At 39.0% G+C, this 72,089-nt stretch overlaps 1 protein-coding gene across 1 annotated transcript; it reads left to right on the top strand.

Annotated features, from left to right (window-relative positions):
* Positions 1 to 13,597: 13,597 nt before the first annotated feature.
* Positions 13,598 to 70,195, top strand: PTGFR (prostaglandin F receptor). Its single transcript, XM_045997931.1, has 3 exons — positions 13,598 to 13,794; positions 15,500 to 16,379; positions 66,352 to 70,195. Exons 2-3 carry the CDS (start codon positions 15,582 to 15,584, stop codon positions 66,652 to 66,654), a joined length of 1,101 nt encoding a protein of 366 aa, XP_045853887.1. The 5' UTR covers positions 13,598 to 13,794; positions 15,500 to 15,581; the 3' UTR covers positions 66,655 to 70,195.
* The last annotated feature ends 1,894 nt before the right edge of the window (positions 70,196 to 72,089 follow it).

Below are 72,089 nucleotides of genomic sequence, written 5' to 3'. Positions count from 1 at the left end.
TATAATGTAACATATGTATTATATATATATAATATATATATGTATATATATATATGTAATCTCTTTCTCTCTATATCTCTCACTATATATATTTATGTACACACACACACACACATACACACACACCTTCATGGTTCTGTTTTTTTGGAGAACTTTGACCAATACAGAATCCAAAAGACCATTCTAGCCTGGCCATTTCTCCTCTTTTTCTTTCATTTGCCTGTTGCTCTCCAGAGTGTAGATGGGGCATCTGAAGCTCAAGGGGTCCAGGGACTTGTCCGAGATAATCAGCTGATTGGTGACTGAGTTGGCATGTCGATTGGTTGACGGGGTGGGTGAGGGATAGCATCAGTGATGACTAAGACATTGACCGGCCGGATACCTGGAAGTGTTTAGAGGAATAGAGATGCCAGGAGAATGTACATATTTTGAGACAAAGTTTTACCTTCATTCAGTTGTGTTTAAACCACCAACTGGGCAGAGACATGCAGAAGTGTTCAGTGTGCAGGAGAGGTGCTCTGGAAAGGGAGACATTTCTGTCCGATGATTACCCTATTATGAATAAAGATTCGATTATGTGAAAGAACAAACAGCCAACACGTGTGAAAACAGCAAAGTTTTTATTTGTCAGGGACACAGTGTTCTAACAGCAGTTTTGTTCCCTTTTTTTAGTGAGGACTGGCTCTGACTGACGCTCACGGAATGAGCTTCTCTTACGGTCAGACAAGTCAAACTCTGAAAGCCAGCATTTTCTTTTTTTGAACTTTAAAACAGAAATTCAGGACCATGCAGGCTTTCAATTTGATTTTTAAAAATTTTACAGTAGATGAAAAAAATGTCAACCATGTGAGAGTACGTTATAATGAGCTCTTAGAAAATGAGACGTGAATCTTCATCTCTGCCTGGACATGCGACGTACTGGGGAAAATGTGCGTAATCAGTTGCATGATTTAGCCGAGAATTACTTTTCCTCTTCATTTCTTTTTCTGCTTTGGGTGTTGGATAATTTGAGAGTATTTTTTAACTTACTCAGTCTATAATTTTTGTTCGCTTTGTGTTGTCTGGAGAGATATAGTCATTGAGACAAGCAAAAAACACAAATATATATAATTATTCAATATACCTCAATGAGTAACACTAAAGGAATTGTGCTGTTTTATGGAAGATACAAGAATACAGAGGACAGAGCCTCTTTGTCGGTTTACCAGGTAGAAATATTTTAGTTCCATAAGGAAGAAATTGTTACAGGAATTTATTCACTCACTCACCACATATTTACTGATTGCGTTAGGCACTATGACAGAGAGTGTACAGACGATTAAGATCCAGTGTTCAACGTGGAAGCTGAGAAAGAAATGCCAATAGTAGGGAAAAGGTACTAGAATATAAAACTTTTTCATTCTTTTCGTGGTGTTTTCTCTCAGCTTGTCATGGCGGTGTTTATTTGCTAGTTGATGTTCTAAGTAAATAAAGCTCAAAATATTAAGTTATTATGATGAACTTTATTGTTCGTCTCTTTATTGTGCAATGCCCATTTGAAAGCAAATATCAGAACATTTCTTTTGTGTGGAGTCACCAAGATTACACAATTTATGTTTTGTGGCTTGTCCTTGGAAGGTGCCTCTAGCTGGTCAGAGATAAACTCAAGACCGAATGAAGACGGTAGGAGGGAAGAAGAGCATATTCCCCAGATATGGAGCTGGCTGAGAGGGCACACCGGGCACGAGGATACTCACGGGGCTGAGCAGACTCTCACAGGCACCCAGGGGTTCTACTCTATGATTTGGAGTGTGTGTGCATTTGCTTAGGTTTGATGGTTACTACTGGGTTCCTCCTCCCATTAGCCAGAGAACCTATAAGCAGCATCCCAGTGAGGGGCTGACGTCATGGGAATCAAGCCAGGGGTTCCTTATTTCCATACCTACTACCCCAACCCCTGGTAGATGGACGAACCCTAAAGATCTTAAACCTCTGTGCCAGGATATGTTCAGTGCCTTGGTGAGGTACAGAGGTTTGCCCCTATCCTGGCCCAGACAGATCTCATCTGGAATGGGAATGGCAGCAGCTATGTCTAAGATGCCACAGGCTGTGTGCCTGACCCCAACCCTACCCAAGTTCATGGTCCGGCCCCTGTGTAGGTGAAGAGTGACAGCAGTTACAGATAAGGATAGAGTGGGGGAGGCTGGCTGGGATGGATAGGTCATGGAGAACTGGTCCTAAAGAGGTCCATCCCAGGAAGATAGGATTGTGCAGGAACCAGATGTTCTTTCCAATCATCCCTTCTTTTTACCTAATGGACTTTCTATTCTGCTCCTGTCATAAAGAGTTAACACAAACATAAGTGCTAAAAATGTGCCACTGTTGGGTCTTGGGTATTGTAAAAGAAAGTAGACAGATTATTGAAAAACTTTTTGCACTGAAAGAAAACAATTCAGGCATCTGTCCTTCTGGTGGTAGGATTAGTAGCAATAAACCTTGTGCATAAAGGACAGCACTTTATGTTTTATTAAACCTGGAGACAATATGAAGAGTTGGTCAGAATATGGGTTCTGTGGTTAGATAGACTTGGTTTTTGTTATACTTGTTTGGCATTCTAATCAGGCAAGTTATTTTTTTGTGCTTGGGTTTCCACATCTGTAGTACACATATTTTATTTGTTTATTCATTCATTTGTTCATTCATGCAGCATTCATGCTCATTCATTCATTCATTCCTGAGCATCTCCTCAGCATGGGCAAAATGCTGAAAACAGAGTGGTGATGGCGGATGGGCAGTTGGCATGAGACACAGAGAACACACTCACTTCTGGGGTGCTGAGCCCTGCAGCCTACAGAGGAGACAGGCAATGCATGAGGGGTTGAAGGAAGATTCTTAAAGATAGAGGGTGAATGAAGGCCAAGGGATGGGGTTCGGGACCTGAGAATTTCAGTGGTGTTGAGGGGTTGAGTTCTTGGGCTGAGGAATGAAAGTTAAGCATTGGGGAGAAGTAGCTGAGTAGATTAGGAAGGGCCTTGAAAATCATATTAAAGCGTTTTGAGTATCCTAAGAGTGACAATAGCATCTCCCAAACAGTACTTCCCATTGGAACCAGAGTTCAGGGGAACTGCTGAGTGTTCTATCCCTTCCAGAAGAGTCAATGCTCATTAGTATCTATTAATGTTCTTCAATAAACTGTTCTGTTTCACATTTGTTTAATAGTTTCTCCAAACCTAATCAGTGTTTTTAAGAAATTAACCTCTTATAAACTGAAACCCCAGAGAACCTGCTTGAGGAGAAAGGATGAGAAATGGAAAGCCATTGAACATGAACTTGGCCAGTCTGGAACTGGTTGGAACCTGTACTCAACAGATGAATCTGACTGCATAGGGAAATGGATTAGAGTCAAACAAGACTGGAGCCCATTAGGAGGAGGTTATTGCCATAATTCAGATGAGATATAATGATTACTTGGACTTTCTACATTTGTTTAGAAGATTAAGTATTATAACATAATTAAAGTATCTATGATAGTTTTTACTATATGGTAGGCAGTCAACAAATAATAGTTTCCCCATGAATATATGGAAACTTGATATATGAGAGATATAAACTCCAAAATAGTGATGAAGGGGTGTATTTAAATTTGCTAGGGCTGCCACAACAATATACCACAAACTGGGTGGATTAAATAACAAAAATTTATTGTCTTCCAGTTCTGGAGGCTAGAAGTCTAAAATCAAGGTGTTAGCAGGGTTGGTTCTTTCTGAGGGTTGTGAAGAGAGATTCCGTTCTCATTCCTTGGATTGCAGTTGACCATCTTCATGGTCACATTGTGTTCTCCTTGTATGTGTGTCTTTCCAAATTTCCCTTTTTTATTAGGACACCAATCATATTGGATTAGGGCCCATCCTGATGACCTCACTTTAACTTTACTACCTCTGTGAAGTCCTTATCTCTAAATAAGGTCACATTCTGAAGTTGTGGGGTTTAGGGCTTCAGCATATGAATTTGGGGGGTCATATAATTCAGTCCATAATAGAGGGATGATTTAGTAATAACACCATGAAAATCAGTTATCTATATGGAGAAAGCCTCTGGATTCCTACTTCACATAATACTCAAAAATCATCATCTGAAGGATTAAAGACAAATATGGAAGGAAAGAATGCTAAAATGTTTAGAAAATATATAGTAGAATTATCTTTATAATCTGAAAAAACTTTAAAATGTGATACAGGGGTGAATTGCTGGGAAGATGGTAGAATAGGAGGACCCTAAGCTCAACTTGTCTCATGGATACAACTAGATAACACCCACGTCAATGTAAATAATCCAGAAAACAACATGAAGACTGGCAGAACAAACCTCACAACTTAATGTAGAGAAAAGGCCACATCACAGACAGTAGGAAGGGGAATGTGAGGTGGGGAGGGACTCGTGGACACAGAGAGGGGAGAGAGAGAGACTACCACACTGGGGAGCTTGAATATGGAAGATGAATCCCTATAACATTTGGCATTGAAAACCAGAGGGACTGAATTTCATGGACTCTTACAACCAGTAGGACTTAAAGCCTAGAATTTTAGAAATCCGTGGACTTGGCTTTGGGTGAGAGGGGAGGCAAGAGGAAACTGAGTCCCTGCCCTTAAAAAGATAGTACGATAGACCCTGGAGTAAAGCATAGAAGCAGCAGCTTGAAAAATGCCTAATACATAAGGAAAAGAGAGTTATTTACTAATTTCAGAGCATGTCCTAGAAGGACAGAGATCATTGGGAGACTCCTTCAAGAGTCTGGCAGGTGCCATTTCCCTCCCCCTGCCTAGCATAAACATACATACACATAAGGGAACCAGTGTGACACTGACATTCCCTACCTAACTTGCTGACACCATGCTCCACATCCCATGCTGTACTTCAGTGGGTCTTTCCCCTCCAGCCAGGCCTCTCTTGGTCCCAGTGCTATGGATCCCTTCTCTCAGAAGACCAGTGCAAACCTTTCTAATGCATCTTCTGACATGTGCACTTTATGGATCTGCCTCTTCCAACCTGACTGAACTCAGTCTTGGCAGTTGCAGTGGCAGATCCCCTCTTGCTCTTGGCTGGAGTGCATTCAAACAAGGGCTACAAGCTTGGCAGTGTGCAAGTGGCCTTGACAGAGGCCAGCACCACTCGAAAGTGACTCCTGCTCCAGAAAGAAGGAAAGATAACCACACACACCACTCAGAGTGAGATCCCAGCAGTGGGCTGGGGCAAGACAGCTGGTCTGATGGCAGGCCCCACCCACCAATGAATGCTTCTCAGGGGACAACACAGGGAAAGCACCCTGCAGTTTGGTGTGACTGCATCTCTAGCAAATGCCTGATCTGACCGAACTCAAGCCCAAGGCAGCCTAGACTAGTCCATTAACACCACAGGGACAAAATACTGATGACAACAGGCAAAGAGAGCCACTGAAATAAACGGGCTTGAAGGAAAAATCAGCTCAGCCACAAAAGCAGGGCATATGCAAAACACACAGGAGACACCTTGGAAGTGCCAGGTTCTGGTGAATGGGGGACACTGCACTACAGGGCACTACAGGACATCATCTTCATAAGACCATTACTTTCAAGAACAGGAGTCATAGTTGACGTTCCTAACAGACAGACGCAGAGAGATAAAATAAGGAGATAAAGGAATATGTCCCAAATGAAAGAACAGGACAAAATCACAGCAAGAGACCTAAGAAAAATAGAATTATGTAATGTGCCTGATAGAAAATTTAAAGCAATGATCATAAAGATACTCACTGGACTTGAGAAAAGAGTGGAGGACATCAGTGAAACCCTTAAAAAAAGAGATGAAAAAAGACCAATCAGAGATGAAGAACACAGTGAATGAAATAAAAAATACACTAGATAGTATAAATAGCTGACTAGAGGAAACAGAAGAACAAATCAGTGACCTGGAGGACAGAGTAATGGATAATAATCATACCGAGCAGTTTAGAGAAAAAAAAATTATGCAAAATGAGAATAGAATTAGGGGACTCAGAGACATCATTGAGTGTAATAACATTTACATTATAGGAATCTCAGAAGGAGAAGAGAGAGAAAAGGGGGGAGAAAATTTATTTGAAGACATAATAGCTGAAAAACTTCCCTAATCTAGGGAAGGAAACAAAAATCCAGAGCCCAGAGGCAGAGAGGCCCTAATAAGATCAACTCAAGGAGGTCCACACCAAGATGTATAGTAATAAAAATGGCAAAAATTCATGACAAAGAGAATTTTAAGAGTAGCTAAAGAAAAGAAACAGTTACATACAAAGCAAACCACTTCAGGCTATCAGCAGATTATTTAGCAGAAACTTTGCAGGCCAGAAAGGAGTACCATGATATATTCAGTGCTGAAAGGAAATGATCTCCAGTCAAGAATACTCTATCCAGCAAGACAATCATTCAGAATAAAAGGATAGATAAAGAGTTTCCCAGACAAACAAAAGTTAAAGGAATTCATGACCACTCAGTCAGCCCTACAAGAAATGTTAAAGGGGATTCTTTAAGTGGAAAAGAAAAATGATAAGTAAGACTAAAGCAGTAAAAATAAAGATATCTATGAAAATCGGTCAAGGAACTCACAAAGGGATGTAAAGTATGAAACCATATACCTAAAATGTGGGGAGGGTGGTGGAAGGAGAAGAGTAGAGAATGGGTTCAAACTTATGCAATCATCTACTTCATATAGACTGCTATATGTGTAAGATGTTATACACTAACCTAATGGTAACCACAAATCAAAAACCATTAATAAGTATGCAAAAAATAGAGAAATGAATCCAAGCACATCACTAAAGAAAGTCAACTTATCGTGATAGAAGAGATAAAAAGACGAATGGAACAGAGAAGAACTACAAAAACAACCATACAAGTAAGGAAATGCCAGTAAGTACACACTTATCCATAATTACTTTGAATGTAAATGGATTAAATGCTCCAGTCAAAAGACATAGGGTGATGGAATGGGTAAGAAAACAAGATCCATCTATATACTGCCTATAAGAGACTCACTTTAGACCTAAAGACACTGCAGATTGAAAGTGAGGAGCTGGAGAAACATTTATCATGCAAATGGTTGTGGAAAGAAAGCCGGGATAGCAATACTTACATTGGAAAAACTAGACTTTAAAACAAAGACTATAACAAGAGACAAAGATGGATGCTATAAAACCATAAGGAGATAATCTAACAAGAAGATATAACAATTGCAAATATTTACATACCGATACGTAAATACTTAATAGCAAATGTAAAGGAAGTAATTGGGAGTAGTATAAAAATAGTAGGGGATTTTAACACCCCAGTTACATTAATGAATAGATCATTCAAACAGAAAATCAACAAGGAAACAGAGGCTTTGAATGACACATTGGACCACATGGATTTAATAGATATATTCAGAACATTCCATCCTAAAATAGCAGAATACACATTCTTTTCAAATGTACATGGAACAGGACTCTGGGATCATGACCTGAGCTGAAGGCAGAGGCTTTAACCCACTAAGCCACCCAAGCGCCCCTGGAAAAAACATTTGACAAAGTACAATATTCATTCACGACAAAAGTCCCAACAAAGTAGGTTTAGAGGAAACATACTTTGACATAATAAAGGCCTTTATATGAAAAATCACAGCTCACATTATACTCAATGGGAAAAAAACCCGAGAGCTTTCCTTTTGAGGTCAGGAACAAGATAAAGATGTCCACTTTCACCACTGTTATTCAACATAGCACCGGAAATCCTAGCCACGGCAATCAGACAAGAAAAAGGAATAAAAAGCACCCAAATTGGTAAGGAAGAAGTGAAACTTTCACTATTTGCAGATGACATGATACAACATGTAGAAAACCTTAACGACTCCACCAAAAACCTATTAGAACTAATAAATAAATTAGTGTTGGTGAGGACATGGAGAAAAAGGAACTCTCTTGCACTTTTAGTAAGAATGCAAACTGGTACAGCCTGTGGAAACAGGAGGGAGATTTCTCAAAAAATTAAAAATAGAAATACTCTGTTATCCAGTAATCATGGTACAGGGTATTTCCCCAAAGAGTACACAAATACTAATTTGAAAGAATAGATGTACCCCTATGTTTATTGCAGCATTATTTACAATGGAAGCAGCCTAAGTGTCCATCAATAGATGAATGGATAAAGAAGAGGTGGTATATTATTCCGCCATAAAAAAAATGAAATCTCGCCACTTGCAACAACATATTTGGAGGTAGAGAGCATAATGCTAAGAGAAATCAGAGAAAGACAAATACCATATGATCTCACTCATATGTGGAATTCAAGAAAAAATAAAGGGGAAAAAAGAGACAAACCAAAAACCGGACTCTTAACTATAAAGAAACAGAAGGTTAATAGTGGGGAGGTGGGTGGGAGGATGGATGAAAGAGGTGATGAGGATTAAGAGTAAACTCATCTCGATGAACACTGAATCATGTATAGAATTGTTGAATCGCTATATTGTATACCTGACACTAATATGACACCGTATGTTAACTATACTGGAATTGAAATTTAAAAAAGTGACACAAAAATGCTAGAATACAACACAGAAGATAAGATTTAAAATATTTGGTCATATTAAAATTAAAAACAGATTTGACAATTATATAGTTTACAAAATGCTTAACAGGATAAGTGTAGTTACCATCTGTCATTGTATAACATTATTACAGTATTATTGATGATATTCTCTATACTGTACTTTTCATCCCCATGACTTATTTATTTTATAACTGGAAGTTTGTAGCTCCTAATCCCCTTTACCTATTTGATTGTTCTCTGTATTTATCAGTTCGTTTCTCTTTTTTGTTGTTGCTGTTTTTTGTTAGTTTTATTTCTTAGAGTTCACTATAAGTAAAATCATATATATTTGTCTTTATTTGTCTGAATAATTTGACTTAGCATAATACCCTCTAGGTATTTTAGATTTTATTCTTTATTTAGGGTGGAGTAATATTCCATTGTGCATATACACCACATCTTTTTTTTATCCATTCATCTAGTGATGGACATTTAGGTTGCTTCTATATCTTAGCAATTTTAATAATGCTGCAATAAACATAGGAGTGTTATATATCTTTGAATTAGTGTTTTAGTTTTCTTTAGGTAAACACACAGAGGTGGAATTCCTGAATCGTGTGGCAATTCTATATTGTATGACTGAAACTACTATAATATTATTATGTTACCTATACTTCTAAAAGTACTTTTGTACTTTTAAAAGTACAAAATAAAAAATTAAAAAAATGCAAAAAATAAACTGCTCATAAAAAATGATAGCATACAGAGAATGAAAAGGCAAGATGTGATTTGGAAAAAAATGATGTTTTCAAAACACCTAACTGATAGAGGTTAGTATCTAGAACGCAAAAGAGTCAATGAGAAGACAACCCAATTAAAAAAATCGGACAAAAGAGACAAATAGGTATTTCACAGAAGAATAAACATATATGAAAAGGGAAACAATTTAGGTCCACAATGTAATATCATTTTACTACTATCTGGCTGGTAATAATTAAAAAGCTAGATAATTCCAAGCATTATCATGAATGAGGCTGATGAGGAATTCTTTTGCACCATTTAAAGAGTGTGAATTGATACAAGATTTTGGCATTATCTTGTAAAATTGAGTTGAACATTATCAAACCCTATGATCCAGGAATTTCTTTCAAGGTACATATTCTAGAGAAACTCCTACATAAGGTGAAGGGCATGAGACCATACTCATAGCAGAATATTTCCTAAGAATAAAACACTGGAAATAACCCCAAGGGTTATTGATGGAATAATTAAAAATTTGGATAACCAAACATTGAAGTATTATAGGAGTTTATTAAAGAATATAAGACAACTGCATCCAGTGATATGCATGAATCATAAATCTTGTATGAATAAAGCAAGTTATAGAAAGTTAAATCAGAAGATAAGGAAAATTAAATAATATGTTTGTTCATCTGCATATTTATGTGATCAAACAATGAACTCAAGAGAATGATGACAAACTCACAATTCAGGATAGTACTTATCTCTCTTATTTCTGACAGAGGGATACAGAGGATTGGAATGGAAGCAGAAACATACAGATAGATGCAGCAATTTTATTGATGTTCTAGTATAGTTCTTGGTGGAATGAATTGCTCCCCACTCCCAAAAGATATATTGATGTCCTAACCCCCAATATCTCAGAATGTGGTCTTATTTGGAAATAGGGTTGTTGCAGATGTAATTGATGATGATCAGGTCATACTGGAGTAGGGTGGACCCCTAACTCAATGTGATTAGTGTCCTTAAAAGACCTCATGTGAGATCAGAAACACAGGGAGGATGGCGTATGATGATGAAAGCAGAGATTGGAGTAATGCATCCACAATCCAAAAAACGTTAAAGAATACCAGCAAATCCCCAGAAGGTAGGCACAGGACATGGAACAGATTCTCCCTCACAGTCCTCAGAAGGAACTAAGCTGCCAATACCTTGATTTGGATCTTCTAGCCTCCAGACTGAGAGGATATGTTTCTGTTGTTTAAGCCACCCACTTTGTGGTACTTTGTTAGAGGGGCCCTAGGAAACTAGTGCTGTCCTTATATTAGGTAGTAGGTGCAGGGGTATTTTTTTTTTTTTTATAATTCACAATTTTCAAATGTGTGACATCTGCTACTTTTCATTCATCCAATAGTTATATAATAAAAATAAAAAGACAAAAGATGTTATTATTTTCATCACTTCCAAATCAGGGCATGTTTCTACTATTAATCTCAATGGCAAATTCCAGAAAAACCTTTCTAGACAGTTTTATTAAAACCATTAAATTCAACTTCCAACACTCCCTTTAACTTTTATGGAGTTTTTATTGCAACCTCAGTGTCACTGAGTCCCTGTTTCTCTGACTTTAATGACAGCGTGCACATCTTCTGAGCAAAGTGAGGACACTTTGTCTAATTCTGAGCGAAGGTGATTGCCAAGCACACACCTGTCATGGTATGTTTGCTCCTTGTAGACCGGCTGACGTCAGCTTTACCTCCATTGAACACAAAGGGAATCCTGGACATCTAAAATCACTGCAAGTTTTCCAGCACACATGCCCCCACAGTACCTTCCCTTACCCTAGAAGTCACACCAGACCAGGGCTTTGTATGCTTTGTTCACACAGCTGTGTCGCTGCCCTGAGGAACTGCCTTACACGATGTAGGTGCTCAAAAAAAATTGTTGAATGAATATATCAATGAATAGTTTTATGAGCGTGTCCACTTCTCAGGAGAAGTACCAATAGCAACTACCACATTTCAGAAGAGTTTATGAGCCGTGCCCCAGGCCCCGGTAATTTTTTTTTTTTTTTTTTTGATCTGTTTGTTTCCCTTATCTGCGGAATCACCAGCTCTTCTTCTTCTGTATATAAGCAGTCAAAGGTTGCCTTTGGGAACTTTGAATAAACAGATTATGATCAGATTGATCATTGATCAAAATGATCAGATTTGGGTCCCATAAGGCCAGACTATGCACACAAACACACACACACGTGTGCGTAACTTTTTTCTTTTATGAGTTAGTTGTTTAATCTTTCATATCTATTAGTAACTTGCTCTACTAATAGTAACATATTCTTTGTATCTTGAGGAGAAGAGTGCTTTAGAATCTTTTATTGATCTTCAAGTGGAATGCCTCTCGATTGAGGAGTGGATTCCAAAAAAGAAACTCCAAGAATACAGGCAAAGTAGATAATTTTTTAAAATGGGATTAACGGGGCACCTGGGTGGCTCAGTCGGTTAAGCATCTTCCTTTGGCTCAGGTCATGATCTCAGGGTCCTGGGACTGAGCCCTGCATTGGACTCCCTGCTCAGCAGGGAGTCTGCTTGTTTCTCTCCTTCTGCCCCTTCCTCTGCTTGTGCTCTCCATGTCTATCTCTCTTAAAAAAAATGGGATTTATGTAGTATTTTGAAACATAAATTACTATTGTTTTGAATATATTACATAATGCATGTTATGATTTAACATTACATTAATGAGGTTTCTTTCTTTTTTCTTCCTTCCTTCCTTCCTTCCTTTCTCCCAGTAGATAGAAAAGCTGATGTTAGTGAGGTGCTCAAGTGAGAGATGGAGACTTTTCAAGATCTCAAACTATAATACTGGGATGGCACCATTGATGAATTCAAACAACATTTGATAAGTGACCAGGCACAGTCCTAGGTGAGGGTGGAGAAAGGAACAAGACCTCTGCAGTAATTCATTTCAGTGAGAGAGACATAAATAAGCAGGCAATTGCAATGTAATGTGATTAAGTCTTCTTAATTGTTGAGGGAAATGATAGTGCTTTATGGCATTCACGTTTTCTGTGTAGTTTATTACAGAGTTGTTCTTTGGATACTGGCTCCTCCGGATATAATATTCCTTTACTAACCGGAATATTTGCTTAATCAAAATGTTCAATTCCCTGACCATACCTGAGTAGCAGTTTATTTTATAGGTCACGATCATATCATTAAAAAAAACTCTCAATATTTACCACAGAGGAAAACTGTGCAATCATTCTTTTCTATAGCTAGTGGCTAATTTATTTTATCTCACTCTAGCATTTTACGATCCTTTTCAATTTCCAGGAATTTAGAGGCCCCTTCTGACTTTAGAACAGAGTAAAGAGGGTTTATTTCTATGTTGTACTGATTTTTTCACATAGATGGTGGCAAAATTTTACTAAAATAAAAAGAACAAAGGTCACTAATAGATTCCTGTAAGTGTTTAGCTGGAAGAATGAGACATAATAGGTATGGATTAAAACAATATTAGCAAAAATCAGTTACGGTATTAAAATGACCCAAAACATAATTCCTAATGAAGTAGTGGGTATTTCTTCACCTGATAATAAAATGATCTCCCCAAAATTTAGATTCATAACTCTGAGTAAACATACCATTAGAAATACTGTCAACATTGGGCTTTTAAAAAATCATTAAAATGTTACTAATACCTTATTTGCAGGTGTCCTTCAAGAATACTTCTCGCCCCTCTCCCTTCTCACATTCCTCAGAAAGTTAGAAACATAGTCCCGTCCTCTGATAGTGAACCCCCAGGCAGTGACTCTGATTTACAACAAGTGGCTTAAATGCTTGTTTTTAACTCCCTGGGGATATAGGCCCGCTAAGCCCTTTCCTCAAATACACCGTCTCTTTCTTTCTGCCTGATTTCTTTCTCCTTCTCGAGCTGGATTTGGGGCGGATTCCGTCTGCAGACTACAGTGGGACAGTCCAGCACGCCGCCCCGACAGCTGTCTGTCTGTCCTCAGCTCCGCGGATTCCTATTTTGCAGCTTTAGAGGTGGCGCGTTGAGCTTGAGTTTGAAACAAAACTTTTCCCCAAGTGGTGGGGCTGCCGCTCGGATGCTGATGCAGATGCCGCAGCATCCGAGAGCGCGGAACCCTGGTCTCTCCGGGTCCGGCTCTGGGCTCCTGGCAAAGGGGGCGGAGAACAGAGAGGAGAGGGCGGGGGTGGGGGGCGGAGGTCACCCGCGTTCTCCATCTCGCCCAGGCTGCGAGCGCCGCTGGGTGCTGAGCTACCGGGGGAGCCCAGCGCGCCGGCAGGTTCCCAGCTGGGAGAGCGCGCGGAGGGACGCGCGGCTGCGCCCAGCGGAGCCCGAGCGGGAGCGGGGGCGCGGCGCGGCGCTGCGCGGGACGAACCCGCGTTGGCGGCGGAGCGGAACCCGGAGCACGATGGCACTCGGAACCCGGCGCCCTTCTCGCCGGAGAGCCCTACCGGCGGCCGGGGATGCCAAGGTAACTAGCCCTCCAGCGGCTGCTTTCCCACGGGTCGGCCTCGGGATGCTCCACCCCACCGAGGTGGAACTTCACCCGGCCGCACTGGAGGGCACATTAGTCTGAGCTTGGCAAGTTTGGACCAGATGCCCGAGCTGGGGAGCTAGTTCTGCTGACCCGAACTGATTCTGAGCTGCGCGGGTAGGGAGCGTGTAGAAAGGCTCCCCGGGGAGGGAATCGGACCACGGAGAGATCCCTGCCCGTCCGGCCGGCGACTCTGGGAGTCCCGCACCCGGGCCAGCGCAGGCCTTTGGCGCCCCCCAGGGAGGAAGGGAAACGGGCCCCGGGGCGTTTGAGCAATAGCAGAAAGTTTCAGCAAGTTAGGTTTGGAAAGGATGTTGCAAGCAGAGGCTTAGAGGGGCCATGGGATAGTAAGGGCGAACTCTGAGCGCTAAGACCCGGAGCAGGAGCCGTCCTCGGGCAGCCCGGGCGGCTTCACTCCGGCCCGGCCCAGGAAAGGCTGGCTCGGTAATTCCCAGCCTCCCGGAAAGCCGCTCCGGGGAAACCTCAGTCGAATTAGCTCGAGGCGTGTGGCTGTGGTCGTGGGTATGGAGGGTCTGTGACTCAGGCCTCAACGCACCACGGAAAGAACGATAAACGAACACAAATGAATACTTCGTGTGAGACGTTGCTACCCTGCAGCTGTGACTTGGTCAACAGCATATCGGCAGATGTCGCGGGGAGCGCGACGAACTACTCCTTTCTTTTCGTTTTCTTTCTTTCTTTCTTTTTTTTTTTTAAGATAGATAGATTTATTTATTTATTTATTTATTTATTTATTTATTAGACAGAGATCACAAGTAGGCAGAGAGGCAGGCAGAGAGAGAGAGAGGAGGAAGCCGACTCCCTGCTGAGCAGAGAGCCCGAGGCGGGGCTCCATCCCAAGACCCTGAGACCAGGACATGAGCCAAAGGCAGAGGCTTTAACCCACTGAGCCACCCAGGCAGGCACCCCGTACTGCCTCCTTTCTTATCGCGAGCCGGGATTTCTGCACAGGTGCTCGCTGGACCAGAGACGCTTCTTAGAGACTCACCCCTCGAACTTCCCTAGGTCCCACAGGCCTGTGGTTTGCTGAAATTTGATCTAAATGGAACGGTTTTAGAACGTATTGAGAGAAGCCCCATTTAACATCAGTGAGTTTGCTGGTCCACTCTGTCCTCTTGAAGAAGATTGTCTCATCTTTCTGACAAACAGGTGGCTCACTTATCTTTCTGACAAACAGGTGGCTCACTTAAAGAATAATCTGCAGTTTGGGGACAAAGCCCATCCAAGAAAAAAGCAGAAACTCTAAATGTCACCTCGTTATTTAAATAGACGAGTATGCTTTTAAAAAACTTCATGGGGTTTAAATCGAATCTTGGTAAGGATTTTGTCAACTTTACAAGTTTTAAGGTGCCTGTGAGGCGTCAGGGGGAGATTTTGGGGGTACCCATTTTCAGAGAGGCCACAGACTGAACTGAAGGGGTCTCAATTTTGGCAGCTTCTTTACCTTGGAAGTGAAATGTGGAAAGGCAGGCAGATGTGTGCTGCTGTGGTATGATGCAACCTTGCTTATGATAGGCCAGATACGTCTGAGTCCCACCACGGGGTGCTGGGGCGCGTCAGTCTTAAAAGCCAAATGAGCAGTTTGTGCTGTGCTCACGCTTCCTCTGTCTTTATGCTACAGATGTCCGGACTGCAAGCCTGCACTGTGCTGAGAGAGAGATGATTTGAGTGGCCAGCATTTTTTTTTTTAAATCTCCACAACAATGTCTATGAACAATTCCAAACAGCCAGTGTCTCCTGCAGCTGGGCTCCTTTCAAATACAACTTGCCAGACGGAAAACCAGTTTTCGGTATTTTTTTCAATCATCTTCATGACAGTGGGAATTTTATCAAACAGCCTTGCCATTGCTATTCTCATGAAGGCCTATCAGAGATTTAGACAGAAGTCCAAGGCATCGTTTCTACTTTTGGCCAGTGCCCTGGTAATCACAGACTTCTTTGGCCACCTCATCAATGGAGCTATAGCAGTCTTTGTATATGCTTCTGATAAAGACTGGATCCGTTTTGACCAGTCGAACATCCTTTGCAGTATTTTTGGTATCTGCATGGTATTCTCTGGTCTATGTCCACTTTTTCTAGGCAGTGTGATGGCCATTGAGCGATGTATTGGAGTCACCAAGCCAATATTTCATTCTACGAAAATCACATCCAAACACGTGAAAATGATGTTGAGTGGAGTGTGCTTGTTTGCTGTTTTCATAGCTTTGCTACCCATCCTTGGGCATCGAAACTATAAAATTCAAGCATCGAGGACCTGGTGTTTCTACAAAACAGAGCACATCAAAGACTGGGAAGATAGGTTTTACCTTCTACTCTTTTCTTTTTTGGGGCTCTTAGCCCTTGGCGTTTCATTCTTGTGCAATGCCATCACAGGAATTACACTTTTAAGAGTTAAATTTAAAAGTCAGCAGCACAGACAAGGCAGGTCTCATCATTTTGAAATGGTCATCCAGCTCCTGGCTATTATGTGTGTCTCCTGCATTTGCTGGAGTCCATTTCTGGTAAGAGCCTAACATTTTGACAATTTCTGCTTTCTTTTGTTTTTCCCTGTTGAATACAAGGTTTGTTGTTTTTTTCAAAGTTGTGGTCTTGAGGCAGCACTGTTCAATCTTTTAAATGCTGGAGTTTACTCCTACTCAAAACTTACTTTAACACCCAGCTCTGGCTCAGGATTAAGCTATTTATGGTACACATGGTTATTTTCCTACAAGTCCTGCGTTGAAAGAAATGTCTTGCTAAACAATTCTAATTATAGTGTAACCTGCTTGCAGAAGAGGATAAAGTAATTTTAACAGAGCAACATAGTTTTAATATACTTATTAGGATTAGTGTCAAAATGTGAAAAAAATTGACCAACTATAATACAGTATTGGAATGGACTCAACTTAAGTCTTAGTAGAAAGTCACACAGACTTTTAATTTATCTAAAAGACATATTAGCTCCTGGGTTTTTCTAAACATACAGGACTAGGTCTTGGCTTACAAAGGGAGGTGATGAGTTGAGATAGTTGGATAGTTGAGGTGAACTCTGTGGTTAGGTTAGGTGAAGAAATCACTAGTTCACCAACCCAAGAACAATGCCCATATTTCAGGGAGAGGTGTGATTGGTAGGAAAACCAGGGATTCTTCCCTTATCATTCCATTCCTTTAAGAAAAAAAAAATTAAACTTTTTTTTTAAAGATTTTATTTATTTATTTGACAGACAGAGATCACAAGTAGGCAGAGAGGCAGGCAGAGAGAGAGAAGGGGAAGCAGGTTCCCTGCTGAGCAGAGAGCCCAATGCAGGGCTCGATCCCAGGACCCCGAGATCATGACCCAAGCCAAAGGCAGAGGCCCAACCCACTGAGCCACCTAGGCGTCCCAAGGAAAAAAAAATTTTTTAAATGTAGCCAGTAGCTATGTTTGATTTTTATTTGGAAATGAAAACTAAGGTTAAGGAATTAACAACAAACATCAGTCATTTATAGTATCTCCTAGGTAGAAGAAAAAAAATACTTACGATTTTTTAAGTATGGCCATAACTCCCTTCATCATTTTACTTTATGATGGAAAGAGTAACTACATGCCATGAATTAGAAAAACAATCCTCCATATAGAGCTAGTGATGGCAGTAAAGATGATTTTCATTCCTTTTTCGGTACTGGTGAGCAAATGGGCTAGAGATAATAATACGGGGAGCCACAGGTAGGGGAGATGAAGGTAGATGGAATGCAAATGTAGTGATCATCCCTTGCCTGGTCCTATAAAGGTGCTTGTTACTGATGCAGTTTTCCTAGACCCCTAGCAGGGCCATGTCTAAACATTGTTGCCAGAGGAGTTTTAATAAACAATCTTGATGATCCTGATGCACAAGAAAGTTTGTGAGACCTGCTGTTGCAGACAGATCCCTGACAGCTGATTTTATTTTACAAAAGGATTTCTACTTTTTTTTCTTCCATTTTATTTATTTTTCAGCATAACAGTATTCATTCTTTTTGCACAACACCCAGTGCTCCATGCAAAACGTGCCCTCCCCATTACCCACCACCTGTTCCCCCAACCTCCCACCCCTGACCCTTCAAAACCCTCAGGTTGCCCCAACCTCCCACCCCTGACCCTTCAAACCCCTCAGATTTCTACTTTTTGAAGATTTCTTTATTCATATTGTGTCCTCACAGTCTCAGTTTAGCTTTCTTGAATTGTCTTGAATTTGTCCTGGGAGCCCAAGCCCAGGGAAGCTAGGTTGGGTCTGTCAGTGGTAAGTCAACATTTTGAGACCTGCCTTTACCATTTTAGGAGGCCTGAGGTGAAACCAAGCCAGAATTTGATCTGTGCTCATAGTCTATAGTTACTTGAACCTGAAGCAGAGAACAGTTCTGTTAATACTTGGAATCACTTCAGCGTTCATTCTTGAAGTTTAAATTATGCCACTTGACAAAGGGAATTCCCTTCAGAGGAGACTTCTTTTTTTCCCTTAAACGTTGAAATAGAGTAGCTTTTCCAAAATAAAAAGTGAGTGTGAGTAGCACTGAAATTAATTAAGGGTTGGAAAGAGAATAGGAAGAAGATGAGAAAAGAGGTACCTGAAAATAGTTAAAGAAGCATTTTAAATGAAGGTTGTAGCTCTGGAGAGAACCTGAAAACAAGGGATAGAGAGCAAGAGAGCAAGGAGAGACAGGTGGTCTGGGCAACCGAGGTGATCACTGGTGCTTTGGTTTCTGTTAGTTCTCAGTCACCTTTAAAATTCTGCTTAGTTCTGGCTTTTGACTGAGAGAAAGGAGTGACAGACAGGTTGACTGCTGTGAGACTGTGGAAGGTAGCAAGATTTCATGCTCATCATGGATATTTTGAATTTGTTTTTCTCTAATTTCTCTTCCTGAATTTTTTGTTTCCTTCACTGTTGAAATAGATATTACAATTTAATTCCTATTTTGGACATATTTCTATTGGGAGCATAATTTTATTTTTGTGCGACATTTTCCAGGTCTATGTTCTGTTTATGAATTGTCAGCACACCTATGACACCAGTGGATCAATGTTTCTAAAATGCCTCTTAGCGTAAGAATTATTTCTCTGTTAGATGCATAGTGGGTATGCCACCGACACTTCCTGCTGGATTGATATTTTATTTGACGCATTCTTTGCATTCTTGGTTTCTCTTGTGGAGACTTAGGTCTTTATAGCAAATTCTGACTAAAAGATTTATAACTTCTGGGGTCTGGACCCATGTGCCTTTGGTATTAGGGTGAGGCCACCAGTCAGCTCTAAATGGAACCCTCGTTAAAAAAAACTCAGGTTTGGGAATGCCAAATAACACCCGGTGCTAACATCTCATTTGAAACATTTCTCCATTTTTTCCTTAAATGCTTAGGAAAAATTGCATGGGTGTTAATGACTGAACCATCGCTCTCCACCCTGTATTTTGAAAAACTAAGAAGTTTTAAAAAATATCTCTGAAATCAAGCTTCTGGATTCCCATGGTAGTCCTATAATATTGATAGCTTCCCCCAATGCCCTACTTTACATCACGTGTCTTCTTTCTTTGATTGACGAATATAAATTGTGGATTTATAATCTGGTTGAACATCTGTGCCCAATTTTTGACCTGTTTTCACTGTCAGTTTCAAGCCTCAAACTGGAACAAAGTTACCTGTGCACACACTAAATGGAGCAGACGAATAGTGCAGATGACAGTGGTTGTGCTGGTTAAGATTCATTGTATTGAGGGGCGCCTGGGTGGCTCAGTGGTTTAAGTCTCTGCCTTCGGCTCAGGTCATGATCTCAGGGTCCTGGGATTGAGCCCCGCATCGGGCTCTCGGCTCAGTGGGGAGCCTGTTTCTCCCTCTCTCTCTGCCTGCCTCTCTGCCTACTTGTGACCTCTGTCAAATAAATAAATAAAATATTAAAAAAAAAAGATTCATTGTATTGAAACTTGGCAATAGTGGCATAATTTCTAAACCTGTTTAAATTTGTAGCTGATGACAAAGGGAATGCTTTATTAATTTCAATGATCTAGTTCAACCAATACACAGGTACGATGATCATGTTGTTTGAGTTTTCTCTTCCTCTATTTAGTAGACTTTATTTTTTCTTGAGTAGTTTTAGGTTTACAGGGAAATGAGTGACAAGCACAGATTTTACATTTGCATGTACATTCGCTCATGTTCTCCCTGACCTCTTCGTTACCCTTCCTTATTAGTAAGTCCTGCTTTTGTGTGGTACATTTATCACAATTCATGCCCCGTTCTTACTGACTGAAGTCTGTAGTGTTTTTCCATAATGTTGTACATTGTGTGAGTTTGGATAAATGAATATGGACATGTGTCCATCATTGGAGTATCATACAGAATAATTTCATTGCCCTAAAAATCCCCTGTGGTGTTTTTAAAAATTTTTTAAAATATAATGTGCTATTTTTCCAAAGGAGGAAATGTGTGTTTTCAGGAATTAAGATTTAGAAATGTAGTACAAATGTAATATTAATTTAAACGATAGCTCAATAAAATTTAAACTTTTACAATATCTGGATTTTATAGTTTTAAACCTGGGGAGTCATATAAATTCATTCAATTATAATCCCAAATGAAAAATACAGGAAACGACAAGGGTCACTGACTAGTTTACAATTTCATTTAGCAACAAATTAATACAATAATCTTTAAGAGAAAAATGACAATTATACAGTTGTCTTCTGTGTATCCTACGTGAGTCACCGTTCCTTAATAAGTAAATCTTGAAGACATTCTTTTGATGTTTCTAGGGTGAGGGGAAAAAACCCATTTATCAGCCCTTCAAGTAACATTTTCTTGATATTATTTTGTTTTTATACAAGTAATTATTCTTTTTAATGTTCTGTTCTAGAATATGTAACCCTGAAAGGAACTTATTATTATTGCTATGCTTATTTCATCAGTTTAGCAGAGCAATAAATAGTTGTTGACTGGTTGACTGTAACTTAAGTAGTATGAATGTCCAGAGATTGCAAATGATTGACCAGAATGTGGATTCTCGGTTTTGTAGGTAAGAGTTAATTAGGCAAATGCTGAAACCAAATGGTAATTTTTAATCTGTTCCCTAAGTCAGCACCTGTAGACACTATTAAACTTCAGCAATCTTTTACTAGAAGGACATACATTTGTCCACTTTCACTTCAGGGACAGAGGATAATTTTGATTTGGGAAAAGAAGAGTAGAGCCTATGAAAAGTAAATAGATTTCTTAGGTAGATGAGTTTATCCAAGAAATGTGTTCCCTTGCATAGATAAAATTTGAACTTGATTTTTTTTTAAAGATTATTGACTCCTAATGCTAGTGTTTCTAGCCAGTGTAGTTAAACATTTAGTCACTAAGATGTTTGTCAGCAATAATTTAAAAAGTTGGGTAGCCGATTGAAGTTTGACTGAATTACTATAGGTATTGGCATCAAAATGAACAGGTCTTAGAAGGCTTATGGCAAATGATGAGAGCCTTGCTCTTGGGGAATTTACCTTCCTAAAGGAAGCTGTCTTGACCATGGCTCCCCCCTTTTGGTCACTCTGTGTGCAGTGATGGGTAGATGTGGAGATACAAAGTCTCTTTCCTACAGGGTCCAGCTTAGCAGAGTCTATCAGAAGTCCAGTTATTTATACATTATCAAAATATAAGCTATATTACAGATAGGTGTGATTTGATGAACATATTGAGCTATATACAGACCTTTGGAGTTGAATTCCTTTGAGTTTATCTCACTCCATGAAAGAGTATGGTGTAAGATTGGTCCAGCAAATGTCAGTCAATTAAGAGACATTGCTAAGTTGAGAATTATCGTAAAATTCTGTTGCTTTAGATGTGTATAGTGGTGTGGAATACTTTTGGTATTTTAAGTTAATTTACTTTTGGCAAAACAAGATTTCCTGTTTTTAAGGCAAAAGAGTTATAAAAATGCCCAAAGATACCATAGACATTGGGAGGGCACTTAAAAACATTGCTTGAATGATTCAAAAGTAAATGAATCAGAAACATGTGGATTAGATTTATACCCTCTTGGATATAAAAGTCTCTGGCTTAATGTGTCTTGAGGTTTTTATTAAGCTCCAAAACATTTAAAGAACAATTCAAGATGTTAATGTGCCCAGAATCTCTCAAGGTTGCCAGTTTTAACTTTGTTTATTTTTTCTTACTTATTTATTTGACAGAGAGAGAGAGAGAGAGAGTGTGAGCACACAAGCAAGGGGAGCAGCACAGGGAGAGGGAGAAGCAGGCTTCTCACTGAGCAGGGAGCCCATTGTGGGGTTTGATCCCAGGACCCCAGGATTATGACGTGAGCCGAAGGCAGATACTTAACTGACTGAGCCATCCAGGCACTCCAACTTTGTTTAGCCTTATCCTTACAGGAGGTATATAACATAACTTCCATTATATTTGCTTTGGAAGGCATTTCTAGCCACACCAAATTTTACCTGGTACATCAATGCCATTTTTCTATATTTAGAGAAGACTTCACCTAATAGGAGAAAACGATCTTTTCACATTTGCAAGTATTACTTTTCAAAGTTTGTGTAAACCTGTCTTTCTGTCCATCCTCTCCTGAGTGTAAGGATGGTAATGCCACAGAAGAGTGGGTACAATTGTGGTTTCATACAGACAGGGAGGCTGTTTTTTCTCACTCCTCCTGATGGTAGAACGCCAACATGGAGTGGCTGCAGGGTGATGATGAGGAGACAGAGTCAATTGAATAACATAAAAGGATTTATTTTAGATTTTGTGCACAGTTCTAAATCTAGCCTTCTCTTTAAGATGCTGTAATTATTCAAGTACAGGCAGGGAGATAGGGTCCCATCCCAACCACCGCTTGGCTGTGACAGGGAGTTACTCTAAGCCAATTTTTTTACATCTGTGAACTGATTATTAATACTACGACTTACTTGAAAGTACTATCAGAAAAAATGATCTGACCTCCCTACATCTCATAATACAGTGGGTGGCTGGTAGTAAATCTAAAATCCAAAATCCTCAAAAAGTCTATTGCTTTTACCACTACCCACCATCTCAATTAGAAAATCAGTCATTTGTGTTTAGTCAGGTGTTTACCATGTCCTCATCTATTAAGAAGGTGTGGTTGCCGTGGAAAGGAGCGGAGGGAGCTTGAAGCTTCAGAAAATTTTTCTTGGGCATTTCCACCTGAAGTTTCAGGTTATCCTTCCTTATTTCACTGTCTTGCCAGTAATAAAGATGTTATCTGCTGATCTGCATTATTTGAATTCGAATGCTCCAATATTTTATAATGATAATCATTCATAAGGTATTAATCTATAAATTACTGGGATCAGGTTAAAATTAGCTCCCAGTTATTGAGACTGTTACATACACTGTGCTATGTTCGGGTTGTGAGTAGTTCCAGGGAGTGAGATAAATCTCTTCCCTCAAAGAGCTTGTAACTTAGTGGAAGTGAAAGTCATACCCTGTCAGAGATCTAAGAAGAATCCTGTTTATTCCACCTCCTGGCTCTGTGACCATAACCACTCTGTGCCTGTCTCTTCATATGTAATGTTTCATTGGGTTGTTGGGAGGACTAAATAAATTCATATATCTAAGTTAAAATGGTGCCTGACATAGTATCGTATGCATCAGTGATTATACATTATCATCTTTGTCGCTGTTACTATTAAATATTATTGCTGCCAGACAATACCTTTGTCAATGAGACAATTGAAGGCACTTTTTTAATTAGTTATTAAAGGAGTAATGGCTGCTCTAGTAGATGGCAGTCCCTTCTGATTTGGTGGCCCACAATTATTACTTGTCTATAGGTTTGACAAATATTTATTGAGCATCCTACTATTGTGCACGGCAGTGTTTTAGATACTACAGTAACAATCTCTGATTTAAGTGTTCACAATATCTATGCTGTAAGAAACGATACTCATAGAAGAGAAGGGAAGGCATGTGTAGGAAATTGAAATACAAAGATATTTGATTACATTTATGTTATAAGAGAATAACAGGTATTCTTTTGAGAATGTATGTGGATGAGATGACTTTTGATAATACAAAAATGAAAAATTTCTATAGTACATTATTTAGGAGAAAAAACTACTGGAAATAAATGGGGTCCTAAGTGAAGTAATGTAAAAACCAAGGAGTAAAGAGATAATAATGTATATAATTCCTAGAGATACAAGAATGTACAAATAAGAAACTTAGTATTTAGGACAGACTTTTACCTTATCAGAACACAGCAGGTCGTGATAAATTAATATTAAAAGCTAGGAGAATTTTCAAATAATGGCACATGAGTAGCAGAAAAATTAAATCATAAGATAAGATAATTTAATAATTCAAATCAGTATTTTGTACTGTCTGTTGGTAAGAAAAGTGACTCAGGATAGAGAAGAGAAATAAATGTGGGTGAAATGAAGCATTACAAGAACCACCAAGTCTTTCCAAGAATTTATTTAAGAAAGCGTTGGAAAGGACTGAAAATATGAGAAAACCAGATTACTATGAACATTGATAATAGAAATGAAGAAAATAAAATCACTTATGCTTAGATGTACTTGCTAATTTACCCATTGATTTACTCATTTGGCAGTCTTCTGCTAGGTAGAACACTTGGTGTCTCTCTAGGTGGACAGTGAAGCAGAGACAGAGTCTTGACCTGGGAAAATATTCCTGAGGCACCTTCTAGGAATCATCCTTTTTAGCTTCTTCATTTTATCCATGGTCTTTGCCCTCCTCTCCAACCTCTAATTCATACTTTTTCTTCTCTTTCCATTTTTATTTTTTAAATTTTAATTTTTAAAAAAATTTTCGAGAGAAGGAGAGAGCAAGAGGAGGGCAGAGGGAGAGGAAGAGAATGACTTTTAAGTGAGCTCTATCTCACAACCCTGAGATCATAACTTGAGCCGAAATTAAGAGTGGATGCTTAACCAACTGAGCCATCCAGGCGCCCCTCTCTTTCCACTTTTAATGTGGAATAAATATAGCTGTTTGCATATTTTGGCCATGTCTGGGAGCAGGGAAAAGTGTTAACTGCTGTATGAATTTCTTAGTAAATAGTGGAGGAAAACAAGGAAAATTAAAAACCCACAGGAATGCCCAGGAAGGACTGGGAGACATCCAGGAGTGGAGAGCAGGGAGGAGCAGGGACAAGGCAGGGACAGAAGTGGAAAGCAGGAAGCCAGGTGTAGGAGTAACACGTGAGGAGAGAGACATGCCTGTGTCCTAGGAACTTCACTGGAAAGGAAGGCCTCTTTATTTCCATAGGTATCTTTTCCTTATTAAGGACCATTAAATTTTGTGTATCCTGTCCTCTTGAGCTACTTTAAAAAATGCAATGTTTTCTCTAAGTAGAAAATTGTATTGTAAAAAAGATACAGTAAACTACACATTCAAATTAGGAAAAATATCTTCCAAATCCCACTCTCTGGAGATTACCACTATTAGCATTCTGAGTGCATACTTTTACTCCTCTGATAGGGAAAATAGATTGGTTTAATTTCTTTGATTAATAGAATAAACTTTCTTTTTCTTATATAATTGAGCATTATCTTCTTTTTTTGTGAATACGTAGGTTTCTGTAAATGATTTTCAAGAACTCTTTGGATAACAAAGAACAGAATGCTATTATATAAAAACCGCTATAAAATCAGTTGTTATAAAAGCAATTATTTTTCCGTGTTCATCGTTAGCCTTTTAATTTAGTATTTTAATTTATAAAAGTAGTGAATGATTTTTTGTGGTTACTGCTTTCATGTTCAGAAATACTTTTCTCAGGCTGAGATGATGTTGGTTTTCCTCTCTTTTTTCCTAGCACTTTTGCTTTTTCATGTTTTGTATTTATGTTTTTAATACATTTATAGTTTATTTTGTTTGCAAGTTAATAATACAAATTTTCTTTTGAATGGTTAGCTACCTGGCCCCAAATAGTTTATTGAATGATCTTTCTGTAACTCTTTAACATTCTACCCTTTGTATGTATGAAATTATTAAGTGTGTTTGGCTCTTTCTGGACCTTTTTTTTTTTTTAAAGATTTTATTTATTTATTTGACAGAGATCACAAGTAGGCAGAGAGCTGAGGAAGCAGGCTCCCTGCTGGCAGAGAGCCTGATGTGGAGCTCAATCCCAGGACCCTGGGATCATGACCTGAGCCAAAGGCAGAGGCTTTAACCCACTGAGCCACCCAGGCACCTCTCTTTCTGGGCCTTTATTTCACCCTGCTGATCCGTCTTTAACTTTATGTACAACTACCGTCTTCTTCACTTTTTATTTAGACATGCATTCAGTCTATCAGTTACAAGGTAGAGTGTTCCCTTTCATGACCATGTTTTCCCATAATTGAGATCATTTTTTGAGTAATAATTTATTTTTATTGTGACAAAATTCACACAACATAAAATTCGTGATTTAACCATTTTAAAGGGTACAATTCCATGACGCTTTTTACATTCAAAATGTTGTGTAACCGTCACCACTATCTTGTCTAGAACGTTTTCATCATCCTGAAAGGAAACCCCACACCCATTAAGCAATCATCCCCCATTCCCTGCTTCCCACTCCCTGAGGCCCCTGGCAACCACTAGTCCCTTGTCTTTATGGATTTGCTTATGTTGGATATTTCATATAAATGGAATCTTAAAATATGTGGCCTTTTGTGTTCGGCTTCTTTCACTTAGCATAATGTTTTCAAGGTTCATGTATGTAGTGGTATGTATCCGTACATCATTCTTTTTTTTGTAGTTGAATAATATTCATTTCTATGGATACAGCTTATTTTGTTTATATACTCATTAGTTGATGGACATTTGGGTTGTTTCCACCTTTGGCTATTGTGAAAAGTGCTGCTATGAACATTTGTATACAAGATTTTGTTTGAACACTGTTTTCAATTCTTGTGGGTATATAACTAGAAGTGAAGTTTGCTGGGTCACATAGTAATATTATGTTTAGCTTTTTGCGGTAACACCAATCTGTTTTCCATGATGGCTGCACCATTATACCTTCCAATCAGCAATGTATGAGGGTTCCAATATCTCTATATTTTTGCCAACACTTGTTATTTTCTTCTGGAACATTTTTTGTATTATGGCTGTTTCAGTGGATATCCCGTGGTAGCTCATTATAGTTTTGATTTGCATTTCCTTTCTGACTAACGATGTTGAACGTTTGTGTATTTTGCAGGGAAGTCTTTTGTGCATATTTTTATGTCTAAAAAAGTTATATGGGTCTATAATTTCCTTCTTTTATTGTATTCTGCTTTTAATATTAGAATTGTGCTAGTTTAAAAAAAACAACAGGGAGATTCTATCTCTATGTACTTCAATAATTTAAATAATGTGAATGTGAGCTGTTTTGTGATGATTTGGCATCATTTCAGTGTTTTTTGATAGAGTTTCAGAGTTTTTTTTTTCTTTCTTTCAAGATTTTATTTATATTCAAGTTAGTTCACATATAGTGCAGTATTAGTTTCAGGAGGAGAATTTGGTGATTCATCAGTTGCATTTAACACCCAGTGCTCATTCCATCAAGTGCCCTCCTTAATACCCATCATCCAATTACCCCATCCCCCATACACTTCCCCTCCAGCAATCCCCAGTTTGTTCCTTATATTTAAGAGTCTCTTATGGTTTGCCTCTCTCCCTGTCTTTATTTTATTTGATTTTTCCTTCCTTTCCCCTATGTTCATCTGTTTTGTTTCTTAAATTCCACAAATGAGGGAAATCATATGGTGTCTGTCTTTCTCTGACATATTTTGCTTAGTGTGATATACTCTAGTTCCACCCATGTCATTGCAAATGTCAGGATTTCATTCTTTTTGATTGTTGGATAATATTCCACCATATATTCCATTATATATAGGCACACCACATCTTCTTTATCCATTCATCAGTTGAGGGGTATTTGGGCTCTTTCCATGTTTGGCTATTGTGGATAGTGCTGCAATAAACATTGGGGTACATATGCCTCAGGGTTTTATTTTCTGATTTTTGGTTTGAGTTTTCTACTTTGTCTTGAGCCAACATTGATATTTTAGTATAATTTAATGAATTTCATTGAGAGTATGAATTAACTAGCACATTTTTGTACTGAGAATTTATAACTGAAGATATTATTACTTATTAATTTGTATTTATCATGCATATAAAATTAAGTATACATTTATATCTGTTTATTTTTTTAAAAGATTTTATTTATTTGACACAGAGAGAGCAAGAGATCACAAGTAGGCAGAGCAGCAGGCAAAGAGAGGGGGGAAGCAGACCCCCCCGCCAAGCAGAGAGCCTGATGTGGGGCTCGATCCCAGGACCTGAGATCATGACCTGAGCCGAAGGCAGAGGCTTAACCTACTGAGCCACCCAGGCGCCCCTATATCTGTTTATTTTATCAATATTTTTATATTTGCATTTTTTCTTTTTAAATTAGGACTTTTAGAGGGCTGTCTGGTTTAACCCAGTGAGCCACCCAGGCACCCCGAGAGCTGTCTGGTTTAATAGTTTAAAAATTTCTTATACCAACTTGTAAATCTTAATGTGTTCAAATTAGTTAACTTCTTACTGTAAGATTCTTTAAATGCTTCTTGGGCATTTGAAAAAAATTTATGTTCTTTTTCTTTAAGTGATAAAGTTCAATACATAGGTATTGAATCAAGATTATTATTTATAGAATTCTATTTTCTTATTTTTCTTAAGATAAGCAATTATTATTACAGTAAGAGCAAAAGACTTTGAATATTCTGGATTTCATTGTGCATTTACTCTTATTGATGCTGTCTAAGGAACTTTTAGTGCCATTCTTATGATTAGAATACAGCATCATCATAACAGTCAAACAAAATGGATAGAATTTTTTTCCTCCCTCTGTCATACCCCCATACGTCTTGGTTTCAGAGGTATTCCAGGCTCCAGAATTCTGACATTGAAAAATAAAATGTGAGAAGTACATTTTCTTCTTATATTTGGCTACTAGTAGTATTTTTATTAATTAATTAATTTATGTTTTCAGTGTAACAGTATTCATTGTTTTTGCACAACACCCAGTGCTCCATGCAATACCTGCCCTCCCTATTACCCACCACCAGTTTCCCCCAACCTCCCATCCCCGCCCCTTCAAAACCCTCAGGTTGTTTTTCAGAGTCCATCGTCTCTTATGGTTCGCCTCCGCTTCCAATTTCCCTCAACTTCCTTCTCCTCTCCATCTCCCAATGTCCTCCATGTCATTTGTTATGCTCCACAAATAAGTGAAACCATATGATACTTGACTCTCTCTGCTTGACTTTTTGATAGCAGCTTTAGTTTTGCTGATACAGGAAGTATGAAGTTAAACCAGAAGGGAGTCAAGGAATGGAAGAACATGGTTAAATTTGCAGCTTAGAAAGCAGATTGATTCTGATTAGTTCTAGGAATTTGCTCCTGACAACCCTGGTCATCAGCATCTGTAATTGGGCTATCCTTCATCCAGTTCTGCTTGAGGTTTCCATTTAGAATTGACCAAGACCTGTGCACCAGGAAGAAACTTCAGGGAATATTCCTGCAATCTGGCATGCTCTATGGGTCTGTTGACACTACGGATGCATTCTTTGGAGAAAAGCTGGACTAGAACCGCATATCGAAACAAAGAACTATGTGAATGCCTTCTTACTCCTCGTTTCCTAACATAAAATTTGTTTCCAAATTGCAACACAAAAGTAGCAACAGATATCTTTATCATTATGCTTTGTTCATTGCGTGCATGGAGAATTAGTTTCAGATATAGTTTAATCTTTATGTGCTTTTATAACTACGTATTTTTGCCACAGACACTTGGAGTATTTCTCTCGTACACTATTTCTGAACTGAAAAACTACCTGACATACCGAAGAATTTTAAAAGTTCCAGAGTCTTAATAAACTTTGATAGCATGAAGGGGTTTTGAAATTATTCTAAGTGTGTGGTGATTCTTTTCTCTCCTGAAAGTCCAAAGACAGGGCAGACTGTTTCTCATTTCAAAGGAGTATGAAGAATTGCTGAGAAAAGACAAGAGAAAAAACATACCAAGCAGTTCTAAATGCATGGCAGTTAGAAGACGTCTTTGTTACATTAGTTCATCCCTCAAAGCTTATAGCAGGCTGATCTATGGATATGGGTGCTGAAGCCAGTTTGCTAAAGGCTCTCCTGGATGTTCGCAAATCCAGTAGTCTCTCTAGGAATAATTTCCTCTGTGTGCTATCGACCTTCTCCTAATTGCATGCTTTAGGTTTATCTGTATAAGCTAAATGATAGTAATACAAAGCCATTCTGCTTATTTAGATAGTTTCAGATTGATGTGGATTTCCACACGGTCCATTTAGCACACCATTTATATTTGGCCGTAAAGATGAATGATAAACTCTTTTACCTATATTGGCGCCCTTGCCTCTAACACCTCCCCGCCTCCCTGCCGTGTATGAATTAACATTAGGATGTAAGCCACAATGTTGGTGCTATCCTTGTTTTGAATTTCTTGGTTTGTTTTATATGGTTGCCAAAATCTCAAGTTCAAACCCGCCTGACTCACCAGAGATTATTTATCTGCCGAAGAGTATAAAAAGACAACCAAGCAGTCAATTAAAAATCATGCCTCACAGTGATTTCTGAGTGATGCCCTGTGTATTCAGGTACTGAGCAAAATAATAGAACCCAAAGAGTCCCGAGGAATTTCTGCTCCCCTCCCTTCCCTACCCCCTTCCCTGGTCAGGCGAAAACACTAAAAAACGTTTTAGCTTGAAAGAGGGAGATCTCTACTTTGGAACTACCTTCATTTTTCCTGCCTACTGAAGACCCCTCTTTGTGGTGGATAGAGGGACAAATGCAGCCTTAGGCCTTCCTGCTCAGTGACAGACCTACTATCCCACCCAGCCTGAGGAGGGGAGGGAGGGATGAATGTGCTATGGCTTTAGTAATAGGTACACACTGTTCATTGAATAGTGTTTTATAATTAAAGTCAGAATGCTCATATATAAAGGCTAATTGAGTAACTGAGTATTTTTCCTTTCAAACTGGCTTGAAGAAAGTCTGTTTCATAAAAACAAAAACAAAAACAAAAAAACACGCCAAAGTTACATAGTTTAGCATGAAGTGTAGTCAAATGTGTGTGTGCCTGGTGGCTAAAATGATCTCTGTAGGAATATGTTATTGTAGCACATTACACTGATTCAAATCTGATTTTCTTTTTATTAGAGGAATTATAATTCTGAAATTTATTGTTTTGTTTACATTTGTAATAATTTTCCCCATGAGACCCATTCTGATTATTCTAGTCCACATTTGTCTCTCTTTCTATGGATAAAATACAGCATCTAATTCTATGTAATCATAAAATTCCCACTGTTTGTTTTGTGATTGTCTAATCTCTTAACTGGATAGGGAGCTCATTAGTGACCGAGTCAATATCATGTGTTTCTGCTCTGTTTCCTGTGATGTCTGGTATACTTCTTGGAAAGGCTCAAGGAAAATGCAGCTCATCTTTAGAATTCTTTAATCACAAATGAAATTAGTGATGAAACAACATCTTTATAGCTATGGTTATTAAATACGTATCAATGTCACATAAGGATTTTATTTTTTGAATGTTATTAAAAAATGAGTTAAGTTTTGGAAATACAACTATACAACTCTAATTGTGATGATCATTTTATTTTATTTCATTTTATTTTTAAAATATTTTATTTATTTATTTGGCACAGAGGTAGAGAGAGAGCTCAAGTAAGCAGAGTGGCAGGCAGAGGGAGAGAGAGAAGCAGGCTCCCTGCTGAGCAGGGAGCCCATGCAGGGCTTGATCCCAGGACCCTGGAATCATGATCTGAGCCTAAGGCAGACGCTTAGCCAACTGAGCCACCCAGATGCCCGTGATGATCATTTTAAATGTAAAGTTCATTCTTGCTTAGAAATTTTGTTTTGTAGTGTAAGCCTTAATTAATTTAACAATTTCATCTTTAACTCCTACCATATGCCAGACACAGTGCTCTCAGTATTCTACCAGTATTAACCCATTGAAACCTTATTATATTTTCACTTGCGTATTTTCTCAGACATGACTCTGCATGTGCAGTGGGTTCACCCAAAGGATGCAATCATAGAAGGCTCGATGTTACTTGCATTTAGGATCCAAAGCAGTTACACAACTGCCTTGGTTGTGCATTATAACCGAAATTTTAGTTAAAATCAAAATGTCTTCAGATTTAAGTCAAGATTCATGGGAAAGAGCTCTGATAGGAAGACCGTTCCAAGACATTAAGGTGATGTCCTTAATGTCTTAATGTCTCCACTTGATTTGTGGAGAAAACATAAACATGATTAAAAGGAGGATTATTTTTGTACTCTTATTATTGTACTGACATAGACCTAATTGAAAGTAAATCTTTGAACAAATTTGCTAAAAAGACTGCCTTCAAAAATTAAAAAAACTTTTTTTTTTTTTTTGCTTCTCTTCTCCCTTCTAGAGTATTGGCAATGTCCTTAGTCTCCTACCTGCCCCTGTCCCCAACCTAAAGGCGTCCTAATTTATCTGTGTAAATTAAAAAATCCAAATGAAAACAAATATGGCAGCTTTGTTAGTTGATATTGAGTATTAAAAATAACCTGGATTTTGGCAGAAATTTTTTACCCTTTGAGAAGTGTTCTATTTCTTCTCTTCTGTCATTGAAAGGGTAAAGCCCCTTCCAGGAGAAAGAAATCTTTGCTGAATGTTTGAGGGACCAGTGAGGCTTTGATTAAAACCAGAGGGTGACATGAGGATTATAACAAAACAAACTTTTATGTTGAAAATATGTTCGTCTTTCACTGAACAGCCTGTTTATTCCAAATGTCTTGCAAAACCTGATGGTTTTGGTATCAGAACACTACTGTTTGCAATCATACCCAGGCATGTTTGTAGCTGGAGGATGCCCTAGTCCTTGATTTTTGAAGAGAGCCAAAGATACGGCCTTCATGAGAATTTGCTATAAAAGAGCAATTAAAACATGTCTGTAAATATAATATGTTCAGAAATGCTCATTCGTTTATTCAATAAATATTTTTCTTAGTGCCTTCCAAGTGTCACGTACTGCTCCGGATACTAGGCTATGGTGCTGGACATGACAAGCGATATTCCCTCTCTCATGAAGGTTATGTTCTTTTGCAGTGGTGGTTGCCAAAGGTTAGGGGCTGTTTGGAAAGAGAGGGAAAGAGGGAGAGATAGTAAGTATATAAATTAATGCGATGATTTCAAATAGTGGTAAGTCCTGTCACTGAAGTGGGCGCTGGGACTCTTAGACTGGATGGTTAAGGAAGGCCTCGCTCTGAGGTTAGCCCCGAGTGAAAAAAAGGAGCCAGGAATGGGGAGATATGTGGGCATGGTGGTCAGGCAGAGGGAACAGTAAGCTCAAAAACCCAGTGGTGGGGTTGAGCTGTTGTAATGAGGGACAAAACAAAGGCCATTCCCTGGACCAAGGGAGCGCTGGTGAAGGTGTTAGGATTTGAGGATGGAGAGGAAGGCAGGGGTCAGATTGTCTTATGGACCATGTTGGCTTTAGATTGAAATTCGGTGGGAAACCGTTGGAGAGGTTTTTTTTTTTTTTTTTTTTTTTAAGATTTTATTTATTTATTTGACAGAGTGCCAGAGGAATACAAGTAGAGGGGGGGGCAGCAGAGGGAGAGGAAGAAGCAGGCTTCCTGCTGAGCAGAGAGCCCAGTGTGTGGCTCGATTCCAGGACCTGAGATCATGACCTGAGCCGAAGGCAGATGCTTAACGACTAAGCCACCCGGGTGCCCCCTTTGGAGAGTTTCTTAACAAGGGAAAGGTATGATCTGATACATGGTTTAAAAAGATGACTTCGGCTGCCAGAAAAATAGATTGCAATAGGGAAGAATTATAGCAGAAAGTTGTTGGTTTGAAATTTCATATGACACATAAGTAATGGATAAATTACTTTTCTAGAATTTATATGGGGAAGTAAAGCAAATAATAAATCACCATTAAATAAAGATTAACTTGTGAGCAACAAAGGAAACACTTTCAAAGTAATTCTCCTTAAGGCTTAAAGTATAATTATAAAGGGAACATTTAATTATACCGTATCTATTATGCTTGATTAATAACTTCAATATATCTTCTCTGCTCGTTTAGCAAAGAGCACTTTGATGGGCATTAATTTGGCTGAGAATATGTAGTTACCCATCTGTATTTTGCTCTTGAGATGAAGTTGTATGGCTCCCTTTTAATTCGTTTTATTATTATTAATTTTTGGTTCTGGTTTTGAATAGCATCACACACACATGCACACAAAATTAGGTAGCTTCAGGTTTTATTTGCAAATGGTTTTCTGTTTCTTGACTCTGGAGAAATCAGGTTTGAGGTGCCCTAATAATTATTTTAATACAAAAGAGAAATGGTTAGTCATCACTGCATATGTGATTATAATATGAAGGACACACATAACACATTTATAGGAATGTGTGCATTACATGCCACATGGACCATGTACCAAGAGTTTATATATCCCCTTTGGGGGGTTTATTTAGGGTTTGATTTTGGAATAAAAGCTTATTATTTTTTTTTTTTTGCTATTGATTTTAATACCACAGTTCCCACCATTTAAACTGTATCAAATATGAAAAAGGCCTATGATTTTATTCTGCAGAGTTTTTCTGTAGGGTCCTAAAATATTTTAAACCTTGAGTACCCTGCAGAAGTGAATCTTGCTGGGAAGAGAAAGACAGCTGGCCCCAAATAACAAACTTTAGCAAATCCTGACTTGAGAAGAGGCTGTGCTTTCTGAGTCAAGGTGCTTAACTACTATTCTCTACCTTCTGTTACTCGGAAGGAAGAATCAGCCTTCGTTACCAGCTGAATGGCATAATTAGGACCTCAGTAGGATTCCCTAACTTGGAAAACTGGTGGGGTTTCCAACCTCAGGGCTGCACTCACTGACCTGATTTTTTTTTTTTTAAGATTTTATTCATTTATTTGACAGAGAGAGAGAGATCACAAGTAGGCAGAGAGGCAGGCAGAGAGAGAGGGGGAAGCAGGCTCCCTGCTGAGCAGAGAGCCTGATTTGGGGCTCGATCCCAGGACCCTGAGATCATTACCTAAGCCAAAGGCAGAGACTTAACCCACTGAGCAAACCCGGCACCCCTGCCGACCAGATATTTATCAAGTACCCATTACATGCAAAGATCTCTCAGTTTACGTTGTCTGTACCAATGACTATCTTCATCAGCATTGTCTCCACAGCATATGACTCTACTGAAGTTCCTTAGCCTCCCCTTGAGTCTCTACTTCTAATTAGATGAGCTCCTGTAGCCCAATGTGGTGCAGGTATTTCTCACTATCTGAGTTTGGACAGACCAGCCACATGTCCTTTAGAAAATTACTAAGAATCTTTGTGTGCCTCATTTCAACTTCTGTAAAATATGAATAATAATACTGACTACATCACTGATTTAATCAAGTAACATGAATTTCCACATGATACCTGGTAAAGCATCCAGTAAAATGTTCTGTGATGGTTATAATTACGGTTATGACCATTGTTCTATTTGGTACCATAGTAAAACCCAGTGGCAATTTGAAAAACATTTATTGAGTGCCTAGCATGGGCATTTGTGCATGTGCTACATGGGTATATAAATATGGCTAAAATGGGATCCTAACTTCAAAGGGATTTGTAGTTTTTTGGGGGAGGCGTGAGCAGAACCAGCTCTATTACAAAAGAACGAGTGTGAGTAAGTGCCTATGGCCCTCCAAGGAGCAGCTTTGCTGAGAAGCTTTGTCTGTGTTTAGTTTCCACCAGAAGACAAAGGGCCGTGAGTTCTTGACCAAAGCCCCCTTGAGTTCAGGTTCATTGTGGTCTCTGATGGTCTTTGGGTTTAGTGAAATAGGCTCTTAACCATCGGTCATGAGACTGAGTTCTCCCCTAGAAATGCATTTCTTGTCTTTTGATTTAATTGTTGGTTTATAAACTTTCTGTTTTCTTTTCTTCCTCGGATTAAATGGCGTCATCTTTTTCCTCACTGATTTCTTTTCCATAGACTTGTAATAAATGCCCTTTTAGGTTTATACCTCTGCCTTTCTTTTCATGATATGCTTCTTAATATGAATGTGTTTAATAGGGCAGTTCTTCTTTAAGATGCCAACCAGACACATTTTTACCTTTTGGGATTTTGAACCTTTACCTTCAGGGCTAGAGAGGCCTTGGCTCTTGCATCTTTCACTGGTTAATCCAACCAGGGAAATCTGAAGGCTAGTTAAGCCCATTTCCTTTATCAAATCACTCACCTGAATGCAAAACCTAATTTCTTATTGATTACATATTTTGTCACTTCTTGTTTATTTCTGGGAAAAATCATGTTCTTTTAAGTGAGGCCATTTTTGTGGTATTATGTGCAAAACCTTCTAAGAAAACAATGTCTTCTGTAACAACCATGGAGGAAGGGCTTGGCTTTCTGGTATTGCAAACAATAGTACAGAACTTGGTGGTTTGATGGAAAAAATAACATGATTTATACTGGAAGAAGGAAGTGGAATTGGAGCCACAGTTTCATAGTATGCAAGGAAGAAATTTCCTGAGCTTTTGCTGATGGTCTCTAGGGGAAGGAGAACAGTTTTGGTGCTCTTGGTGATTATGTTCAGACCAACTCATTGGGTTACTTAGACCTTTCTTAGTGATGTGTGTGAATCATTCATGCAATTTGTGATGATTTGCCTCCAATGTAGGATTGATCATGGTTAAAGTATACAGATGGTGTCTCCATTGCTTACCTTGATTATGTTTACAAAGTCAAAATAATTTAACCTCTTTTTTTTTAAGATTTTATTTATTTATTTGACAGACAGAGAACACAAGTAGGCAGAGAGGCAGGCAGAGAGAGAAGGAGGAAGCAGGCTCCCCGCTGAGCAGAGAGCCCGATGCGGGGCTCGATCCCAGGACCCTGAGATCATGACCTGAGCCGAAGGCAGAGGCTTTAACCCACTGAGCCACCCAGGCGCCCCACAAAATAATTTAACCTCTTAAGCTGTTTTTTTTTTTTTAAGATTTTATTTATTTATCTGACAGACAGAGATCACAAGTAGGTAGAGAGAGAGGAGGAAGCAGGCTCCCTGCAGAGCAGAGAGCCCGATGCGGGGCTCGATCCCAGGACCCCGGGATCATGACCTGAGCTGAAAGCAGAGGCTTTAACCCACTGAGCCACACAGGTGCCCCTTAAGCTGTTTTTTTTTAATATTAAATTTACACAGTGCTCTGGTGGATTTTTAAAGGTACTTATTAAGTATTTTGTGCATTAATCATTATCTTTGAATTACCCCTGGTGTCTGAGAATCAAACTCCATGAGGGATTTTTTTAACCTTGCCATGTCATAACCTTGACATTTAACCTCCTCATTTCACAATTTGAAAGCAGGTGATGGCAGGGTCCCCAGCATTCTCATTCTTGGAAGACCTGAGATCATGCAGAGAGATGCAGTCTGAGCTACACGTACTTTTTTGTTCTGTCTCCTCAGGCAGGCTGGAATGGTTGGGTACAGACCACATGGGCTTTTCTATCCTCCACTCTAAGAGACAAGTCCTTCTCCTTTCCATGCCAGCTGTTTTTTGGGGCCTGCAATCTTTTCAGCAAACTATCTTGCCTTCTTGATCTAATTGTGCTCTGTTCCCTTTTCCTGATTATAGGAGAAATAATTGAGAGGAAAAACCTTGGAGAAGGTAGAAGCCTATAGTCTGTCTTCCCAGCCAATTCAGAGAGAGAAATATAATAATCACTTAATTAGCAATTATAAGGTACAAAGCTGAACTGCTTATTTATTGACAGTGCCATTCTGATTGATTCGTTCCAATGGCTAGCTATTTTGAATATCATCATTGATATGGTATATTTTTATTAGCAAAGTAATAGATGTTTATTATATTAAATTGGAAAAATACAGAAAAAGACAAATTAAAAATATAAGCCTCTTGAAGGTCTTGCTCATTTCTTAAGTAAATTCCTCTACCCTTTGTAATTTCTATGCTATTTTTTTTGTTTTGTTTTTGTTTTTAAAGATTTTATTTATTTATTTGAGAGAGAGATCACAAGTAGGCAGAGAGGCAGGTAGAGAGAGAGAGAGGAGGAAGCAGGCTCCCTGCAGAGCAGAGAGCCCGATGCGGGGCTCGATCCCAGGACCCTGAGATCATGACCTGAGCCGAAGGCAGAGGTCAACCCACTGAGCCACCTAGGTGCCCCATATGTTATTTTGAATGGTATGTTTATTATGTCCTATGGTTGGTAATGTTAGTTAGAGAAGCGTCTGATTTGTCTAAGTTGGTCATATATTCTGTAACTTGTTGAACACTTCGATTGGTTTTAATCATTTATTGATTCTAACCATTTCTAGATAACAAAAGTTTACCTCTTTTCTTCTGATTCTTATATGCCTCATTTTCTCCTCAAGGCATTAGCCAGGAATTGCCATGTCATGTTAAGCAGTGGTAGTATTAATGGGTATCCGTGTCTTGTTCCAGATCTTAAAATGTATCTATATTTTCTCCAATAAGTGTAATGGCTGTTGTAGACTTCTGAAATCAGATGAAGAACTTTTCCTAATTTTAAGCCCTTCACAAATACTGTGTTAGCTTTTTATTATACATAACAAATTCTAATATTTTAAAGTGGGTGAAACAGCACCCACTTTAAAATATCATAGTTCTGGGGCGCCTGGATGGCTCAGTCAGTTAAGTGTCTGCTTTCGGCTCAGGTCATAAACCTGGAATCCCAGGATCGAGGCTGATGGGGGAGTCGGGCTCCCTGCTCCTTTCCCTCTGCCCCTCACCCTGCTCGTGTTCTCTCTCTCTCTCTGTCTCCCTCTCAAATAAATAAAATATTTAAAAAATAATAAAATGTCATAGTTCTGTAGGTCAGAAGTCTGGGTGTGTTCAGCTGGGTTCTCTGCTCAGGTAAATGAAAACAAAGTATGAGCAGGCTGGGGCCCTAACCTAGAGGTTTGGGAGAAGAATCCTTTTCAACATTTACTCAAGTTGTCGGCAGAATCCTGTGGATCTGAGGTCCCCTATTCCACTGTGTAGGTGTACTATAACCAATAATGTTAGGGGTTGGCTCTACTTTCCTGTTTTATAAATGACACTGAGATGAACGCCTGTGGATTTTTGCCCACTATTTCTATTTATTTGATGAGAATAGATTCATAGACATGGAATTGGTACTTTGAAGAGCAACGACCTGATTCAGGCTTGTGATATATTTTACCACATTGCCCTGCAAAAAGATTGAACTCCCTCCCAGAAATTTCACTTTTTAAATTATGCAATAATGCTGTTAGAGGGTGAGTCCTAGGGGTAAGTCTGTTAGAGCAGCTGAAGGAGGAGAAATAGTTCGATTCAAAACTCATGGGGAAGGGATCATGATTAGAAGTCTGATTCGGAGAACAGGTTTTGGGGTAAAGGAGAATGTAAAAGAGAAGTGTGAGTACCTTTGGACTAACAAAGAAATAGGTATTCCAGAAATTGGAACTACATAGCATTCAGATGTGATATAAAGTTTAATTTAGAAAACAACTTTTTTTTGTGAGGTTTACTAATATTGCAACAGAATTTCACTTCAGTTAATTTTTTTATGTCAGTGGTACAGTATTTTAAATTAGCTTACACCATAAGTAGACGCTACATTATGGTGAACTGTATTCTGTACTCTAAACGATAACTTATAAATGAGTGATATTTCAAAAGTTTATATATCGGGGACTGTCTGTTATTGTTTTAGAAAAAGACCTAGAGGGTTTTCATTGATTTATTTCATTTATTTCATTCATGGTAATTCATTAGTTCATGTATTGTTCTGATACATTCCTAACTCTTGGGAACTGTGTAGTTAAGATTTACCTAAGATATCTAAAAGTGGCATACAATCCAGCAAAAGTATCAGTACCAGATTTCTGAAGAGAAGATCTCTGGCACACAGAGATCTGGTTGTAACTGACGGCAAATAAGCAGTGTATGCATTGCTTGATGTTGGTGATGCCTTGCTGCTGCTTGTATAATTGTCTACTCATTAAGAGAGAATGATATAACTTGATGAGGATACTTGCTCAAGGCTAATAAGAAATTCTCCATCGCTGAACTTGTCCCTTTTGGTTCCCACCCCCACTCACCCCACGCTCAGGAAACTGTACACACCAAAGACTGGTTGATTTAGTTAGTCCCAAAATGTACTGGAGCAGGGTTACTCCGTCTGTCTCTAACGAAACAAAGAAAAGGATAAATGCATACTATCTACAGTAGTGTTGAGCTTTTATTAGTTCTTGAAGTGACTCCAGAACCAGAAAATCCTAATAATAATAATAACTATGGTAATGACAACTATAATAATTATGGTAATGTTCATAAGCAAATACTAGATATAATTTTTTAGGGACTTATTATGTATCTGGCACAATACTGAGGATTTAGAGACAATATTTTACTTTATCTTACTCATTTATAAAATTGTTTTAAAATTCCCATTTTACTGGCAGAAAGTAAGGCACAGAGAGATTAAGAAATTTGCCAAGGTTATATGGCTAGAAAGTGATAGAACGATGTTTTAAACCCAGGACTCTGACTCTAAAATCTGTATTTCTTAAAAAAAATGTAAGTTTTAAATTTTTTAAAAAACAATTTTAGATGTACCAAAGAGTTTGCAGAATTACTGTGGAGAGTTCCCATATAACCTTCATTCAGTTCCCTCTCATATTAATTTTTTGTCCTACCGTAGTATGATTATCAAAACAAAAAGATCACATTAGAACAAGGTAATTAACTTAGGTAAAGACTTTATTTAGATCACCAGCTTTTCTACTTATGTTTTTTTTCTGTTCCAGTGTCCAGTTCAAGATCCGGCATTATATGGTCATGACAGTCATTGTCATGTCTCCTTGGTCTTTCCTTGTCTGTCATGACCTTGACACTTCTTGCTTTATTTTGTAGGATGCCCCTCAGTTTGGCTTTGTCTGAGAGTAAAACTGATATTCTTAACTGCCAGACCTCTCAACAAAGATTTTGTTGTATTTTCTAGATGAATATATTATTTTTGTATGATTAGTTTACATTTGCATGTTTTGATGGAGTATATCAGTTTGAGTCCCTGGAATCCTGAGTAGCAGAAGTTTGTACAAGCAACAGCATTACCCTCTGCTGTTCCTTATAGAATCGGAGAGCCTCGTGTTGGAAGGACTTCTGCAGCCAGGGCTCTTACTTGCTTTTCCCTCCAGACAGTGCCTTGGCCACTCAAGGGGCTGGAGGTGTGAGGCGTTGTCCTCGAATGTGCTTACATCTCAGCTTTGGGTGCCCGATTCTCTCTCTGTGGTTCAAGTTTCTTCATGCTCCTCACTTGAGCCAGGAATGACAGACTGAATTTTCATTGTTCAGATGAATCAATTCTATATTCTTTATTACAAGACTTCTATAATAAAGGCTGAAGAATACAAAGTTAGGGGTATAATTTCTTCATAGCTTTGGAAAAGTCACTGTTGGCATGGAGCCACGTAGAGAGGAAAGCAACAGGATAAACCTTCCTTTCAAGAGCTTCAAGCAAGTTGGCAAGGTCATGTCCCATGTATGTAACAGGGAACTTTGGTTTCCTTTCATTACCTAAAATCTTTTAATGACTCGACATGTCTGCAGAATAAGGTCCAAATTCCTTAGTTAGGCAGAGAAGTCCCTTCCATAATACTCACAGTTTTCTTCACAGTGCTCCCTGGTGGCCTTGATCACAGAACTCAAAGAGCTGCATTTATGTTTTTTATGAAGGATGAAGATCTTCCATTAGAAAGGGGGGGCGAGTAGTTCATCTTGACATCTCTAAATGCCTTGTACTGATTTATAATAGATGCTTTATAAATGCTTCTAGAATGATGAATATCTGCATTGGCTACCTCTTTTATTATGTTTCTCAGCAGAAATGTAAAGAAGACATTGAAAGTGTTACTCTAATGACCAATAGAAGACAAGACAGTTGATCATATCCTGCATGCCATTTTTTCTTGTCCCTCTCAGTGGCAAGACACCCTGACTAGAATTTATCTGCTTTAGCTCCTGAGCAGTTTCTTACCCCAAGGAGCATGAGAATCACAGTACAATTTTAGATATTACAGATCTTCTCTTGTCCCAACTCAGATGTTAAGTAACTATTCGGCAAATCACTGATCTCCCTGGCCTTGGTTGTTTTCTTCCCTGTGATAGGAAAGAATTAGGCCTCATGATTATTTTTTTAACTAATTTTTAAACATTTTTTTAATTTCTTATTTTTTTATGAACATATAATGTATTTTTATCTCTAGGGATACAGGTCTGTGAATCGCCAGGTTTACACACACTTCACAGCACTCACCATAGCACATACCCTCCCCAATGTCCATAACCCCCCTCCCCCTCTCCCAACCCCCCCTCTCCCCAGCAACCCTCAGATTGTTTTGTGAGATTTAGAGTCACTTATGGTTTCTCTCCCTCCCAATCCCATCTTGTTTCATTTATTCTTCTCCTATCCCCTAACCCCCCAATGTTGCATCTCCACTACCTTATATAAGGGAGATCATATAGTTGTCTTTCTCCGATTGACTTATTTCACTAAGCATGATACCCTTTAGTTCCATCCACGTCGTCGCAAATGGCAAGATTTCATTTCTTTTGATGGCTGCATAGTATTCCATTATGTATATATACCACATCTTCTTTATCCATTCATATGTTGATGGACATCTAGGTTCTTTCCATAGTTTGGCTATTGCAGACATTGCTGCTATAAACATTCGGGTACACGTGCCCCTTCGAATCACTACGTTTTTATCTTTAGGGTAAATACGCAGTAGTGCAATTGCTGAGTCATAGGGTGGTTCTATTTTCAACATTTTGAGGAACCTCCATGCTGTTTTCCAGAGTGGTTGCACCAGCTTGCATTCCCACCAACAGTGTAGGAGGGTTCCCCTTTCTCGGCATCCTCAACAGCATCTGTCATTTCCTGACTTGTTAATTTTAGCCATTCTGACTGGTGTGAGGTGATATCTCATTGTGGTTTTGATTTGTATTTCCCTGATGCCGAGTGATGTGGAGCGCTTTTTCATGTGTCTGTTGGCCATCTGGATGTCTTCTTTGCAGAAATGTCTGTTCATGTCTTCTGCCCATTTCTTGATTGGATTATTTGTTCTTTGGGTGTTGAGTTTGCTAAGTTCCTTATAGATTTTGGACACTAGCCCTTTACCTGATATGTCATTTGCAAATATCTTCTCCCATTCTGTCAGTTGTCTTTCGGTTTTGTTAACTGTTTTCTTTGCTGTGCAAAAGCTTCTGATCTTAATGAAATCCCAATAGTTCATTTTTGCCCTTGCTTCCCTTGCCTTTGGCGATGTTCCTAGGAAGACGTTGCTGTGGCTGCAGTCGAAGAGGTTCCTGTCTGTGTTCTCCTCAAGGATTTTGATGGATTCCTTTATCACATTGAGGTCCTTCATCCATTTTGAGTCTATTTTCATGTGTGGTGTAAGAAAGTGGTCCAATTTCATTTTTCTGCATGTGGCTGTTCAATTTTTCCAGCACCATTTATTGAAGAGGCTGTCTTTTTTCCGTTGGACATTCTTTCCTGCTTTGTCAAAGATTAGTTGACCATAGAGTTGAGGGTCTATTTCTGGGCTCTCTATTCTGTTCCATTGATCTATGTGTCTGTTTTTGTGCCAGTACCATGCTGTCTTGATGACGACAGCTTTGTAATAGAGCTTGAAGTCCGGAATTGTGATGCCACCAACGTTGGCTTCCTTTTTCAATATTCCTTTGGCTATTCGAGGTCTTTTCTGGTTCCATATAAATTTTAGGATTATTTGTTCCATTTCTTTTAAAAAAATGGGTGGGATTTGATAGGGATTGCATTAAATGTGCAGATTGCTTTAGGTAGCATAGACATTTTCACAATATTTATTCTTCCAATCCAAGAGCATGGAACATTTTTCCATTTCTTTGTGTCTTCCTCAATTTCTTTCATGAGTACTTTATAGTTTTCTGAATATAGATTCTTAGCCTCTTTGTTTAGGTTTATTCCTAGGTATCTTATAGTTTTGGGTGCAATTATAAATGGGATTGACTCCTTAATTTCTCTTTCTTCTGTCTTGTTGTTGGTGTAGAGAAATGCAACTGATTTCTGTGCATTGATTTTATATCCTGACACTTTACTGAATTCCTGGACAAGTTCTAGCAGTTTTGGAGTGGAGTCTTCTGGGTTTTCCACATATAGTATCATATCATCTGCAAAGAGTGATAGTTTGACTTCTTCTTTGCCGATTTGGATGCCTTTAATTTCTTTTTGTTGTCTGATTGCTGAGGCTAGGACTTCTAGTAGTATGTTGAATAGTAGTGGTGATAATGGACATCCCTGTCGTGTTCCTGACCTTAACGGAAAAGCTTTCAGTTTTTCTCCATTGAGAATGATATTTGTGGTGGGTTTTTCATAGATGGCTTTGATAATACTGAGGTATGTGCCCTCTATCCCTACACTTTGAAGAGTTTTGATCAAGAAGCGATGCTGTACTTTGTCAAATGATTTTTCAACATCTATTGAGAGTATCATAGGGTTCTTGTTCTTTCTTTTATTAATGTGTTGTATCACATTGATTGATTTGCAGATGTTGAACCAAACTTGCAGCCCTGGAATAAATCCCACTTGGTCGAGGTGAATAATCCTTTTAATGTACTGTTGAATCCTATTGGCTAGTATTTTGGTGAGAATTTTTGCATCTGTGTTCATCAAGGATCTTGGTCTGTAGTTCTCTTTTTTGGTGGGATCCTTGTCTGGTTTTGGGATCAAGGTGATGCTGGCCTCATAAAATGAGTTTGGAAGTTTTCCTTCCATTTCTATTTTTTGGAACAGTTTCAGGAGAATAGGAATTAATTCTTCTTTAAATGTTTGGTAGAATTCCCCTGGGAAGCCGTCTGGCCCTGGGCTTTTGTTTGTTTGGAGATTTTTGATGACTGTTTCAATCTCCTTACTGGTAATGGGCCTGTTGAGGTTTTCTATTTCTTCCCGGTTCAGTTGTGGTAGTTTATATGTCTCTAGGAATGCATCCATTTCTTCCAGATTGTCAAATTTGTTGGCATAGAGTTGCTCATAGTATGTTCTTATAATTGTCTATATTTCTTTGGTGTTAGTTGTGATCTCTCCACTTTCATTCAGGATTTTATTTATTCGGGTCCTTTCTCTTTTCTTTTTGATAAGTCTGGCCAGGGGTTTATCAATCTTATTGATTCTTTCAAAGAACCAGCTCCTAGTTTCATTGATTTGTTCTATTGGTTTTTTTTGGTTTCTATTTCATTGATTTCTGCTCTGATCTTTATGATTTCTCTTCTCTTGCTGGGTTTAGGGTTTCTTTCTTGTTCTTTCTCCAGCTTCTTTAGGTGTAGGGTTAAGTTGTGTACTTGAGACCTTTCTTGTTTCTTGAGAAAGGCTTATACCGCTATATATTTCCCTCTCAGGACTGCTTTTGCTGTGTCCCACAGGTTTTGAACTATTGTGTTTTCATTATCATTTGTTTCCATGAATTTTTTCAGTTCTTCTTTAATTTCCTGGTTGACCCATTCATTCTTTAGAAGGATGCTGTTTAGTCTCCATGTATTTGGGTTCTTTCCAAATTTCCTCTTGTGATTGAGTTCGAGCTTCAGAGCATTGTGGTCTGAAAATATGCAGGGAATGATCCCAATCTTTTGATACCAGTTGAGATCCGATTTAGGACCCAGGATGTGATCTATTCTGGAGAATGTTCCATGTGCACTAGAGAAGAATGTGTATTCTGTTGCTTTGGGATGAAATGTTCTGAATGTATCTGTGATGTCCATCTGGTCCAGTGTGTCATTGAAGGCCTTTATTTCCTTGTTGATCTTTTGCTTGGATGATCTGTCCATTTCAGTGAGGGGAGTGTTAAAGTCCCTACTATTATTGTATTATTGTTGATGTGTTTCTTTGATTTTGTTATTAATTGGTTTATATAGTTGGCTGCTCCCTCGTTAGGGGCATAGATATTTAAAATTGTTAGATCTTCTTGTTGGACAGATCCTTTGAGTATGATATAGTTTCCTTCCTCATCTCTTATTATAGTCTTTGGCTTAAAATGTAATTGATCTGATATAAGGATTGCCACCCCAGATTTCTTCTGATGCCCATTAGCATGGTAAATTGTTTTCCATCCCCCTCACTTTAAATCTGGAGGTATCTTCGCGTCTAAAATGAGTTTCTTGTAGGCAACATACTGATGGGTTTTGTTTTTTTATCCATTCTGATACCCTGTGTCTTTTGATTGGGGAATTTAGCCCATTAACATTCAGGGTAACTATTGAGAGATATGAATTTAGTGCCATTGTATTGCCTGTAAGGTGACTCTTACTGTATATTGTCTCTGTTCCTTTCTGATCTACTACTTTTAGGCTCTCTCTTTGCTTAGAGGACCCCTTTCAATATTTCCTGTAGAGCTGGTTTGGTGCTTGCAAATTCTTTCAGTTTTTGTTTGTCCTGGAAGCTTTTTATCTCTCCTTCTATTTTCAATGATGTCCTGGCTGGATATAGTATTCTTGGCTGCATGTTTTTCTCTTTAGTGCTCTGAATACATCATGCCAGCTCTTTCTGGCCTGCCAGGTCTCTGTGGATAAGTCTGCTGCCAATCTAATATTTTTACCATTGTATGTTACAGACTTCTTTTCCCAGGCTGCTTTCAGGATTTTCTCTTTGTCACTAAGACTTGTAAATTTTACTATTAGGTGACGGGGTGTGGACCTATTCTTGTTGATTTTGAGGGGGGTTCTCTGCACCTCCTGGATTTTGATGCTTGTTCCCTTTGCCATATTAGGGAAATTCTCTCCAATAATTCTCTCCGATATACCTTCTGCTCCCCTCTCTCTTTCTTCTTCTGGAATCCCAATTATTCTAATGTTGTTTCGTCTTATGGTGTCACTTATCTCTTGAATCCTCCCCTCATGGTCTAGTAGCTGTTTGTCCCTCTTTTGCTCAGCTTCTTTATTTTCTGTCATTTGGCCTTCTATATCACTAATTCTTTCTTCTGCCTCATTTATCCTAGCAGTGAGAGCCTCCATTTTTGATTGCACCTCATTAATAGCTTTTTTGATGTCAACTTGGTTAGACATCAAAGTCTAGACTAAACTAGACTTGGTTTAGTTCTTTTATTTCTCCAGAAAGGGCTTTTATATCTCCAGAGAGGGTTTCTCTAATATCTTCCACGCCTTTTTTGAGCCCAGCTAGAACCTTCAGAATCTTCATTCTGAACTCTAGATCTGACATATTACCAATGTCTGTGTTGGTTAGGTCCCTAGCCTTCGGTACTGCCTCTTGTTCGTTTTTTTTGTGGTGAATTTTTCTGCCTTGTTGTTTTGTCCAGATAAGAGGATATGAAGGAGCAAAAAAATACTAAAAGGGTGGCAAAGACCCCAGAAAAATGCACTTTAACCAAATCAGAAGAGACCCCCAAATCGTGGGGGGGAGGGGATAAAAAGAGGTTCGGGGAAAAAAAAAGAAAAAAATTAAAAAAAGAAAACAAATAAGAAAAAATATAAAAAAGAAAGAAAAAAAATATATTAGATAAACTAGTCAAAAAACGTTAAAAAATAAAAGGGTAAAAGTTTAAAAAAATTTAGCAGAAGAAGAAAACAGAAAGAAAAAAAATTTAATAAAAAAAAAATTGAATTAACCGCAAGACTAAAGAATCATGGGGAGAAAGCCATGAGTTCCGTGATTTGCTTTCTCCTCCTCTGGAATTCTGTTGCTGTCCTAGGTTTTGAACCTGCTTTCCTTGGTAGATGAACTTCGTCCTGGCTGGATTTTTTGTTGCTCTTCTGGGGGAGGGGCCTGTTGTAGTGACTCTCAAGTGTCTTTGCCCAGGCAGAATTGCACCGCCCTTAAGGGGGCCGGATTTAGTAATCTGCTCGGGTTTGCTTTTGGGAGCTTTTGTTCCCTGAATGCTTTCCGTAGGGTTCCGGAGGACGGGAATGAAAATGGCGGCGTCCCAGTCCCCGGCCCGGAGGAGCCGAGAGCCCAGGGCCCCACTCCTCAGTGTGCCCCCAGGGAATAGCGCCCAATCAATCCCATATCCCCGGCCTCCAGCCGCGCTCCGTGCTCACCCAGCCTACGACTGGTTCAAGGTAACCCCGAGCTGAGAGCTCAGTCCTCGGCTCTGTCTATGTAGCCGGCTTCCCCGTTCTAATACCTGCGAGCTCTGCGACACTCCGACACCCCCGATCCTTCTGTGACCTTGCGGGACCTGGGGCCACACTGACCCCGCGTGGGCTTCACCCTGGTTTAGCCTCTGGAGCAATGTCCCTCAGTGGAACAGACTTTTAAAAGTCCTGATTTTGTGCTCCGTTGCTCCACCGCTTGCCAGGAGCCGGCCCCTCCCCCTGCGGTCTATCTTCCCGTCGTTTTGGATTCACTTCTCTGCCAGTCCTACCTTTTAGAAAGTGGTTGATTTTCTGTTGCTAGAATTGCTGTTCTTCTTCTCTTCGATCTCCTGTTGGATTTGTAGGTGTTTGCAATGTTTAGATAAGCTATCTAGCTGATCTTCTGCTACCTGGTGTAGTCTCGGCCTGCTACTTCTCCACCATCTTGACTCCTCCTAAGGTTGTTTCCAATTCCAACATTTAATCTTTTCTGTAATAGAATATTTGTTTCCAATGTCAGTCAGCGGGACTGTGTTATAACTCCATTCAAAACTCTACACTTTGAGCAAAACGCTTGAAAATTTTTTACTGCTCATTATACTTGGGATAACCATCATGCTTCACTGAAAAGTTCATGTCTATCCTCCCAACTGCTCCTCAATGGTATGAAATAGCATACAGTCCCACCATGCAAGATCAGTATCAGGATGCCTAATCTGAAGCTGTCCAGGGCTATGGCAGTAGTACCAGCCTTACGTCACCTTTGTCACTCTGACATGTTCAAAGATGTAACAAGGCACCTGCAATGCAATTCCAAGTTATTTCACATTTCACAGATTAGGGGCACCGCCTCAAGACTGCCCTCACTCCAGACACTAGCTGCCAGCCTGAGGTTTCCCAGGCTCCTTGCTTTTCTGACCAACTGGCTACAAAATCAGGAGTTCCCACTACTTCTTCAGGTTTGTTAATTTTCTAGAATGACTCAGAATGCAGGAAAATGCTGTCCTCATGATTACAGCTTTATTATAAAATATATCCATCAGGCTAGCCAAAAGAAGAGACCCATGGGGTGAGATCTGGGAGGGTCCCCAATACCAAGATTCCATGTCTTCAGGATGTTTTCACCCTCCCAGTTCATCAATCTGTAGCAGCAACCAGGAAAGCTCACCTGACCTTTGAGTGTCCAGAGTTTTTATTGGGTTTCATTACCTACATACAATTGATTGAATTCTTGACCATGTCAGTCTCCAGTAGTTCATGCCAGTATCTCCTGGCTCAAAACCCCAACCCATCACAGATCTTCCTGACTTCATGATGGGATTATGTCCTGATAAACCCATTGTTAAGTTGAGAATATCATAAGTCAAAGACGCTTTTAATACATCTAACCTACTGATCTAATTGGCCCAACCTACCTTAAACATGCTGAGAATACTTACATTAGCCTACAGTTGGGTAGAATCATCTAACACATAGCCTATTTTATAATAAAGTGTTCAATGTCTCATGTAGTTTATTGACTACTATACTGAAAGTGAAGTTTATTGACTACGATACTGAAAGTGAAAAGCAGAACAGTTGTATGGGTAGTTATAAGTGTATCATTTGTTTACGTTGGTCATTGACCGGCTGCCTGGGAACTTTGTCTCATTGCCACTTGCTGCCCAGCAACATAGAGGATCATACTGCATATGGCTGGCCTGGAAAAGATTAACATTCAAAATTTGAAGTATGGTTTTCGCTGAAGGTACAGCTTTTATATTATCATAAAATTGAAGAATCCCAAGTTGAGCCATCGTAAGTTTGGGACCATCTGTAATTATATGACTGGTTTCTCCACCTTGGCCTGCCCCCATCCTGAAATTATCTAGGGGCTTACCAGAAATCACTTCATTAGCACAAACACCCATGATTCCAGGGGCCCACCATGAGTAATAAAGACATACCTATCATTTAAGAAATTCCAAGTGTTTAGAGTTTCCCTCCCAGGAATCAGGGACAATGGCCAGCAAAATTCCTTATTATACCACAATATAAAAATCATATAACAATATTTTGTGTGTTGCTTTGAAATCTTAGAAACTGTTCCAATTCAATTGTTAAAAATTGGAAGCAATCTTCTGGAATTGGTAATATGCTTATATAATAATTTGTCACATAGTTATTATATGGAGGAGAACTGTAGTTTACATTGGTTTGTTACTGAGATTATTATTATTTTTTTTAAGAGAGAGTGAGGGGTGGGGTGGATAGCACAGAAACTCATGTGGGGCTCAATCTCACAACCCTGAAATCATGACTTGAGTCGCAATCAAGAGTTCAGTGCTTGACTGACTGAGCCAACCAGGTGTCCTGATAATAAGGCTTGTTTATACCAGATAGATAATTTGCCTTTTAAAAACAAAAATAAACAACAACAACAAAATCCCACTGAGGTCCTCCACTGTACTGCAAGAACTAGCAAGAACTATACATAATTTTAGTTATTCATTGGAGCTGAAAAATTATTGCTAGACCTTTATTTCACAGTGATATCCTATTCAGTGACAGAAAATGGAAGCCTTTTTTCTGAGAGCCTACTGAAGTATAGGGTTAATGTAGCATCAAATTCAATGCCATACCGAGATCCCAGGGGGCAGGAGCATTCCTGAACCTCCTCTATAGGCATGATTCTTTCTAAAGATAGTTGGCAGAGATGATTGAAGCTCATTAAGCAAGTGCTGGTGTTTTTTGCCTTGTGCTTTATTTGGTGTCATTTGTCAGCAGGAATGATTGACATGTGTGGCATCAGTTGACATGTATAACTTATATAGCCCGGCCACCCCATTTGCCCCAGATATCCAGGGTCCCAAACAGTTTCGCCTGCAGATCTTCCTGAACATCAAGGTGCAGAGCAAGAACACCAGTGATTTCTTGGAAGGAAGCCAGGCCACTGGCTTTTTATAATAGAGCTCGTCAAGATGGGACAAAAAAAAAAAAAAAAAAAAAAAAAAGAATGGGATCACCACATATTGTTCAGCAAGCTTCGTGTGAGGCAGTGAGCAATAGCTCAGTCAGGAGCATGACACGGAAGTACTCATGATCGGCATCATGACCTGTGAGAGGAATGGGAATGAGGTGCCTTCAGTGAAGCAAAAGTATGGGATCAGTAGTGAGTCAGAGGACATTTCATAGATGGGTTACAGTAACTCATTAAAAGGGATGGAATGAACTTGTGTTCATTGTAGAAATAACCACGACTTATCCATGAAATAGATGGAAGACTCAGTCTGCTTCATAAAAGCCAGATCTGACAGGACCATGAACCCCTTGTTAAGGATAAATGATAGCATGGCTGATGTATCCTTTCTAGTGGACCATTTGAAACATTCTCAAGTTTTCTCATGCTTTACTACAAGCCCTAGGCTTCAGCTACAATGACAGCAGATATAATTCATATTAGCAACCATGAGTTCTTAAGTGAAAGAAATCTGACAACTAGTACTTTCTGCAGAAAGAACATCAGCTCTACCTAATAACTATATATTCGCATTGTAGAAATTCTCTTTTTATTTAAAAATTGGATTTTTTAAAAAGATTTTATTTATTTATTTGACAGACAGAGATCACAAGTAGGCAGAGAGGCAGGCAGAGAGAGAGGGAGAAGCAGGCTCCCCGCTGAGCAGAGAGCCTGATGTGGGGCTCGATCCCAGGACCCCGGGATCATGACCTGAGCTGAAGGCAGAGGCTTTAACCCACCGAGCCACTCAGGTGCCCCTAAAAATTGGATTTTTATCATTTGAAAAAAAGATATGAGGATCTTAATTTAGAAATTTAGATGGCATAAAGTAGTAAGTTTTTATATTTTTTTTCCCATTTTATTTATTTTTTTCAGCATAACAGTATTCATTGTTTTTGCACAACACCCAGTGCTCCATGCAAAACGTGCCCTCCCTATTACCCACCACCTGTTCCCCCAACCTCCCACCCCTGACCCTTCAAAACCCTCAGGTTGTTTTTCAGAGTCCATAGTCTCTTACGGTTTGCCTCCCCTCCCCAATGTCCATAGCCCCCTCCCCCTCTCCCAATCCCACCTCCCCCCAGCAACCCCCAGTTTGTTTTGTGAGATTAAGAGTCATTTATGGTTTGTCTCCCTCCCAATCCCATCTTGTTTCATTTATTCTTCTCCTATCCCCCTAACTCCCCATGTTGCTTCTCCATGTCCTCATATCAGGGAGATCATATGATAGTTGTCTTTCTCCGATTGACTCATTTCACTAAGCATGATACCCTCTAGTTCCATCCACGTCGTCGCAAATGGCAAGATTTCATTTCTTTTGATGGCTGCATAGTATTCCATTGTGTATATATATCACATCTTCTTTATCCATTCATCTGTTGATGGACATCTAGGTTCTTTCCATAGTTTGGCTATTGTAGACATTGCTGCTATAAACATTCGGGTACACGTGCCCCTTCGGATCACTACGTTTGTATCTTTAGGGTAAATACCCAGTAGTGCAATTGCTGGGTCATAGGGTAGTTCTATTTTCAACATTTTGAGCAACCTCCATGCTGTTTTCCAGAGTGGTTGCACCAGCTTGCATTCCCACCAAGAGTGTAGGAGGGTTCCCCTTTCTCCGCATCCTCGCCAGCATCTGTCATTTCCTGACTTGTTAATTTTAGCCATTCTGACTGGTGTGAGGTGATATCTCATTGTGGTTTTGATTTGTATTTCCCTGATGCTGAGTGACGTGGAGCACTTTTTCATGTGTCTGTTGGCCATCTGGATGTCTTCTTTGCAGAAATGTCTGTTCATGTCCTCTGCCCATTTCTTGATTGGATTGTTTGTTCTTTGGGTGTTGAGTTTGCTAAGTTCCTTATAGATTTGGGATACTAGCCCTTTATCTGATATGTCTTTCAGTCTTAACTCTAACTAACAAAAGAATTTAGTGCAACTTATTATTATTATTTTAAAATTATTATTGGGGCACTTGGGTGACTCAGTGGGTTAAAGCCTCTGCCTTTGGCTCGGGTCACGATCCCAGGGTCCTGGGATTTAGCCCCACATCAGGCTCTCTGCTCAACAGGGAGCCTGCTTCCCTTCCTCTCTTTCTGCCTGCCTCTCTATCTGCTTGTGATCTCTGTCTGCCAAATGAAAAAATAAAAAAAACTTTAAAATTATTATTGTTATGTTGATATGACAGTACCTGATTGACTTTTTGAAGCCTGAGGGAAGTGATGATTACTGGAATGCAAAAATTCCATTATAATTGCATCCTTAAAATGATACCAGAAACGTACATCGGTGGCTTGCTTATGCTAAACTTTCAGGGCCCAAGTTTACCACTTTAAATAACTTAGTCTCTTACCAAAAATAAAGAAGTAAATAATTAAAGTAAAATAAATTTAAAAAGATATCCTTACTCCCACTTAAGATTTCACAACCTATTAAATCTGTCTTCTATTGGATGTTGAACATAATGGTATCATGAACATGATGAAAGTTATTCATTTATGATGACTATTGGCCACTGAAGTAAATTGGGATACTTTTATGTATTATAGAGAAGGTTGTATGCTGATTAATAGGCACCCACCATGTGCCCCGCACAGTATAAAACAATAACCATGGTTTGTGACCTCCATGGAGCCTAAAATTCCTTCTTACTGATTTATTTCTTCATTTTGTATTTATTGAGTGCCTATTATGTACCAAGTATGGAGCGTGGCACTGAGGATAAAGGAGGCCACATGACAAAGTCTTGATGGAGTTGATGGAGCTGTGGTATCTGCTGCTGAGACAGCTGAAGAATAGATCATGGTTATCTTCTTATTTTTAAAGGGACACTCATTTCATTGAAGATTCTCATTAACTAATGAATTATTGTCCTAGAACGTAGAGAATGCTTGAGAAATTCTTTCTGAACTTCTATAATAATAAATGAACTTTGCCAGTTAGAGAAGTTTCTCTTTGGAAAAACATAGTATGTTTCAGAGCAGATGTTTTACTGAAACACCTTCCCCAGTCTGCTTTTGCTGTTGAAACAGTGTCACCAACAAAGTAGTCTTTTGTTCCTGAAACAGGGTGGCTCAAATACCATGACTAATTTCCAACAAAGTCTTTTCTCTCTAACTCATAGAGTTGCAAATAATTATTTTAGATATGACATGTTAGTTAAAATTCTTGATTAGGATGAAAATGTCTTCATCTATCATTGCTAATGCTTAAGGCATAATCCGTGTTTTGTTAGCTTAACTATGGGTTTGTGATAGATAATCACAACTAGAAAGGACTAGAGTTTACAGTGCTGTTAAAAGCATAGTTGAAAGTAAAATGCCTCAAACTATTTTATGACAAGGCAGGACATATAAGCAAACATATATTCTCATACACATGTTTTCTTGTAAGATCTAACAATTCTGTCTATTGATTTTTTATTTTCATCAATGCCAAAGAAAGGATGGAATAAGGGTAACAATTACAAGTGGAGATTAAAAAAAAATTAAACAGGATCCAATAGGACATCTGAAGACCAGTCAAATGATGAAAGAGGATACTAAAAGGAAAATTATGCCATTCATCATGGGATAGATATGAAGACAGAAATAAAAGGATGCTGTGTTTTGTCTTATTGTCTGCATCACTTTTTATCTTTTAGTAACTATAAAGAAATCTTTCCCTTCCAGGACAGGTAGGCTTCCTTTACCCTTGTGTCTTTGTGACAACCAGGCTTCAGCAGGGTGGTACTTGACCCAACTGACCTACCTGTCACTTAAATCTGTTGTTATGGACACGAGAGATTTGGAGTGACATATTTAGTAGCATACGTTCCTGAATTTAACAAAAGATTTTAGTGAAAGTGCATTAATAGAAATACTGGGTGAAAAAGTGCTAGAATCAGCTAGAAAGAACACCAGATATAGGCAGAAAGAAAAAAAACCTAGTGAGTTGGGCGCCTTGGGTGGCTCAGTGGGTTAAGCCTCTGCCTTCAGCTCAGGTCATGATCTCGAGGTCCTGGCATTGAGCCCCCCATCGGGCTCTCAGCTCAGCAGGGAGTCTGCTTCCCCCTCTCTCTCTGCCTGCCTCTCTGCCTACTTGTGATCTCTCTCTCTGTGTCAAATAAATAAATACAATCTAAAACAACAACAACAACAACAAAAAAAAAAACAAAAACCCCAAACCTAGTGAGTTAAAAATGAGATCTAGTAATGCCAAGGAGGCCAATACATGCACCCTCACTCACCGTCTCCAGCTCTTCAACTCCTGACCCCACCACTTTTTAGTTCCATGACCTCAGGAAAATTACTTAACTTCTTTCTCCATACTTCAGCTCCTTCTCTTTGACAGAGGGAAAGTACTGCTTTCCTCGAAGAGTTATTAACAGAATTAAATACGATAATAGATGTAAAATATTAAAATGGTGTCTGGGGGCGCCTGGGTGGCTCAGTCTGTTAAGCGTTTGCCTTTGGCTCAGGTCATGATCCCAGGGTCCTGGGATTGAGTCCTGCATGGGGCTCCCTGCTCAGTGGGAAACCTGCTTCTGCCTTGCCCTTTGTCTCTCCCCCTGCTTGTGCTTGCTCTGTCTGTCAAAGAAATAAATAAAATCTTTAAAAAATAAATAAAACAGCATCTGGAACATACTAAGTACTCACAAATGCTTGTTATTATTTTCTGCTTGTTATCTTGTTCATAAATCTAACATAAGATTATTGGTCTCATTACTGGGAATGGTTTAGTAAACCATTAAGATCAGAAGCTCTGACAGGTAGATGGGTTTAAATCCTGCCTTTGCCACTTACCAGCAGTGGGAACTTGGACAAGTTAATGTCTTTGTGATTTTGTTTTCTTATCTGCAGTATCAGAAAAATAGTAACTACCCCTGGGAGTTTTGTGAGGGTGAAATAGTTAAAGGATATGAAATGCCAACATTTCCCCTCCCTTTCTCTCCTTTCTTGAAGGCACATTCAGGCAAAGGAATTCCATTGTTCCTACGGTGCCTAAGTCACCCCAGTGGACTGGTCTGCTCTTCCTGCCTCTCTTCTGTGGCTGGGGCTGTCACACACTGACAGGAATAGTCAATGACCAACTGTAGGTAGACCAAAACATTTCCAGAGTCAAATTGAACACACTGACTAATCGGTGTTAGCTGTTGAGTCTAACAAGTTATTACACAAAAGGTACAGGGATGGCAGAAGCCCTTTAGCCGAGATTAGGACTGCTAAAACAGAGAAATCTCTGTTGTCACATTTTGACTTATTCTTCCCTGCCCCCTGCCCTTTCCAGGCCCCCAAGCCCTGCTGGGATATGGCCAGGTAAGAATCTCTGCATCTGTGCCTTTGTTCTTTATCATCCACAATGATTCTCAGTTTTGACCAGAGACCCTTCCCTGTAAACAGTAAAAATACATGTTTATCACCTTAAAAAACTAAAAACTTTAAACTAATTTTAATTGTAGCAGGTTAATCTTAAGTACATAGGCACTCTGGGCAGGCTAGAGATGAATGGTCTCAGAGTCAGAGGCTGTCTTTGAAACAAGAGTCCACATAAACTTTCATTTACTTGTCTTGTTTTTCACCCTGAATTCTTGACTTCTTGAGTCTGGGGCTGTCTGTCCTACTTTCTGCTTAGCCCTCCAAAATTCTGTGCTTGAAAGTACCTGTTAGTTCTTGTCTTTCTCATGTCAGCTGTGGGAGTCTTTTCCCAACTATCCTGTCAAAAGTAGAGGAGAAAGATCTGAAGAAGTTAAAGACAGAAGGCACTCACAATATAATCGAAGGACTATTAGGCTGACATTTTTTCGTTATAATATATTTTGCACATGGTACTGATACGGTGTCTATCAGTGTTAGTGGAATGGTGGCAGGTGTGATGGAAGTGTAGAATGAGAGATTATGAGCTATAGAGAGGTTAGGGAAGGCCTCCTGGAGAAGAACGGATGGGAAGGGTAGAGGATTTAGACAGGTCCTTCCTGGTGAAGAAAGGACAGGGAAAATGACATGTTGCGGCACTTAAGAAATATTTGACAAATACAATGAACAAGTTGAAATAAGATAAGAGAATAAGTAAATTGTGTCTGGAGGACCAGTTAGGAGCCCATAATAGAATGGTCTGGTTTTTAAGTGATAAGACAGCAAACTTGGGTGGACAAGGTGTGGGTTTAAGAGATATCCTGTGAGTGGATCGAGTGTACAGGGTCCTGCCCTGGGTTCCATATCTGAGGCTCCAGAATTGGATATTTATTTATTTTTAAAAAGATTTTATTTATTTATTTGACAGAGAGAGAGAGAGAGATCACAAGTAGGCAGAGAGGCAGGCAGGCAGGGAAAGAGGGGGGAAGCAGGCTCCCCGCTGAGCAGAGAGTCCAACGTGGGGCTCGATCCCAGGACCCTGAGATCACGACCTGAGCTAAAGGCAGAGGCTTAACCCACTGAGCCACCCAGGTGCCCCCAGAATTGGATATTTATACCACAATGCAAATCCATTAAGATCGAATCACAGATATGGGACTTTAACCATGCATGGTTATGTCTAAATATTTATATATCTATACATAGAATTCTGAATAATTTGAAAATTTTTGGAAGTAAATAATTTGGAAAAAATTTTTTGGATAAAAGCAGGGAAATGTAAAGGTTGTCTTGCTTCACTAGAAGTGCATCTCGTAAGTGAGAAGCTTATTTCCTATAATGTCTAGGAGCTAGGATTTATTCAAAGGAGAAAGTAGCTGAGGTAAACCTGGAGGCACAGATAGGAGTGGTTTGTCTGGATTTTAAGCAATGATTTGTTCACTGAGCTCTGTCCTTGTTTGACTATATAGAGAGTGTAAATTTTATTTCCAACAAGTGCATTTTTTAAAGGAAAATCAAGAAACCAGTGGACAGCCAGGCATTTACAAGCCATGTTTTATGACGAGCAGTAGAAGAAATGGAGAAATAGATAGAAGTTAGTGTTATTTTTAAAGTATGTGAAAAACTTACAGCACTTAATCCAGGATGCTCTGGAGGCCAAAACTAGAATATGTAAATTTCAGCTCATGATGCTAGAGAATGTTCAACCACTCACACAGTTTTTAAGTTATTTAGAGAGAGAGTGCGTGTGCAGACATGGGGAGGGGAGGGGCAGAGAAGAGGGAGAGAGAGAATATTAAGCATGATCAGCACGGAGCACGACCCAGGGCTTGATCTCATGACTCTGAGATCATGACTGGAGCTGAAATCAAGAGTTGGATGCTTAACTGGTGGTGCCATCCAGGCACCCCAATAGCTCACACAGTGTAAATGGAAGAGATTGTCACATGGATTGTGCTGAATCTTTTCCATCAGATACACAAAGACACCTGTAAGGAATTTCTGTTTTATAAAGAGGACTGGACTGCGTAAAGGGAACGTTCATGCTTTCTCTAAGATATGGTGATTCTGTCTTCTCATGTGAGGCGATGTGGACTTCTGTGTGTTTATAAGTGAATCATATTTTGTCTCCCTTTGCTCTTAGAATCTGTTTAGTTACATTCCTGCTTTACTTTCTGAGGTATGAACTTGTATCTTGGTAGTAGTGATCACGTGAACACATAATTGTTTACTTGATATCATCTCTAGCTTTGGGCTAAGAAACTTGAACAGAATTCCCTGGGTCCCTCCAACTAGGAGACATCAATCCTAAATCCCGGTTAGTTGCCCGTCTGGTCATCCTTGGCCTATCTTAGGGGCAATGTGTGTGTATTTGTGTAAATCTAAAGGCAGAAAGAGAAAGGCTTCTTCAGGCATTTTTTACAGTGGGAACAGGGCCTCCATCTGCATTGTTTTCTCCTTCCATCCCAGCATTGCCTCAGGGTGGGTGGGGATGTTGGCAGGAGAAGTAGCAAGAACAGGGCCAGGAAATGCCCTTTTCTTGTGCTGAAACAGATTCTAAAGGTGTCCTTCCCTCTGTGTGGTTGCTGTTGAAGTCTCTGTTCCTTCAGGCAACTGCTTCCCATAGTGTCTCCCACTCCTCTGAAGGCGTTCTCTCCTCTTGTCTGGGTAAAGTTTGGTAAGAAGTTTGAGCACAGCAGGGGCCTGTAAGCCTTTGAGTGGAGTCATTAGAAGGACAGGCCCTGGACAGGCTCTGCTGTTTCCCACGGATTGGTCCCTTATCTTGCCGAACCGGACTTTGCATTTGTGTAAGATGCAGATAACAATGCAAATGTCCCAGCATTGTTAGGATGGTTATTTGACCCACAGGTAAAGAAGAGGCTTCCTAGCACAGGAATACTCAGCTCTATTCTCTGTTGTTAGTATTATCGGCTGTGTCTCACTCCCATGTGACACGTTCTGGTTTACAGGAGACTTTCTGCCTTTCACATGACTCAGGATCCCATAACCGCGGGAATGACCAGTTCTCTGGACTCATGCTGGCCTGTGTTTTCATAGTGGTCAAGTTCTGTGGGGGTCTGAGGTTTGTCATAAGGATGTTTTCTTAACCGTGTAGTTTCTCATTCAGTTAGGAACAATTTCTCTTTATTGTGACTTAGTACTTTATTTGGTCTCTAGTGTATATCTTTTGATTGTATTTATTTTACATATTCTGTAGTTTTTCTTAAGTGACCACATGTAACATAACACATACACATTTTATTTTACATTTTTTTATGTTTGGTATCCCGGAATAAATGACTATATTTTATTCCCTTAAGAAGTGTCGGAAAAGGAAGTTACAACATTATTTTGTAAGTCTAGTAGCTGAGGACCATATGAACGGTTATTCCTACGAGTTCTGGCATAAATCTTCTCACTAAAAAGACTCAAAACAAAACAAAACAAAAACAAACCCCAAAACAAAAACAATGCCGGGGGAAAAGACCTGAATTAGCAAATGAAAATATGTGGATTCTACAAATGAACCGTCTTGATTCTGGTGAACTTTTTGATTTTTCAGGTATAATACATTTTTTCTTCTCTATGTGCTGCTTAGTTAAAAATTTTTCCCACTGCTCGTTTTACACACCATTTCTTAGCTGGTGTGAAGGAGCGAAGATGCCCATATGGTTGGGATTGTCCCATTCCAAAGGGGATGGAAGCTACCCAGCATGTCCTATTTTCTCATTTCTTCGCAACTCTGGGAGTCTTTCGGCAGAGGCAGGAATGTGTTGTCAACTGGGTGATTGGTTAGTCTTCTGTCAATACATCCAGTAGAAAATAAAAAGTTACTCTGTACAAATGTTTGTATTTTGTGGCAATATTTTGCAGCTTTTCCACAGCTGGGGTACAAGAAATACCATACGCTCTTGTCTTCCTCCCATTGTAGTATTTTTGTCTTACTTATCTCTAAATCATCTACCATGCTCAAAATAGTGTTTTAATAATCTTAATGAGTAGTCAGTAAGTGGAAAATGACTGAAATATTGTTACTGCTTATATTTAATGGAGTAGACATTTATACAATTTAAGTATGGAAAAATAGTTATAAAGAAGTAAGTATCTTCTTAGAGCTTTTATATTTCAGTTTTTTACAGTTCTTTAAACCTATATTTTTGGATTTGCATAAGAGTGATTTTTCCCCCCTGAAGTTTTTTTTTGCAGTCACTATTGCAGAAATAAAATATTCTATTTCACAAATGCTGTATGGTTAAATCACCACAAATATATTTAACTCTAAAAGTCACCTGTTTATTGGAGATGGATTCAGTAATTTACATAAGGTTCCTTTTCCAAAGGAACCATTCAATTTAGTTGCAATTCAACTAAAATGAAATTTCTCAGGGCTCCTGGCTGGCTCAGTCGGTTAAGCATCTGCCTTTGGCTCAGGTCATGATCTCAGGGTCCTGGGATTATTGAGTCCCAGGCTATGCTCCCTGCTTAGCAGGGAGTCTGCTTCTCCTTCTGCGTCTTCTGCCCCTCACTCTTTGCTCATGTGCTCTCTGTCTCTCTCTCTCTCTCAAATGAATACATAAAATCCTTAAAAAAAAAAAATGAAATTTCTCATTTGCAAATACTCATAGGTGCTATGGCACTTAAAAATCTATCATCTGTACCTAGTTCCTTAGTCACCAGCCATCCAAATAACACAGAGGTTCAACTTCTCAAACATGGAGATGGAATGGAACAGTTCCTTAGCAAAGGTTCTAGATGGGACTTGTTCACCATCCAATAAGGCTGGGTTGTAACTGCATATTTACAACTAGCTCCTATCTCTGTGGTTATTTATGTGTCAGACTCAAAGATCAGTATTTGGATGATAATATCATAAGGGACAGTAACTTGCAAATCAGTGGATTGTACTTCTGTGTACTCTATCATTCCCCAAAGTCAATGTCTCTATGCTACTATTCTGTGTTGACGGAAAGGAGGGAAGGAATGGTCTGCTTCTTAGAATAAGAGAACAACGTGTGAAAACACCTGCTTCAGTGACTAGATGAGAACTGTATGTAATTGTCAGAGATATTGTTCGTATGCTAATAGATGTTGATAAAATTCTAGAAAATAGTTTGGTGTCTAAAGAAGTTGGACATTCCACCAGAAATGGTTTTGACCACGTATTCATTTAAATTTCCTTAAAAAAATAGTGCCAAGGAAAATTTAGATAAACTACAGCAGAATCACCATAAATTCAAAATTAGTCAAGTATCAATAACTGAAGTTTTGATATACTAGAAAAATTGCAAAAACTTCAGATTTTCAATCACTGCACCTGAGATCATGTGTCAGTAAATAGCCTGGCCTATGGCATCTTTTACATGCCTGTCTTATGCTACAGCATTTAACTGCCTTCTCACTGGGCTTTCCTCATAGGAACTTCATTCATTTAATTCACTCAACAAATATTGATTGCCCTACTCTATGCCAGGTGCTGGGGATACAACAGAGAACCAATCAGAGGAAAATATATGCTTTCAAGAAGATTCTATTTCAGTCTGAGAAATAGAAATAAGAACAAGCAACATATATCATATATTAGATGAGATTTCTCTAAATATTCACCTCTGTATCACTAGTATCTAACACAATACCTGGATATAGTAAACACTCAAAAGCTACTCGCCGCTAGATTGATTTATGAGATAAAATTGACATATAACGTCATCTTACTTTCAGGTATACAACATAATGATTTGATATTTGTGTACATTGCAAAATGATCACAAGAAGTCTAGTTAATGTCACCACGAAGTTCCCTCACCTGTGGCAAGCGGCAATCTGTTCTCTGTATCTGTGAGTTTAGTTTGTTGTTGCTTGTTTTAGATCCCAGATATGAGTGAGATATAGATTAATTTTTTATGTTTACGCAGAGGAACAAAAGCGTAATTTTAAAAATTAATGTTGCTTTTATTTTTTTTTAAACATTGTATGTATTTATTTGATATATAGGGAGAGATCACAAGTAGGCAGAGCAGCAGACAGAGAGAGAGGGGGAAACAGGATCCCTCCTGAGCAGAGAGCCCAATGCGGGACTCGATCCCAGGACCCTAGAATCATGACCTGAGCTGAAGGCAGAGGCTTTAACCCACTGAGCCACCCAGGCACTCCTAAAATTATCATGGCTTTTAAATGTGAACAGCCACTGGAGCTCTGACAGTGGCCCACAGATACACATAGACTTAATGGTAGAGGACGTATAGAATAACTTCCAGAATAAAACTGTTATCTATGAGTCAAGTAGCCTGGCAGATTTATTAATTTTGGTGGCCTTAACAATGGGTATAATTGTATCAGATGGCCCAAATGAGTGGATATTTTATTTCACCATCTACCTATTTTGGTTTTTGCAACCAGCAATGAACATAATTTCTTCATCTCATTCACTTCTTTGACTTTATTATTTCTCTCTCATCTTAGTGCTGAGTGTTTAGAGGTATCAGGTTAATTAATTGACTTTTCCATAGAATATCCAAATGCTTGGTCCTGCGCATTTCTCAGTTAGTATTCTAATCATTAGCCAGGATGAACAAGTGTAACATGCCAAGGTCCAGAGGAAGATATTTTCAAAAAATAACACATAATATTTCTCTAGTTCCATGTGCTGGAAACCAGATAGATGAAAGGCTGAGTGTCTGATGAAAATCTGTACACAACTCCTTGGAATCCAAGTTTGGGTAGGCTGACCAGAGAAGAATGCTCTCTGGGCTTGTGAGGTGAGTATTGACAGAGCCCAGGGAAAATGGCAGACTTCCTCATTCTTACCCCAGCCCCCACATTTCTCCTGCCAGTCTTACCAAGGGATTAAACTCTTTAGGCAATTCTGTGGCACCTCATTCACATACACATAGACATGCGTAATAATCCACATTAGTTCTGATTCTTTAGTGCTTCAACAGATCACTTGAAAGAATGCATAAATTACAAAAGCAAAGCATAATCTATCTGAAAAAATTAGTAAATTAGAGATAAACCAAAGGTGAAAATAAAAATCCTCTGTAATTCTACTGTCTGAAGATAACGAATTGAACTATTATTACACACCCTAGTCTTTTCTCTGTACATACACAAAATTATGTACTTGGGTTTTTTTCCCCAAAACTGGGATCACTGAGTTTAGTAATCACAAACATTAATGTTAACATACTTTTCCATTACATGAAATTATCACAATCTATTTTTTGTTGGATACTTAGGTTGTCCTGAATTTTCAATGATATGCCATTATCAGTACTATACTAAAAAGTATACGAATACATTTCCTCTTGCAGAGGACACAGTGTTTTTGCACAGTTGGTGACCACACAGCTGTTCTCAGGGAGAGAGAAGTGCATGCCATGTAACTCAGGTGTTTTTAATTTGAGTGTTTCTAAACCAGGCCCAGCTGTTCCAGGCAATTACAGGAAGCATCTTTGTTCCAAACTATACAGAGCAGGTTCTTGGCTGGGGCCTGAGATTCCTAGGAACGCATGTAGTCATTAATAGGAAATACATTCATGTAATACTCACCAGGCAAGAGAAATACTTCTTCATTCCTCCTTGAACCAATCCCCATCTCCCCCCTTAACCCCAGCAAATAGATTTTCAGTAACTTGAGGGCAGGCACATGCCTACTTTGTTTCCCATTATATCTTCAGCATTTAACACATTACCTAGCACATAGCAGATAATCAATATATACTTGATGAGTAAATTTGATGAGTAAAGAAAAATATAAAATGAGAATATCTCATTCCAACTGCCCATTGGGTCTTGGCTCTGCTTTCTTCTAAGAGAAACTGGGCCATATAAGTTTATTTATTCCATCCTAATGGTTAACTTGGGGAACAGGGACATAGTGTCTATACCTGACCCAGGTACTATTGGGTTAGGACTGTGTTTTTTGTTTTTTTTTTTCTGTGTTGAAACTTGATTGGTTTTACTGACCTACAGAATGTTTAGACCTGCAGTTTGATACATTGTTTCCCTAGGAAATGAATCCTGAAGCAAAGAACCATTTCCCAAGGAATTTGCATGGATTGCAAGATCCTGTTTTTTTTGAGTGATAATAAACCACTTTGGAATCCTTTACTAGTGGGTGACATTGTATTAAAGCTTTCAGAAACATTTTAAGCCTCAAAATATTAGACGGTTATGGTGGATGATCAGATTTTCTTCTGATGACTAGTTCCTGTGCTTCTAGAAATAGTCTCAATGAATAGAAAATAATATAGTTTTATTCATTCCAACACTTATTGAGTATATCCTAGGCGTCAACTTTTGTACTGGATGTTAGAAAAAAAAAGAGATGCATAATTATGATAACTGGATGTTAGAAAAAAAAAGATGAATGCATAATTATGATACAGTGTGGGAAGTGATGTAACTGGCCGTGGACAGGGGGCTGTGGTGGCACAGAGGAGAGAACAACTTGCTAATCCATGTTGGTAAAGTTGGGGAAACTTTCATGATGATGAACCCATTTTTACATGGGGCTTGAGGGATGGATAGGCATTTACCAGGCAGAGGAAGGGGGAATAGGAGTTCAAAATAAAGCCAAAGCTGAGATGGGCACAGTGTGTCTGGGACAGGTGAGGGCCTTCAGGGCAGGCTGGAGCATAGGGTATGTGCAGGGGAGATGAGATTGTGGCAGACCTCAGATGTGTCAACCAGGAACCAGCTAAGGAGCTGGTACTTTGTTGTGTAGATAATGAAGGTTTTGATAAGGGGCATTTATCCTTCAGCCATTAATATCAACAGGCCAAATTAAGACATTTCCTTCTGATAACGGTCCATTAAGAAGACAAGAAAGACTTGATTTTCTTTTCATTTGGATTTTAGGCTTTGTTATATCCTCTCTTAATGCTGGTGGTGTAATGGTCCAAACCTCCCTTAATTTTTCGGTTTCACCTTTTGTTCATTTATTCTTACTTTTTTTTTTTTTTTATAACCAAGGTATTTTCAAAGCCTTCTTGTATGTCTGTTCTGCAACTGTTTGTTTTCACAAAGCTAGGCTCAGTGACTAGGCCAGTTTTAAGTTGTAGCTGGGACCACTTACGGAACTTATTCCACAAAATTATTCCTTTTTAACATCATGGGTGGTCAGGAAATGGATACATGGGACCAAAATATACATTGTTATTGTTAACTCCAGGGTACTATTAAGTGGAGTCATTTCCTCAAAACCCTTAGAAAATTCCATTGCATTTTTGGAATATTCTAGGCAAGTTAAGGCAAGGGTGAGGGATGCAGAGAAGGGAATATGAAGTAAGAAGAAATTGGTATTGTAGTTACCAAGCAGAAAACTCTAAAAGTAACATTCTAGAACAACACCATTTCCATGAGCAAATTGTATCAGATGCTCTGAATTCATTCTAAAAACCTCTTATCTAGGGGCGCCTGAGTGGCTCAGTGGGTTAAAGCCTCTGCCTTCGGCTCGGGTCATGATCCCGGGGTCCTGGGATCTAGCCCCACATTGGGCTCCATGCTCAGCAGGGATCCTGCTTCCCCCTCTCTCTCTGCCTGCCTCTCTGCCTGCTCGTCATCTCTGTCTGTCAAATAAATAAATTTAAAAAAAGAAACCTCTTATCTATAGTTTATCTGTACTTTTATTTACATATAAACTTTTTTTTTCTTACATATAAAAGTTTTTTTTCATGGAAGCATACACACATGTGTTGGCTTTCAATTTACTATTCCCAAAAGTAAGAAAAAGTCAGTTACTTATATCAGTGTTTGTCCTCTCTTGGGTCATTCTATTTGTGCACATTTGACTTTCCATGTAAGTTATCATTTTTGTAGTTTTAATGTCAATAAAAACTCAAAGGATCCAGATGTCTACGTCAATGTTGCTGCTACTGTTCATTTCTTTATGTCAGTGTTTTGTAAAATAACATCCCTTTGTGGAAAGTGAAATGGATACCTTGTAGGCTCGCTAGTTAAGTTAAACAACTCTAGGACTGAGAAATTATCTGTATTAATGGATTTTGTTATTTTGCTTGTTCTGCAGGTGACAATGGCCAACATTGGAATAAACGGAGATCATTCTCGGGAGACCTGTGAAACAACAATTTTCGCTCTCCGAATGGCAACATGGAATCAGATCTTAGATCCCTGGGTGTATATTCTGCTGCGGAAGGCGGTCCTGAAGAATCTCTACAAACTCTCCCGGCGCTGCTGTGGGGTCCATGTCATTAGCTTGCACATGTGGGAGCTTAGCTCCATTAAAAATTCCTTAAAGGTGGCTGCTATTTCTGAGTCCCCAGTTGCAGAGAAAATAAATCAGCCGGCACCTGGTTTAATAGGACAGTAAGGCAGTGTAGGTCTAGGGCAACATTGGGAAAGTTTTGTCAATGTTTCAGTTAATTGGCTGGAGACAGAAAGCCTAACTGGAAAATTCAGACCTCAGCAGTTAGTTTGGAGGCCCTTTTGTCAGATTCAGCTGTTGAAATTTGTGAAATTCGCTGTGCAATTCCACCCCCCCCCCCCTTTATTTGGAGTCACACTGAAAAAATGTTTTGGGCTTCTTTGTGTTATTCATGCTTTTGGAATGAGTGACTCTGTTGAAGCCTAAAGCCTTTGTGTGTCTTATTTGTCCAACAGCATCTTACCTGCACAGTGAAATAGCTTTTCGGGGGGGGGGGGGGGGTCATTGCTCTGCAGCTATTCCTGATAAACGAGGCTCAGTGAAGGGGAGTGGCCTCACTGTTGGGTCTGGTCTGTTACACCGCTCAGTATGTGCCTTCAATCAATGTATGAATGGTCCTGTCTCACGGGGTTCACTGTGGCTTGTTACAATGACCTCCATGACACCAGAGGTGGACATCAGGTTGCCTGACCTCACGAGCCTCCTTAGAATGAGCCTATCCTTGTCATTTTTGATAAATATGACTGTTTGCTTGTATTATTGTGATGGTAAATTGTAGGAAGGTCTCCTTGTGTGAATCGTAGATTTACTGTTCTCACATAATCTTTTCCTCTGAAAATTCTAGTGCACAGTAAATGATTTTTAGAGAAACCAAGGCTCTACATAGGGGGATTTGCCTGGTAGAAGTTCCTGTGAAGCATGCCAAGGATAATGCGAACAGACAGAGCTTAAGCCCCTGTGATAGGTACAAAGCTGTTGGCAAAGGAGCTCTACTCTGAACTGCCATTTCTGTATTAGAGAACAAAAGAAACACAGTCTATATATAATATTCCAAGACTATCTGCAGCTAGTGTGTTTGTGCTTTCTTCACACATGCACACACACACATGCATAGACACGTACGCATATCAAAAATTTCTCTTGAAAGCTAGTTCATTAAATCTGTATGACAGCATCTTCTAGAACCTATGCTACCCGTGTCAAGGGGAAAATTGGCAATTAGTCAGGCACTTGGCGATCATGATTATGGGTAACCAAGAGATCAGGAGATAATGATCTCTCCCCAAATTTCCAGTAATACTTTAGACTTCTTTGCTTCTTTGTGTAATCCAACCCCCAATTGTCATGATCATTGAAAATGTCTTGGGGTCATCAGAACATAGGGTAGGTAGTTCTGCCTCTGTAAAAGAATTTTTGCTTTCATTACCTGTGGTCCATTTAAAAAAGTTAACCTTCTCTGTGAGACTGATTTCACATTCTCCAGGAAATCTCTGTGTTTCAGCTAGACTTAGATTATTACATTCACAAATTTTTGCTTTTGACTGGTAATACACATTGGAAGTTATCCACTTTTGTGAATTTTGGTAAATTCTTATGAACAAATGAAAAGAAGTTAAGCAAATAACCTCATTGAAGATTTTAAAGGAAACACTTTTTCCAGTGAATTTAAAGAGGGGACACACAGGGACATGTGATATTCTTAATTTAAGAACAGTAAATGATGAATCACACAAAGTTAGGTTATTCTCATATATAGAACACATAGTAGATGCTCATGAAATACTTGCCAAGTTGAGTTACAGACAAGATTTTTTTCGCTGCAAAATGAGCATGGAATTGCAAAGTTTTGTGCATTTTTATTTAAAATGGCAATTACATATTGGTTATTTTGATATGTATATGTGTGTATATGTATATTTAAATATCCAGTGTATATACTTAAAAAAAAAAAAGCCATTGCAATTTCTGATCACCGTTACATTACATGAATGCTCTCATGTGTTTCAAGGGCACTTAAAGCCCAGAATATTTAGATGGCTTAGAGGAGATATTTATTTCCCACAGCTACTTAAGGGAGTGTTGGTGTCCTGGGAGCTGAGGCACAAGGAACCATAGCTTCATCCTTCCTCCTTAGGCTGGGTCGGATGTTGCAGCAAACATTTCCATGTACTGTGACCTGGGAAAGATGTGCAGAGAAACTCTCGTTCAGGGCTCCAGGCCTCTTCTCCTTAAGGCTTTTAGGTAAATGGCATCGTGGTTTTTCTGATATCATGATGTCATGGTTTTTATGATGTCACTCTGGCCATGAGCATTTATATCAAGGAGATACTGTGACCTTACCATATGTGGGAATGCATGGACATGTAAGGTATTAGGGAACGAGAGGACAGTCATTCTCTGCATATCCTGGAGGGATTCACATCATTATCTGAGCACAGGTTTAGGTTTTATAATGTTGGTTTTATAAGTTGGTTTTATAATGAGGTTAACCCAAGAATTAGACACCAAAAATTGAAAAAAAAAATGTAGTAAAAGAACGTGTTTACATTGTGTTAGACCTTTTGTCCAAGGAAAATAAAGTGAACACAATATACATATATCTGAGTTCAGAATTTTATTTCTGTTATTATATATATTTCAGTATAGTTTGGCATCTTATTGTATGTTGAATAATAGAGTGTAGCCTCCAACAACAAATTTCACAGAAATGTTTAAAGTGAAAATTACTTTGTTCCAATTACTAGAAATAAGTAGTACAAATAGTGTTTACCAGGTTAACCAATTTTGAAATTTTAAGGTCTGTTTTAAAATTTATAATTAGACCATCAGAGCAATTGAATTATCCTTTTCATTGGGTAAAGTAGTATCTGAACAACTTCACGTACTATCTGATCATATTACTTCTGGGGAAATTGATTATTCTAGGCAAATGACTTGTAAATGCCAGGGGTTTTTGTTTTGTTGGTGAATTTAAAAACTGAGACAAAAAAGCCAACAGCAAATGGGTTTTTATGATTATGAACAAAGACAGATAAAGCTGACTCATAATTAGTTGTAGGTACATCCTACTGTTTCACACTTTTTACTGAGGATTTAACTAAGTGACACAAATATTCTAAATTTTTTCCTAAAGGCTGAAAGTTTCTTGTAATTATTTGCATTGCTGAAGTGCAAAATACCTAAAAAGTTAACTCTCTCTCTCTCTCTCACACACACACACACACATCTGTTTTACGAAATAGTCTTGTTTGCTCATTTTCAGTCTTTAAAAGAAAAACCTGCTTTAGTTTTGTGTCTAATCTGAATTTAGATCCCAGATGAGAGCACTTGCTAAACACATAGATGAACCTTTTTGAAACTTGCTGCTAGCTTTGCCTGTATCACCATCATTGCTACAAATTAATAAACAAAGGTCAGAATATGAAAGACGGGATGGGAATACACATTTTCTTACTTCTTCATCTGGGTGTCAAATATTTTACCACGTGGTAAATAATGTTGGACTTCAGCTTGTTACTGAGGTATTTTAACAGTAGATACAATGTGTTACGTGAATAAATATATTTTGTGTTCTTAAACTTGCTGGACTGTATGAGATTAAAGAGTGATATGTATATTTTGTGGCTTGTATCAATGTGCAACTCATGGAATTTTAGTGTTTTGACTAGTTTAAAACTTCCAACAAATGATTTACAATAAACTTGGACTAGTGTTTACCAAAAGTGGCTATTTTTAGGGAGGTCGTATAAAACTTGGAACTCGAACCTAAACTTCCATTTTTATCTATTTGGTGGGAAGAATTTCCATTTGTTTTCTTTTATTACCTTTGGTATCTGTTTCCTGCCTCCTTTTTGTTGTTGTTGTTGTGGTTCACCTAGGCAGGTCATAAATTTTAACGGGAATCTGATAATTTCCAAAACACACTGGCCTAGATATGTCAGGATAGCAGAGACATGTCTATGATAACAAATGGCTGCCCAAGTCTTCGTGCCATGAACCCTCAAAGGGTTTACATCTCACCCATGGCTCATGTCCACTCAGAAGGGGAGCTCTGCCCCTTGTAATCACTCAGACTTCAGGTGACAAAGCCGCCACCGTCTTCTGTTGCTGCTCTTTGCCTTGCTACGGGGAAAAAAGCGTGGTGAATCATGAACTGGCTCTTAGAGCTTCCACCTGGAGGTAAAACGTATTCCTTTTGCTCACACATCTCTGGCCAAAGCAAGCGATGGCCTACTACCTTCAAGGAAGCAGGTTAGTGCAATACTGTGATATGCCTTGGAGGAGAACTGAAAATACTTGGTGGAGAGCATGAAAGATTTCCCTATTAGGTCAAATATTTTCATGCTTGCCTTTCTAACATAATTCAAAGTAGAACTGTTTCTTTTAAAGTTTTTATTTATTCAAGAAAATCATGGAATGAAAGCATTTAGGATTCATTATTTAACTAGCCTATAATCTATAAAGCTAAGACAGAATGAATGCCACATATGCTGTTTGCAATTAATAGGAATTTTAGAAGATTAAAAAGTCAATATAGAATAAGAAGTGAAAAAACTTGTTTTCTTCTTTCTTTTTTTTTTAAATTTGAGAGAGAGGGAGAGAGCACATGCATACATGTGAGCAGGGGAAGGGGCAGAGGGAGAGGATCCCAAGTCACCTCTGCTACACCGAGCCCAGCAGGGGGCTCAGTCTCACAACCCTGAGATCACCACCTGAGCTAAAACTAAGAGTTGGATGCTTAACAAATCACGTCACCCAGGTGCCCCCAAAATACCATTTTATATATATCCTTATTCGTAGCAAAGTAGAGGTAAAATGACTGAAATATCAAGGAACTGTGTTTTGGCCTTAAAGTGTGCTTTACTGGCTCCTGGGTGGCTCAGTTGGTTAAGCAACTGCCTTCAGCTCAGCTCAAGATCCTGGAGTCCTGGAATCGAGTCTGACATCGGGTTCCCAGGTCCGCGGGGAGTCTGCTTCTCTCTCTGACCTTCTTCCCTTTCATACTTTCTCTCACTCTCTCTCAAATAAATAAATAAAATCTTTTAAGAAAATAAAGTGTGCTTTACATTTCCACTTATATAAGCATATAAACTCTTAGAGTTTTGTATTTAATACTATTTGAGTTCTTTACATATCCGATTGGTAAAACCCCAAATTAACAAAATGCCTTCTGTTGGTGTAGTGCTAACTTTCCTGTGTTAAATAAGGCAATCCTATACCAGTATACACAGAAATAATTTTAGTTTAAGAAAAGGAGATTCTACTAGACATACTGTTGTGTTGTAAAACTTTCGTTCTTTAATAACCCATGTTGGTACATGCAGAGCATTCCTTTTAACACTAAATACTCTTACATAAAAGAAGTGTACTATAATTTAAATAACAATTTTCCTACTGAAGCTGAGCTGGTTTTGTTTTTGGTCATTTCTCTCTTTCCAATTATGTTATTTCAATATACACATCCTTATCCTTTCTTGTGTTCTGTGGGATTGTTGGGTTAAGGGCACACACATTTTCAATATCCATAGACACTCCCCCATTGTTACATGTGTACTTGGCTTCTCTTCTTAAGAAAAGGCCCTATTCCTGTGTTTATTTCA

Source organism: Meles meles, chromosome 1 (assembly GCF_922984935.1).
Source record: "Meles meles chromosome 1, mMelMel3.1 paternal haplotype, whole genome shotgun sequence".
Classification (NCBI taxonomy): Eukaryota; Metazoa; Chordata; class Mammalia; order Carnivora; family Mustelidae; genus Meles; species Meles meles.
The sequence above is the reverse complement of the archived record's forward strand: the minus strand, read 5'-3'. Positions and strand labels throughout refer to the sequence as shown.

Excerpts from the sequence above, each read along its gene's own strand:
- PTGFR (XM_045997931.1), top strand. The coding sequence starts at position 15,582 with ATGTCTATGAACAATTCCAAACAGCCAGTGTCTCCTGCAGCTGGGCTC. Across the intron at positions 16,380-66,351 it reads TTTGCTGGAGTCCATTTCTG|GTGACAATGGCCAACATTGG; the intron begins GTAAGAGCCTAA and ends CTTGTTCTGCAG.